Source organism: Engraulis encrasicolus, chromosome 8, assembly GCF_034702125.1.
Source record: "Engraulis encrasicolus isolate BLACKSEA-1 chromosome 8, IST_EnEncr_1.0, whole genome shotgun sequence".
NCBI classification, from domain to species: Eukaryota; Metazoa; Chordata; class Actinopteri; order Clupeiformes; family Engraulidae; genus Engraulis; species Engraulis encrasicolus.
Genome location: NC_085864.1, coordinates 9,636,296 through 9,708,384, shown reverse-complemented (window position 1 = coordinate 9,708,384; position 72,089 = coordinate 9,636,296). Strand labels below are relative to the sequence as shown.

Genomic DNA, 72,089 nt, shown 5'->3' with positions numbered 1-72,089 from the left:
AACAGACTTTAGCACTGTCTTAATGCTATTGATTATACACTGGAGAGGGCATTAATATTGTTAATAACCGAATTACCAACTTCCAACTGTAATTAGATCCTAGTTGTTTTAAAACTGGTAACTTGCTTTAGCAAGCTCACACACTAGTGGTGTTGCTAGCTAGCGAAAGCTAGCATAAACGATTGCAATGTTGTTATGACACAGATGTTTAAGTTATTAGAGATCTGTTGTCCGTTTTTCATCTCCTTACAATTGAAATACAAAATGTAGATTCATCTACAAGTAGAGTCTTGAGATCTAGTAGCAATGCAACATCAGAAATGGGCTGATTTTGTCCAGGTAATGTAGCGCGCTAGCTAGCTAGCAACGCTTATTGAGATTCGGTAGGTAGCATTGCTAGCAAGCTGTACTGTTTCAAATGGTTTATATGTCAGGTCATATATTCAACAATACCCCCCTTTCAACTTAAATTTACATTTTATGTAAGATGGGAGACTCGTGTCTGACTTGGAGGTAGTGGTTAGTTGTCCAGCTAACACGCTAACGTTCGCTGCTAGCTAGCTAGCTAACGTGTAGTTATTAGATGTTCAAATTCACCAGGTTATTTATTTGGTACGGTCGCCTTTCCGTTTAAATGCCGGTTAATCAAGTGTATGAACATATATTCTATGAACAACTATCTACCAAAAGTCGCACAAGCAGATGTTTACATTTTGTATCTCGTCAAGTCTGCACCAAGCACAAACAGCACACTGCCTGAAGTTGTAAGCACTCCTGTTATGGCACATGAATGATCGTTTTACATCCAAGCAAGATCCTTTGCCCTCTCGCTCACTCCCCCCTTTCCCTCAATGTAGAACTAGTGTACAAAAACATCGGAGAAGAAACGTTGTCACATTTGATCAAGCACGTTTTACCAACATCAGTGTCAGCCCATTGGCAGCCTTCAGATGTAATGCTATTAGCACTGTAAATATCCTGCCTTTTTATCATGAAACCTAGACCTAGGAAAGGCTCTAGGTGGCAAAATTACGATTGGGGATGGGTCGGGAGAGTGTGTACCGGCCGTTTTTTATTTAAAAAAGAGCAACTAGCAAAATAACAAAAAGTAACACACGTAGATTTTAACAGAGCTGTATACTGTTTTTCTATGGCCGTAGAAGCCTTTCTGCCCCTTGTCGCCGTGCGCAGGCGCGCTGTTAGTAAACATGAAATCTATCTATACAAAGCTCATTTTTTTATGAGGCCAAACCCATAAACATTAGCGGGATGCTAGCGAGTACAGGTCGAAATCTTCTTCCCTGCTGTAAAACTACACATCTGACAGATTTATCAATACAGCCTATTGGTAAACACCACCCATAGTGCTTAGCAGGAATGTTTTCTTGATGACATTTGTGACTGGAAATTGCAGTAGCAATGTATTTAGCATATCGGCTCACCTTTCCATTCCATGCATTTTCCCACATGAAAGACTTACCAACGCTCGCCAACTAGTGGACACTCCATAGGAACTGCAGTATGCATGCAAAGCTAACTGGCTACAATGGGAACCAATCAGACTGAATATTCTCCCTGTATTCTAAATTCTCTGGAAGAATTGAAACACAAATGGAGGGATATGCGTGGAGGGGTTAAGGCTAAGCTTGCAAGACAGAGACGGAGCATGTGCGCTACTGTGGGTGGTGAACCATCCTCGCCCGTAAACCTGACTACACTGGAGGAGGTGGCATCGATTCTCTCTGTCGTAGATATGCACAGAGAAGTCTGTGGCGTGTTGAGTATCAGTTGATGTACAAAGCAGCATAGTGAAAATACCAGAAACAATCAAAATGTGGTTTCAAATACATTTTATTTGTCATTACAGTTGAAGTCCCTTCCCGTGGAAGCACAGCAGTGAGTTAGATACAGTTGAGGACGATATTATTAGCCCCCCTTCTGAAATTAGACATTTCTCTTGATTTCTCAGTAAGAATTACCATTATTCACCGTTTCTGTTATTCTGGAAACAAATACACTGATGGAGATAATGTTCAATGAGTTGAATTTGGATTTTTCTATTGTTACGATGAGTTTAAACAAAAAAGGGCAAAAATGACAAGGACAAAATTATTAGCCCCCTGATCATTAATAGTCAATATGGCGCCATTTATGAACCAAAACTGACAACAGGCTCTGATAAGTTGCTACCTAGGTTGGCTCGTGCCCCACTAGGGATTTTGGCCCATTTCTTCACTGCAAAGTGTTCTAGCTGGTCCAAATCGCATGGATGCTGAGCATAGACATTAACCACACACTCTCAGTGGGATTGAGGACTGGACTATGAGCGGGTGATTCCAATATCATGGTTTTAGTGTCCTTGAAGAACCTCTGAACTAATCTATATGTATGCTTTGGGTTACAATGTTGTTGGAAGACCCAGCAATCCAGATTCAGACCCAGACTCCCTGTGTCTGAGGCTGAATAACAGACTAAACTTGATGCCCTTCCACTATGTGTAACTGTGGAAACTGCTTAGCCTCATTAGACCAAAGAAGCATTGGACACCTGCCTAGATGATTGTTATTGACCTGGCCTCACCTGGAGGTTTTTTCCCCCCCAAGAGAGACAGTTGTTAGGGCTTGTCATCATATTGGGCTTTGGGGCCATCATCACAGAAGAACCCCTTTACTAAAGGCAGTGCATATCAGAGTGTTATTGAGCTTTGCCTGTGAACATTTGAAAGTCAAAAATGAGTTTTGAACGTCTCTGCTTTCATCTGATGATATTCAATTGCACCTGCTTTGATGCATGAATTCTGCCTCTGTCAGGTGAAGAAGGGGATAGGCCTTGAATCGTTATAAGATGGTTTCCACAATTAAACATGGTGGTGGATGCATCATTCTGTGGCAGCCTCGGCCACAGGAAACCTTGTTTGGGTGTACGGCACTATAAAAACTGAAAATTATGATAGAATGTGGAAAGTGACCTTGCAAAAATATGCTCATAGAGGGAGTTAAGATCTTCACTGGATCTTTCAATAAGATAATAACCCAAAACTTGCATCCAAAATAGTTCAAATGTTCTTCAAGGATACTAAAACCATGGTCATGGAGTGATTCAGACCTCAATCCTTTAGATAGTATTTGAAGAGTGCTGAAAATGAATGTCCATCCTCAACATTCATGCAATTTGGACCAGCTTAACTATTTGCAATGAAAAAAAAATGGGCCAAAATCCCTGGTAGGACATGTGCCAACATAGTTAACAACTAATCAAAGTGCCTGGTGTCAATTTTTGTTCATAAATGGCACTGTATTGACTATTAATGATAAGGGGGCTAATAATTTTGTCCTTGCCATATTTACACTTTTTTGTTTAAACTCATTGTGAAAATGGAAAAGTCCAAATTTAACTTATTGGATACCATCTCCATGGTGTATTTGTTTCCAGAATAACATACATTTATTAATAATGATCATTCTCAATGATCAATGAAGAGATATGTCTAATTTCAGGAGGGGGGCTTATAATATCGTCCTCAACTGTATGCGTACATCGTTTCATCTCCCTCTGGAGAGAGAAGAAATGACAATGAATTATTTTATATTATTTTTTACAGAGCTGCCTTTAGACCTCTTGCAGGAGACTGGTGGGGTCGAGACTGTGACTACACAGACTACCGGTGCCAGTGAAGTGCACATGCAGCCAAACTCGGACGGAGAGCCCCAAGACGACCCTCACTTAGAGTACCATCGCCTATTTAAGATAGAGCATCAAAGAATGGCCGAGGAGCGCGACCAGCAATTCCGAAAGCACATGACGATAATGATGGTCAGCATAGACGTGCGCCTTAGTGACAACTGCGGTGCCCTACGAGAGCTGGTTGAGCTTATGTGTGCAGCTTAGAATGTGCAGAGGGTGCCGGGGCCATGCTAGGGTGAGGGTTACAACTTTTTTATTGTAAATGGTTGGTCTATGGTCTTTCGTTCCTGTCCGATTATACAGCCGCGGCAAAAATTGAGAGACCACCTTGAATTTTTCGTTTTTTTCTGATTTCAGTATTGCTATGTATATGTTTGAGCAAAATGATCATTTCTGTTTAATTCTATAAATTATTAAGAACATGCAATGCAAAGAAAACAAGATCATATTCATTCTAAAACAACAAAGTAATAATGTGCTAACTGACGAAGCATTAAAGAGATCAATATTTGGTGGAATAACGAATTTCACAGTAGGTGCAAGACACTGTGGCTTGTAGGCATCTCCAGATCTCTGTCTCACCATTAGATGCCCAGGTGATGGGCAAAATTGAAAATTAGACTCATCAGAGAAGATGACCAAACTCCAGTCCTCTATGGTCCAATTCTTATGATCTCTTGCAAATTTCAGCCTGGCTCTTCTTTGCCTCTCATTGATGAAGGGCTTTTATCTAGCTTTATATGACTTAAGCCCTGCCTCTAGGAGCCTGTTTCGAACCGTTCTTGCTGAGCACATCAACCCAGTTGCCATTTTCCATTGTTTTTGTAGGTCACTTGAGGTCATCCTGCGGTTTCTGAGAGACATTCGAATGATGAGTTGACGGTCATCTAGGTCAGTGGAGAGTCTTTTCCGCCCCCTGCCGGTCTTTAATTTTGTTGTCCCCAAAGTCTGCTGCTTGATCTTATACTAATGCCGTGTTTCTCAACCAGGGTGCCGGGGCACCCTGGGGTGCCGCAGGCCCCCCTCAGGGGTGCCGCGGAAACGTGACTGATAAATAAATTGTGTAAATTAATACATATTTGTCTAAATTTCAAATTTTTTGTGTAAATCAATTAATGTTTAGTCAGTGGGATCTTTCGTCTGTCATTTAGGCCTACGCACAATAAAGTGAATTTAGGTTGCACCAGTAAGCTGCAACTTCAAATGTAGGTTGTGTGACGTCTGCAAATGTGTTACTTTTCTGAGCTTGTGTGGTATCGGATGCAATGTCATGTTATGGCTTTTTAGTTTGGGGTGCCTTGAAATTTTTCATGAATTGAGAGGGTGCCTCGCCTAAAAAAAGGTTGAGAAACACTGTACTAATGAACCGCTGTCTTGGATATTTTAAGAATGGAAGCAACCCGACGCTCACTGTATTCCTCTGCTAGTAAAACCAAAATTGCACCTTTTTTCCGCCTTCAACTTCCGCGCTCAATAAAATCATTTTGTAGAATGTGAAACATGCTAAACTTCCACACACACCATCCCAAACTTACCTGAAATGCTGGTTGACAATCTGTTGCCGAAGTTGTATAGCTCTCCCCACCAGCAACTCATCAGGCACATCCATGTCGTGATCTTGTGAATCCTGCGGTGGGACTGCATTGGGAGTTGTCTTCTCACTGCCATGTTATGTAGTATGCAACACACGGTAGTCATGTGGCATGCTTTACCCAGGGTTACCAGCATGCAACCATCTGAGTCGTCTAGACATCTGAAGCGACTCTTTAGAGAGGGACTGGCATTTGGAGTCCTCTTCTCACTGCCATGTTATGTAGTAACACACGGTATTCGTAGTCATGCGGCATGCTTTACCCAGGGTTACCAGCATGCAAACACCTGAGTCATCTAGACATCTGAAGCGACTCTTAAGAACCCAGAAGGTGCGCTTGATGACGCACCTTATGGTCGTATGTGCATGGTTGTAGAGCACCTCAGAGGCTGTGGTGGGCTTGGCAGACGGGGTCATGAACCAGGACATAAGAGGATAGCTCTGGTCCCCTATAAGAAATATCTATTAGAATTGGCATGCTACACACAACACATTGCTGATAAGATCTTTTGCTTCTACTCACCAATCAGCCACAGATCATTGTTGGCCAGCATGTCCATTTTGCTGTACAACGAGGAATTGTGCAGAATGTATGCGTCGTGACCCAACCCAGGGAACATGGCACACACACTTATTATACCTGTAAGTATGGTGTGGTCGCACACAACCTGGACATTAATGCTATGTCGACGCCGCCTGCCTCGATAAACGTTCTCATGGGTGGAAGGGGCTCTGATAGAGACGTGGGTGCAGTCAATGGCCCCCAAAACGTTGGGGAACCCGGCGACCCTATAGAACTTTGATGGCACGTCGTTCTGCAGCTGTTCTGGGAAATTCTATGAAGCGGCCAGTGTGGAGCAACATGGAATCAATGATCTGGGTCAGGCACCTACACACAGACGATATGTGCACGGTGTCACCCGCCACTCTCTGGAATGACCCAGATGCCAGGACAGATAACGCAGCACAGACCTTGAGGAGGAAAGGCAGGTTTCGGGGATGGTCACTGTGGCTGGACATCTGGTCATTTTCATTCAGCAGTCGGTAAATTATTGCAGCCGGATCCAAACGAAACTTCTGAATGCATTCGGTGTCCGTGAACCGGTCTCTGCCATTGGTGCAGCAGTGTGAGCAGGTGCCATGGTGGCATTTTAGTTTCTGAGTAGAAGAGCATGTTAAGCTGGGCTTACACTGTGCGACTTTTGCCCCGATTTGGCACTCGCATGACTTTTTGAGAGTCGGGCCGATTTCTTGCTCAATCGCAGGTCAATCGTGAGTCTCGCATCGTGCAGTGTACATGGGGTAACGACAAGGGATTTTGCTCCACGATCGTGCAATCGCAGGGTCGCAAGAAAATCTAAGCGGTTTGAAATTCTGGTCGTGGCTCGTGCGTAAATCGCACAGTTAAAGCAGTGCTACGACCCGATTTGACACTTCACATGCACAAATTAATAGGGCCGTGCGATTCGCTGTTGAGCGCAACCTCATCTCCACCTCAGGTGTGCATGTTCCCTCCTCTGCAGACCAGGGAAACATGCCTGTCGCGTCATACGGTGGAAGCGTTTCGCTCGCATCCGACTGTCGGCTCGTGTAGTGTGAGGACGTGAGTCGTAAGTTGTGAACTTTTAAACAGTGAAATTCCATCGTGCAGTGTGAGCAGAAGCTTAAAACACTGAGTTCAAAAAGTATATGTATTGTTATATTAAATTATATTATGAGAATTATATTATGATCATTGAGCCCATATTGTATTTTATTATATTATATTATATTATGTTATATTATATTTAGGGGTGGGCATAGATTAATTTTTTTAATCTAGATTAATCTCACTGTAATTATGAAATTAATCTAGATTAATCTAGATTAATCTATATCAAAATCGCTCATTCAGAATAGGCATGCTAGCAAAATAATGCCGAAAAAACCTTGTGGTTTCTTAAGACAGATGTCGCATTTAGACCAGAGCTCATCTTTTTTTTCCAAAATGCATCTCATCTTCAAAAAATGGTTATGTTGATACTTGGTGATGAAAAAAATCACAACAATATGTGTAAAGTGTGTCCAATATATTAGGAAGCATTTACAGTTATAAGATGCTGAAATTTCAAAATGAACAGCGCTATACATTGTAGAGGCAAATACAGATCAAACATTTAGGCTCTTTAAACAAAATTACCTCAACAATTCAGCATTTCTAATGGAGAGAGAGAGAGAGAGAGAGAGAGAGAGAGAGAGAGAGAATCTGCCACTGACTGTTAAAAAGAGCAGCGGCTCCTTTAAGAGAGGGAGGAGCTCTCAGTAGGCACAGCAGCCCTCAGCAGAGCCAGGCTACTCTAGAACCTGCAGTACTGGCACACGGCGATTTGGCCTAAACCTGACAGTTGTTTTCAGAGTCAGAACGACAGAGGAGTTACAACTGGAAATGAATTCAGTTGGCAAAAAAAAAAAAATCAAGCGCGACAACCGCGAGGATTATTACCGTTTGACATGAGAATATCTCACTGAGTCGCAAATGTGCGCGATTGCAACACAAACATTCAGTGAGAGTAGATATTGACAGTTTCAGTTTGACAATCTTCAAAATGCATATCACACGGAATGTTTTGCAATTATGGCACATTCAAGATTTCTGGAAGTTGTTTAGGCTATGTGTTCCTGTCCATGCAATGCGTGAGGAAATGTAGGCTATGTCGGGCTGGTAGCCTACTCACACACAATAATGTCTCTCTATGTTCACCTTAAACAATAACGTCTCTTTAGTCTACCACTTATGAAAAAGCACTCAAACAACACCTACCACGGCAGAGGGATAAATGTTTTCAGCTTGCAAACACTTCATATTTAGTAGGTCTGCTGAAGCAGCAGGTGGAGAGGAGAAACGACTGGAGCGCAGTCTGAAAGCGTCTGTCAATTAAACGCTATGGTGACGTGCATACCCAAATTCCAAATCTATATTTTGAGAATAGATTAACGTGCGATATTTTCTTTATCGCGCGACAAGAGTCTCACATTATCGCAGCACGTTAACGCCGATAACGGCCCACCACTAATTATATTATATTATGCCTATATATTCCTCAAGTAATTATGCATTAGGAAAAGAAAGCCGTTTTCTATGGCATCTCCACACCACCTTTGGGGAGGCATTGCTTGGTTTCACCCAGGAGTGAACTACAAGTAGTAGCCCCACGCCCCCCTCTGTCGCCTTGCCTGTATATGACAGACAACGTTGAGTGAAACGTGATCAGACTCCGGACTTGTCTGCATATGTGTCAACCAACCACAGGCATTTTAATTTAATACGCTTCAAAATAAAGAAATGCTATATTTTGGGTAGTGTGCTGTTGTCCATATTGGATAGTAATGTCAACAAAGTTCGTTTCTGAACAAAAAAAGTTATTTCCTGTGTCTGTAAGTAGAGCTAATAAGCTAACAGGCTCCATTGAGAATGAATGGAGCTATGACAACAACACTTACAGTTAACATGGATTCACCTGAAAGGGTGTAGTGATTAAAATTACAGCTCACAATTTGAAATGACTACGTTTGTGATTTTGCTAGTTAGCACGCTAAGCTAACCTAGCAAGCTTCACCCTACAGTAAAATGATGCTTGCAGTGACATTTGCCTGTCTTGAAAGATTGTTTTTCTCATAATTCAAACAGTAACAACTTACACCATTGGGCTTGGCATAATCACAGATTCAAGTACACATCTCCAAAAGACCCACAAGAACTCTAGAAGTTGCAATGACGATTTAATAGATAAAATCTGCGCACCATGGATTTGAGTAGGACTAGAACTAGAACTACTCAACAATCTCTAGGGCCCTCTAGCGGTTAATCGCGATTAATACATTTTAATCGAGCAACCTCTTGCTCGACAATTAATCTAAAGTTGATTAATCATTTGCATCCCTACTCTATAGGTATGAGCACGATAAGAGTTACTCATTACTCACATGGAAAGTCATCTTGTGAATTGTTGGCAATTGGATATTGAGGTTGGACTGTAGATTTTAGCCGTTGTAGGCTAGCCTTCCCCCTGTCTAGCCGAAGTGCATTCGCAAACCAGGAAGCAATTAAATGAACAGAAGTCCTTTCGTCGAAAAATGTACTTTCGGGGGGATGTTTATTATCATTTCTCAGCGACACATATAGTAGTAGTACTGTCACGTAATGCCAATCAACAAAGGACTCGCTGTGAATTGCCTGAGACCTGGTTAACCGGGTTGTAGGTATATAAATGGCTCACGGGGGCTTGCAGAGCATAGTCACGGGAGGATGTGCTGTGGGCTGAGGTACTGTTTAGCAGTGATGTTGTTCCCCTGTGCTCAGACACAGCCCTGCTCATTGTATCTTGTAGGATTATTTGTCATTAATATCTGAACATGTAATGATTTTATACGAGCAGTTAATTAGTATTTGTTTGTAGTGTTGTATTTATATGGATTTGTTTTTTTAGGTTGGCTGGACCAATATGAGTTTTATATTTGTATTCATATGTTGGTTTGTTTTAGGTTGGCCATTTAAAGGATCTAACAGCCATGTCTACCAATTCATCAGGTGCCATGACGTTGTTGACTCTACCTCCATTCTCCTTACCCTCCTCAGCCAGACTCCCAGCCCTTATTTTTTCAACCCTTACATATCTGGCCATCCTTTTTTGCAATCTGATGGTTTTTGTGACTATTGCTGTTAACCATAACCTCCACAAGCCAATGTATTTGCTACTTGTTAATTTAAATGTGGTTGACATGTTGGGAGCAACTGCCTTCTTTCCTCAATTCCTTTCCACTATGCTGTATGATCCCAGAGTCATCCCATACTGGGCATGTGTGGTACAGGCTTTGCTTGTGCACACATATGGTGCTGGCTCATTAACCGTTCTGACAACCATGGCTGTCGATCGCTACCTTGCCATCTGTGCCCCACTGTCTTACAACAACATAATGACCAACAGTAACCTGGTTAAGATCATAAGTGCAGTTTGGCTTACAAGCTTCATCTTGATTTTCATCCTCATCGTGTTGGCTCTCCGTTTAAGGATTTGCAGGACCAGTGTCACTGACATTTACTGTAACAACCCCACATTTACAAAATTAGCCTGTGAATCCACTCATGTCAATAACTTCTATGGTTTGTTTACTATTGCCTTTTTCCAGGGGGTATCGTTAAGTGTAGTTGTTTTCACATACTTACAAATCCTGGTGACCTGTGTTTTCAAGAAACAGTCGGATGCCAGAAGCAAAGCAATTCAGACATGCGGGGCTCATTTATTTGTGTTTTTATTCTTGGAATTGAATGCATTTATTGCTTTAATCGCACATCGCGTTGCAAATGCCTCCATCTTCCTACGTAGGGCATTGGGGGTTTCTGTGATGATATTCCCTCCTTTGATGAATCCACTAGTGTATGGCTTTAATACTAAGGAAATCAGAAAACACATATTGTTGCTCCTGAAAAGGAAAATATCGCCCATTTAAAAGTGTTATTTGTTTATAAGAAATAGACATACTATTGAAAATGATATTATTGTGTGTTGCTCTTTCTGTGGATATGTATCTAGCAGTTCAGTGTAGCTTTATTGTTTACATTTATATACATTGTTTAATTATGACATTTCAATTGCACATACAGCCACGGAAAAAATTGAGAGACCACTTCGAAATGTTAAGTTTTTCTGATTTTGCTTTGGATAGGTATGTGTTTGAGTATAGCAAACATTGTTATTTCATTCTATAAACTACTAGCAACATTTCCTCCGAATTTTGAGAGAACATATTGTCATTTAGATCATCTATTTGCAGAAAATCTCAAAATGGTCAAAATAACGCATAAGATGCAATGTTTACAAATCTCAAAAAAGACAAAGAAAACAAGATGATATCAAGTTTAAAGCAACAAAATCGTAATGTATTAACTTAGGGAGAGTTCAGAATTCAATATTTGGTGGAACAAGCCCAATTTGTAGTCACAGCTTTCATGCGTTTTGGTATGCGTTCCATTACTCCTTCACATAGTTCTTGGATGACTATATTCCAGGCCTGGTGGAAGAATTCAAGTTTCTGAGCTTGGGTTGATGGCTTGTGACCATCCAGCTTCCTATTGATCACATTCCAGAGGTTTTCAAGGGGTTTCGGACCTGGAGTTTGGGCTGACCATGTCAGGGTATTGATCTGGTGGTCCTCCATCCACACCTTGACTGACCAAGCTGAGTGGATGGGGCATTATCCTTCTCTAAAAACAGTCCTCAGCGTTCGGGTGAGTTGTCAAAACATTAGGAAACAAGTTTTGGCCCAATCTAACTTTGTATGTGGGTTCAGAGATGCACCGTTTGCAAAGATGAATCTGACTGATTTCGGCCTTGCTGAAGTCCATTTCGAAGTGGTCTCTCATTTTTTTCCATGGCTGTATTGTACATGCAGTATAATGTATGGATATTGAGTTACATACATACTGAACATATTAGTCAATTCAGATGTTTACCATGAGGTAATATTTTGTAAATTATGGAATGTACAGAAACCTTTCATGAAGGAGGCATTCAAGATTTCTTTGATAATATAAAATGATTGAGATGTGAAAATCTTTCATGGTTGCAAACCCCACCAAGATGTGGTCTATCAAATATTATGATACACTGTGAGGAGGCACAGTATAGGGCAGCACATTAAAAATAAACAAATATAAATAATAATACATTATAATAAAAGACTTTCATCACACTGAAAGGCTTTGACGGCTCACACAAAAATACCACAATACCACTCAGCTGCTTAACAGGTGAGTCACCTTAATCATACAATATCAGCTTGAAAGAAAATAAAGAAAAAGCTGCCAGTTTGAAGAAGGCCAGGAAGGCGAAACATCACTTCACTACAAATAAAACATGGAGCAGAGTGTGCAGCATTTTCTTTATTTTCTTTGAATTTAGAGTACACAGGTGACCAGCACTTCACAAAAGAGATTATTGGTGTGCGATACCTTCTTTGTTTCTACAATATCAGGTTGAGTCATATAAACATCTGGGTGTGTACTTTAACAATAATCTGTCCGGGAATGTTCATGTAAATAATGTGTGTACCAGGACCCCGCAGCGGCTCTACTTTTTACGTGGACTCAGGCCGTGGTAATGCTTCTTTTTTAATTGTGCTGTTGTAGAGAGTGTGCTAGCGATGCAATCACTGTTTGGTTTGGGAATCTAACAATAAAAGTCTAGTCACAAATCAACAGACTGACTCGCTCTGCATTAAAAGTAGTGGGGGTTAGGGCGCATCCCACCGTACAAGTAATAGGCTATATGAGGAGTCTGTTGCTCAAACAGGCCAGGAAAATAATTGAAGACCCCACAGACACCTCTACAGATTTCTTTTACACAGGAGGAGTTCCTGGGTCTTTTTTGACCCGAATCATTTTGGGGGGCTTGTGCATCAATATTTTCTAAACTCTTTGATACAATTACTGAACAGATGTTGAGCAGATAAGGCAGAGGGTGAATTATGTGGAAAATGGAGTGAAGATATTGGTTGGCTCTCCAGTTGTCCATCAGTGTTGTAACCCTGCACGAGAAGAGCCCTAGAGGCTCAATCTGAGATTTTAGATTGAGTTTACTCACTTACTTCACCGTCTCCCGTCTCCCTCTCTATCTCTCACTCTCAAAAACATATATACACAGAAATTCACAGGATGAGGGGAACATAAGGGTGAATATGATCTATGATTTTTTTTCATTTTTTAATTATTATTTTTTTATAATATTCCGAACACCTTCTATGTCACAAAAGCACTGGGTTAAATCCTTTTGCAGTGCATTTTAACACTCATCCGTGATGGCCACAATGTTTATAGACCCCTTGGGTGTTAAAAATTAAAAACATTCACGTTATAAGTGTCACGATTGGCCACCATTTTTTCTTTGGTTGCCATTAAAATTGCCTGAACTAGCAGGCCGAATATTCTGTGGTAGTCGAAGACGTTGAAAATGTTTTTTAGGTTTGGTAATAAGGTTGATAGTCAAGTATCTGCCATGACATAAGATCCCATACATGAAACAAAAGAAAAAATCCTGCCAGAAGTCTTATGCCCGATGTTTATTATTAAAGCGTTTTGGCATGGCCTTTTTCGAGTATTAAGCCCTTCCCCCAAAAGTGACACAAATAGTTATTATTATGCTGTCCCCTTATTATGTATTGGTCTGAGCTAACCTACTATAGTCAATTAGAGTAGAGTAGAGTAGAGTAACTTTATTAGTTGCTATGACATACGTACACTCACATCACAATAAATCACATTAGATCATTAGAGGTCAAAGGTCATTGCCATGGGTGTAATGAGCTACATTAGGTCAGAGCAAATGGAGCGAAATGAATTCCTTAAATTTCTACCCCCCATGGTGTTTATACCAGCTCTTTATTTCAGATATTGCCCATCATCACCTGTGCAACCCTTTGATGAACACACGAGAGCCAATTTCACTTCAGATGAGATGACAACATGGAGTCATGGGCACTGTAAATCAGTCATTTAATTTTTTCTTTTATATACATAAATAAATCTTACAAACATGAATAACTAAGTCTGCTGAGTGACTCATGGGCCATCTCCGACGCACCTGCCAGCTGAGGTGTGCGAAAAAAAAAAGTTTTAATATACATAAATAAAAACATTCTAAAATAATAAGTTAAAACAATAACAAAAAGTATTTAAGAAAACAAACTGAAAAATTAAACTAATTGTCACCCGCTGTGTCTGGAGGATCTGAATGAAATAAAACATAATAGAAAAATATTAGAGAAAGATTTCACTTATGTGGAATATGAATATTTTGCTGTGCTCACATATATATATATATATATACACACACACATATATATATATACACAAACACATATATATATATATATATATATATATATATATATATATATATATATATATATATATATATATATATATATATATATATATATAAATTTACCAGGGGTTGGGCCTGGTGCTGGTGCTGGTGCTGGTGCTGGGCCTAATATTTGAGAGAGAGGGGTTTTGTTTATGAATGCATCATTGAAATTTTAAAAAAGTGCTTGAGTAATCACTTTTTTACATAAGTGTGAATTAACTGTACGCATTCACTATTAAGGTCTTAAAGGATACACAGAATATGAATAGCACACCCATATTGGCATTTGTAAAGTGATGTGTTGATGTGTAAAACAATGACAAGAATGATAACCTGGCATGTCGCCCAATACCTCATCCACCAATATCTGCAATTTGTTTGCATGTAGCTGCAAGTAGTGCATTTGCTGGTCTTTTGCTTGCAGTTTTCGTTTCAATGTGTTAATCTCCACTGCCATGGTGTGTAATTTCAGAGTCAAATTATTTCCAAGCTCTGTGATCTCTGGAATGAGATCTGATTTTGTCACTTGGGGGTCTTGAAGTTGATACTACAACAAAATAATATATTGTAAGTGTAAAGTTATTTATGAAAAGGCAATTTGTGCAAAACAAAAATAGAAAATGCATTGTAGGTTGTACTCACCAGAATCAATTGAATTAGTGGGGTCGTATTAGGCTCAGTCATTTCAAATTGGTGTTAAAGTTTGGTTTTCACTTCCAAGTTGAAGTTTATGGTCTATAGAACAATTTGAGTTCGAGTGTCAAACACACAGATAACAAAATGGCCTGCGGGGGGCGCTCTAAAATATATAAACTGCTATAACTTTTGATTATTTAAACCAAATTTAACATATGAGGTATGTATGGATTCAGCATGAAGAGGAGAAACCGGTGAGCTACGTATGTGGTTACCAGATTCAAGACACACTATGTAATAAACACACTTTTAACCAATGGACAGCAAAATCCGGGCTTTTTTCAGATAAAGGGTGGAAATGCCCTCAAAGTTGCAATGAAACATCATTTATTGTTACAAGCTATTGTAAATGAAGCCTGGGTTATAACTTAACTTGATTTGTTCAGAATATCCCTGAAGCTCACAGATACTTAGGATACCTACACAAATATGGCTGCATAAAGCCTATGCCATACTTAGCACCCAACTTGCAACTTTGAGTTTATGAATTTAGGATCATGAGTACCAGCTTTTTTCAATCAAGCCATCATTTTATTCACAAAAAACTTTATATCTAAGAGAAAGTAAATCAATAATAATAATAATAATAATAATAATAATAATAATAATAATAATAATAATAATAATAATAATAATAATAATAAGGATAATAAGGATAATGATCTGGCAGGTCTATTTGTACAAGTACTAGTACAGCTGCACTTCACCTCTAGTCCAAATCTGGGAACTGTCCATTTGTTACAAGATTGGCAGGCATTTCTGGCAAATGCGGATAATAAGGCAGAACATTTTTTATTCCTGTCAACTGTGCTGGTAACAAATGGACAGTTCCCAGATGACAGAGATGTCTTCATAACAGCAGATGATTGTGTCTTCCATGTATGAAATAGTCTTATAGTATTATTCAGTATGCTTGCCAAAGGCCTCTGCTTGCCCCCAGCAAGCATACTAATTGTTGTCCGACAGTTTATTATTTAGTATGCCTGCGGGAAAGCATACTAATTTGTTTATCGACAGTTTATTATTCTACATTTTCCATTTCACCTCCATTCATTAGTATGGTGGCTTTGAATCGTTTGCAGCGTTAGAGATAGAGACACGGTTTGAGTGTCAAAACGAACAGCTCGAAAAGGGCTCAAGGTGGTGTATTTTTCGCTAGCCTACCCCTTTCATTCGTTCACCAGACTCTTTTTTCCTCAGTTTTCTCTCTGTTTCCCCCCTCATTGAAATGAATGGTAGAATGGTCAAGATGATGATGTCACAAACTGTGGCAGTTACAGTGAGAGGTGACCTGTCCTGGGGGGTTTTAATAGAATAAAATAAACCGCTTCCCCTTTCGACTAGGTAAAGGCATTGTCAGAGAGGTCTTGGCTCTGAATACAAACTGTGTTAAGACCATTAGCCAACTCTTAAAAATGTTTGGGAGAGAGCAGTTTTAAAATCCCTATGATGTGACCCCATTCACCTAGAAAAAATGTGTTAACAGCTCCGCACATAGGCCTGAATATGTCCACTTTTTGACTGAACCATTTGGCCTAGAAAAGTGATCTCAGCTTTGACATGAAGAACAGGGTTATGCCATTTGACTACTTGCAAAACTTTTGGAGATAAGGCTGCACATATTACTCAGCTATTGACTGCCAAACTGTCACCTTTAGAATCTTCATTCATCAGACACACACATGCAGCCTTGTAGAACCTGGACAACCGTGGCCTAATATGCTGCTGTGGCCACTCTATACAGTAAGTGGCAGTGGCCTACTGGGTATCGGGTGTTGGTCTGTCAGAGGGTTGCAGGTTCGAATCCCACCCTTACCTCTCCCTACCCACCCATTGCTGAAAGGCACCTGAAGCATCTCCATACATGCACGCGCCAGCACGCGCCAGCACACACACACACACACACACACACACATACACACACACACACACACACACACACACACACACACACACACACACAGAGTTCTATCTCTTTCCCTCATGTTTCTGTGTGTGTATACGACAGCTCTGTATGTGTGTGTGTGTGCAGAAGCCGTAAGCAATAGCATTGTCTCTCCGGAAATGCAGTCTTAATAATAATAATAATAATAATAATAATCATAAGAATAATAATAATAATATTATTGATTTATTTTCTTCCAGATATAATTGTTTTGTAATCTGATGTGTTAATAGAATATGGCTTGATTGAAAAAAGCTGGTACTCATGATCCTAAATTCATAAACTCAAAGTTGCAAGCTGGGTCGTAAATATCACATAGGCTTTATGCAGCCATATTTGCGTATAGGTATCCTAGGTATCTTTGTGCTTCAGGGATATTCTAAACAAATCAAGTTGAATGATATCCCAGGCTTTATTTACAATAGCTTGTAACAATAAATTATGTTTCATTGCAACTTTGAGAGCATTTCCACCCTTTATTTTTAAAAAACCCAGATTTTTGCCGTCCATGGGCTAAAAGTGTGTTTATTACATAGTGTGTCTTTAATCTGGTGACCAAATACTTACCCTCTTAATGCTGAATCCATACATACCTCATATGTCAAATTTGGTTAAATTAATCAAAAGTTATAGCAGTTTATACATTTTAGAGCGCCCCCCGCAGGCCATTTTGTTATCTGTGTGTTTGACACTCGAACTCAATTTGTTCTATAGACCCTAAGCTTCAACTTGGAAGTGAAAATCAAACTTTAACACCAATTTGAAATGACTGAGAAAAATTGCACATGCCTACGACTCCACTTACCATATTGATCGATTTCTGCATTTCCAAATTTAATGTATTTCTTTGGCGATGCCATTTCTTGAAGGATTTGTGGGACAGGATGAAAGGCATTTAGTGTTTAACATTTCGAATTTCAAAAGGAAGCAGTGGTTAGTGATAATAAAATAAAACAGCTATGTATTAAACAATGTTGTTGCTGTTATAAATTGTATAAGTTTTCAAACAACTCAGTGGCATGCATTGCGAAGAAATTCAAGTCAATGCAATTGAAAAACATTCCCTTTTTCTCCATGCATTTAACCACTCTGTGTTCTAAACTGAACAGGGATTTTTGATAAAGTAATTCAAATATAAATGAGAGTTTATGAACTTACCATAGTGTTTAGATGATCTGAGTGTCATGAATCAACTACTGGCTTTTATAAAGCTGCAGCTGTTGGATCACCTGTTCTATTGATACAGGTGCTTTCAATAATTAGATCATCAAACAGAGTTTAGGAATGTGGTAATTAGGATCAGCTCATTAATTTAATCGTTTTGAGATGATTTAGGGTGTTCATGAATCACTAGCTTTTACAAAGCTGCAGCTGCTTGATCACCTGTTCTATCGATACAGGTGATTTTATTAATTAGTTAATGATTAATTTCATTAATTATTCATCATTAAACTGACTTAAGGAATGGGGCAACTAGGATCAGCTGATTCATCTAATTGGAAGGAGCAAATATGTTGCAGGGATTGTATTTTCTGCACTTGGTTTTTCCACTTGTGCATACTAGTAAATGCCTGTTGAGCTGTCTCCCACACTCACTCAGTCTCAAGCCAAGAACAATCATCATAATAAATCTTTGCTGAACACAGTGTACCCAGACCTTTTAGATGTGAACCGTACTGAGACCTTTATTGACGTGGTCTTAGTGTGGTTTGCCTTTGAGTCCTTACAAGTTGCACTTGTGACTAGGTGTAATCACTTAAGGAGAGCTATATAGGGCTGGGAGTGATATCAAACAGGACTGACACACCATAAAAGCCTAATGGGACCAGAAAGAGCAAACGGTTCTTTTCTTAATGCACTCACAATATGAACAAAAACAGAACTGAGTCCTTTTTCTGTTGTTCACTTTTTAGTCCACTTAAAGAGGACTGAGTTTGGCAAGTTTGAGTTTGGTTAAGCAAAAGACCCAATGGTACCCTTTAGTGTGAAGGTTTGTTCAGGTCCGTTTGGCACATGTCATATACATACTGTACACTCCTGTGTCTTTGTATAAAAGTGAAAGGTCACAGGTAATTTTCCAGACCAGGAAGGATGATGGGGACACCATGTTTTGATGCAATTGAAGTGGCACATCTTCATTCAAGTTGTGTATCCTAAAGAAGTAAGTTTGAAGATATTATTTAGTTAGTCTGTTGTGTGATATTTTCTTTCACTGTGTGCGATGTTCATGAGTAAAAAGTATAGATGCTACAAAAAACCTATAAAAACAAAAAAATGAGGAAATGAAAGAAATTAGAACCAACAAATCAATCAATCACAATGTAATATATCCACTTTCTAAATTTCAAGCCATCTTGAAAGTGTTGGCCTCCAAAATCTAATCAGTTCATGAACCTACCCTAGAGCATTAACACACTGAATCTGGGACAAATCCATGCATCCGTTCAAAAGTTATTGCATTAACACGAAAGACCTTACACAGCGGCGGCGCACGCAAAACCATTACATCCCCGCCGCTCCGCGTTTAGGGGATATAAATATGGGGCAAATGGTAACACTGTTTTAATGGTTCACTATTACAGTGGATCTACCACATTAGGTACAGTGTAATAACCAGTTCAACAACATTTAATGCCATGTAATACCAGTGTAACACCATGTACCAATCTTGTACTTACATCATGTATTTGTGTGTAAGTGGTATTACAGGTATTGCATATTGTTACACTGGTATTACACTGTTATTACATGGTATTAAATACATTACGCTGGTTATTACACTGTACCTAATGTGGTAGATCCACTGAAAGGGTGAACCTTTTAAATTAAGTGTTACAGGGCAAATCAATCCACCCAGTCAGAAGTTATGTGCCAAATGAAAATTCCGCCATTTTGAAATTATTGGCCTCCAAAATCTAATCAGTTCATGAATCTACCCTAGGACATTGAAACACCAAATCTGGGACAAATCCATCCAACTGGTCAGAAGTTATGGGCCAAACCAAAATTCAGCCATTTTGAATTCAGCCATCTTGAAAGTGTTGGCCTCCAAACTCGAATAAGTTCATGAACCTACCCTAGAGCGTTAACACCCCAAATCTGGGAGAAATCCAAACATCCGTTCAAAAGTTATCGCGTTAACACGAAAGACCTTACGCGGCGGCGGACGCGGCGCACGCGGCGCACGCAAAACCATTACATCCCCGACGCTCCGCATTTCGGGGATATAACTAGGTGTGAAAATACTCAGAAATAGTGCCATAGACCAGTGGGGTCCAGGGAACCCTGGAGGACCATGAGGCTGCCAGGGGGACCGCAGCAAGTGGTCAGGAAAATGATAGTAAAACAAAGTAAATAATTGAATTAAATAATAAGCTAAACAATATTCCCATTACGTAAGAACTGCACTATAATAAACTAATTGGTAACACTTTACTTCAAGCGCATTCTATAGTACAGTGGTTCTCAACTGGAACAGTCTTGGGACCCACCATTTTCCACTCTCATTCGGTCGCGACCCAATTTTTTTAGCGACACTCGAATGACTGGTTGCACGCTACTATCTCGCATAAACATTCTGATTTTATCTATGACGACAGATGACACAAGTTCAATCGCCTATCAAAATAAAAGTTGTAAATTGTTGCAGGAAAAGTTGGATGTTTTTTTTTTTTTAGCAAATCAATGAATTACGTTTTTTTTACACCACGGCTCCGCGACCCACCCATGACCCCTCCGCGACCCACTTTTGGGTCGCGACCCACCAGTTGAGAAACACTGCTATAGTACATATAGTGCATTATGAACGTATTTATAAGGAATTATAATGCGCATCATAATTAAAATGGCTACAGTCATAATGCTTCATGATGTATTATAACTGTTGATATAATACATCATGAAGAGTGTGTGTGTGCATGTGTGCTTGCGTGCGTGTGTGCGTGCGTGTACATCATCATGTATGGTGTGGCAGTATATATACAGCGTGCAGTAACTTATTGAAATCATTGTGGGGCATACAGTACACTGAGGATGATCTAATACTGTAGGTATACATGCTCTTCGCGACTGCACACTGCTGCTATAGACAGAACTGGTATCTCTGTTGTCCAGCTTATAGGTTTTTTCTACTGTTTAGGTACAATTTTTTTTTTAAGTATGGTACTATTTCTAAACCCTTATGCTCAGACTTCACAACTACCTCTCAAGTTAGCGAAAACTATAATTCTCTGCCTTGATGGTTTTTCCAAATCAATACACTCTGCTTATACACTCAAGTTTTAATATAATTTGAAATTTGTGGTGTGAGACAGCTGAAATGTGTGTTGAAAGTGTTGAAGGCTGTATTTTGGTGGAGTGAAAAACAATAATCAGACCATAATTTAATGTAAATGGAATCTAATATGTTTTATGTAATGTGTACAATACCGTAAATGTTTTATTTTTTAGGTTGAAGAGTAATGAGGATCCATCAGCCATGTCTCTGAACTCATCGGGTGTAATAACCATGTTGACTCTACCTCCATTCTCTTTCCCCTACTCTGCCAGATTCCCAGCCCTTGTTTTCTCAGCCCTGACGTATCTGACAATAATCTGTTGCAATCTGATGGTCGTTGTGACTATTGCTGTAAACCATAACCTGCACAAGCCAATGTATTTGCTACTGATTAACTTACCCATTTGTGATATGATAGGGGCTTCTGCCTTCTTTCCTCAACTAATGTCCAGCATTCTGTATCACACCAGAGTCATTCCATATTGGGGGTGTGTGCTACAGACTCTGTTTGCGCATCTGTACGGTGGTGGCTCGCTTCTCATTCTGACAGCCATGGCCCTCGATCGTTATCTTGCCATCTGTATGCCGCTGTCTTACAACACCATCATGAGCAACAGTAACCTCGTTAAGATCATAAGCACCGTTTGGCTCTTTGACATTGCTGTCATACTGGTTGTGATTGGACTTCTGCTCAGATTGACCATTTGCAGGAGCCACGTCGGTGACATGTACTGCACAAACCCCGCTGTGATGAAACTAGCCTGCGGTAGCACGCATGTGAATAACCTGTATGGCTTGTTCACCTTGGTGTTTTTCCAGGGAGTGTCCTTGAGTGTAGTCGTGTTCACCTATCTGCAGATCCTCATCACTTGTGTTTTTAAGAAGCAGTCGGATGCCAGGAGCAAAGCTATTCAGACGTGTGGCGCTCATTTGGTTGTTTTTTTGTTCCTGGAGTGCAACGCATTTTTCACTTTGATTGCGCATCGTTTTGAAAACGCGCCCATTTTCTTACGGAGGGCACTGGGAGTGTCAGTTATGATATTTCCCCCTTTACTAAATCCACTGATATATAGTTTTAACACAAAAGATATCAGAAGACACATACTGATATTCCTCAGAAGAAAAACGTTTCCATCCTAATTTAAACTATGAAAGTGTTATTGTTGATGGTAGAAATAAGAGGTCTTTAAATGAAGAATGGAACTCTCTTTTTGACTATACAAATATGTATCTGTACAGGCACTGTAACCAGCATTAATAAACCATTAAGGAATTAGGATGTCATTTACAATAATGTACAGTAATGCAATTATATGATATATTATGATAATGTATTTGCTTTGATGCCCTTAACAATGATGCAAAAATAAAATAATAACCCAGTCCAACTGGGAATCTCCAACTCCCATTGTCATTTTGACACAGTGGTGTAGGCTACAAATCCACCATGGTGGACAAATCTCTGTCTGGACAAATCTTCACGTATCAAATTTGCAAATGCTGACAACTTTCTATATGAGATCAATGCCAGGCTGTGCTAGACCCATCCTCCCAGTGAAGCAAATGTATTTGTGATCACTCAAGTTTGTGCCTGGACCCAAACCCATTTCTTACTCTCACCAGTCAGTGAAAATAAAACTGGAGAAAAAAAAGGAAAGTGGATAAATGTCTGCCTTGACAATTAGATGAGCGGAGATTTGTCCGGACACCTAAAGTTGTTCTTGGGATTAGAGCCTAAAAAATCTACTCCTGTAGACGTACAAAACACAAGACTAACTGACCCTGATGAGACACAGTCTTGTCCTATACTGCATGTCATTTGCTATGGTTTTCTGACATAATGATGCAACTTATAGTACATGTAAATGAAAGCCTGAAAATAAGAAGATATCTAAATAAGAACATAACTTACAAAGTTGAACTAAATCTTAGCCCTTCACAGATGAAAGAGATTATCAACACATATAACTAATTGTGATTTTTAGTCAAAGCTGTCATAAAATTGTCATAAAAGGCTTCCATATAGAAATGCAGCAAAGTTAATGGGATAAAAATAACGTTCATTTCTGCCTCCAGTGTTTCCACAGGCCATTAGTTTGTTAGTAAAGGTGGCTGGAGGGGCTAGCTATTCAGAAGCAGTCTTTCCCTCTTGCACATAAGCAGTGATTAGAGCCCAGACGACTGCCTGTTTCGACTCCGAGGGAGACGAGCAAGGAGTATCTGCTTCTGCTCTGTCTGACTAATGTGTCTCAACAGGGGAAAATCCATGTTGTGCAGCGCCCCCTGTTGTTTGATGTCAAGGTGGCCTTATTGAAGTAACCCTGGCCTCATATTTAGCTTAGAGGTGTGTTTCACCCCATCAGCCCATTTATATCATTTTAGAATTAGTTTCAAGTAGTTTCAAGTAGGTCAACACCCATTCTATGTATTACATAAAATCCTGACAAAACTTTGAAAATAATTCTCACTGAAGTTAGACAGTGCATGGTGCTACATGTGAAGTAGCCTACTTGATAATGTCCCCCCAGAGCCTATCGGGAGGTTCATCTTTAATTGCCACATAACATAAAAAGTGTCTTCCTTTTCCATCAAAAGGCACTGTTTTGGGGCATTCTTTATCCATGGTAAATCATCAGTAACATTTACAGCCTGTAATATCAAATATAACTGCCTATAAATGCCTTATAATAGTTGCTTTGGAAAAGAACTCATGCTGCTTTGCAATGAATGACATTATATTGGATGCATTCTCTGGGTTGTTTAATAATGCTTACAGAGTAAAAAAAAAAAAACATAACAGTAAACCAGCAAGCAGTCAAAGTTTTCACATCACAAGTGTGAGAAGAGGCAATCCAAAGAACATAAATATTCAAACTCTATAGAGCAGTGGAGCGATGCACGGTGCAGTAGTTTAGTAATGTCTGTGCATGGGAGTCATGCTAAAGCATAATTAAAAATACACATACAGTACAGGCCAAAAGTGTGGACTCATCTTCTCATTTAATTAGTTATCTTCATTTTTGTGACTATTTACAGAACATAGTACATTTTCAGGGAGGGCATCAAAACTGTGAATGAACACATGTATATTATGTGCTTGACAAAAAAATGAAAATATATAAAAAATAAGAACAATTATTTTAAAAATGTCAAGATTTGCCATACAGTGACATCAACACAGAACAAACTGATGGTGGTCTATTTTCAAGTAAAACACCCAGTCAGTCAAGTCAATCTTAATTGATACACGCAATACAAGCAAGATTTTCTTGATCTGATAATGGGTCACTTGGTCCAACATAGCTTGTTATCTAGGTGGAACAGAGGTATAAAAAGTAAAAGTGAAAAACCCTGCCACAGATTCCCTCCAACACAGGTTTGACCTCTCCAAGTAACTGACTGTGACTCAATATCAGATCAAGAACATGTCTGTAAAATGTTTGTATTGGCAAGTGCTTAAAACTAGGTTTTAGGTATTTAACGTTCAATTAAGATTGTTGTGACTGACTGGGTATTTTTACTTGAAAATAGACAAAAAAACAAGCTTATTGAAATGTGTAGCACAGTTGTGCCGTGTTGACGTTAGGTGGATAGACAGCTGACATGTTGGACAACAGCTAGAATGATATTTTTGGTAAGCACATAATTCTACATGTGTTCATGCAAAGTTTTGATGCCCTTCATGAAAATACACAATGAAAATCCACGAAAATAAAGAGAATGCATAAATGAGAAGGTGAGTCCACACTTTTGGCCTGTACTGTAGTTTTGGGTTCATAAAATAAAATAAAAAGGTTTAGAAATGTATAATGCAGCGTTGCCATCGTACGCAATTCCACCCAAAGGTTTTGGCTCCGTACATAGTCCCAACCTTTCAAGCTCGGTTCGCTCATAGTTCTGCCAATCAGCAAACAGTTGAGAGTCTGTTACTGCTTGGTTAAGGCAACACTAATCACACTTTTGTCTTGTTATGCTTTGGCAACACTGTATCATAACAGTCATGCTAATAAAGCACAATTTGAATTTGAATTTGAATTCGGAACTCCAATGAATTTAAATGGCAGAGTAAGGTCAGACCATCTCCCACCCTCCATGGAAACGGATTCCTCTTAGCTTGTTCCAGACTGTTTCACGGAGTAAACAGTCAGCTTTCGCCCAGGCTAGTGCAGCATAGCAAAAAACTAAAACCGCTCTGAAGTACAAATTCCAATAAAGATCCAAATAACACTACGTGTAGGCCTACGTAGTGTATACACTCACAATCTTGTAAGGCATTGCAGGTGATCAAAAGTGTCCAAAATTCACAAAGAATCACAGATGGCAATACTACAATGCTAAACAGGATGTTGGCAAAAAATCTGATCCACATTACAGGATGGTATGAAGGCAGCATAACATACAAGGATACACAGCCTCAAAACCAAAACTGCCCTACAAAGGCAAAGGACTATAACTACACATTTTGTCAAAATTTAGTTTAGACTGGTCTTCATCACACCTCCTTTATCTTGTGATAAAGCCCTATGGTCCAAATGTGTTCTGTTTTAAAGATATTGCTATGTCAAATTTGCTGTAACTACAATATCCAACCTAATACAGAGGCTTCAGAGGCATTTTTCTCAGTTTCAATGTTGGGGTAGTTACGGCACTTTGCTTTGGTATGGCAGAAAAAGCAGACCAAAACTACAGAATATCACAAGGAGTATACCATAAAAAGACAATGAGGACTGACAAAGGAGAACTAACTAAATTGAACCAAAAAAGGAACAATTTGCCAGATAAAAGAACGCTTTGATGTGGCTGCCTCCCACAGCATTCAACATAAGTAGCCTAGTGAACCACGAAAACATTAAATCAGCACAATTACACAAAATTACAGAACTCAAGTTTCAAAAACAAAAAAGTGTGTGTGTGTGTGTGTGTGTGTGTGTGTGTGTGTGTGTGTGTGTGTGTGTGTGTGTGTGTGTGTGTGTGTGTGTGTGTGTGTGTGTGTGTGTGTGTGACATTCATACATTATTGTACATTTACGCAATATACTTAAAATTGATTTATTGCAAATCAAAAGGAAACCTTTTTTTTCTTAAATTTATAGATGACGTTTTTCTCTCTGATGTCCTTCATCACAAAACCATATATTAAAGGATTTAGTAGAGGGGGGAAAATAAGAATTGAAACCCCTAATATCCGTCTCGCTTGTGAAGATATGTTCTTCATTCGATGCAAAATCAACGTGATAACGACCATGAACTGCAACAGCATGAAGACAATCACATGGACCACACAAGTCTGAAGAGCCTTGGCCCTTGCCTGCTTGTTAAAAGAACAAGCAATCAGTATTTTTATATATGTAAATACTACAGCAAGGAATGTAAAACCTTGGAAGTAGAAAATACCAACCCTGCCGTAGTAATCATTGATGGTGATATCTTCGCAGACAAGCTTTAAGAGAGAGGGGTTATTGCAGTAGCTGTCGACAATGTTCGTCCTGCAAATCTTGAAACGGGCAAATAAGATTAACAGTATTCCCATGAAACCCAAGTCACTCAGCCACACCGCACTTGTAAGTATGATCACTTTCGAGGTGGTCATGATGGTGTTGTAGGACAACGGGTAACATATGGCGATATACCGGTCATACGCCATGGCGGTGAGAGTGAGCAGCGAGGCACCTCCACAGCTGTGGATGAAGTAAGCCTGCAGCACACATGCCGAGTAAGATATCACTCTGGTCTGGTGGAGCATGCTGACGATGAGCTGGGGGAAAAAGGCCGTCGCACCCAACACATCGCAAACCGGTAAATTCAGCAGAAGCCAAAACATGGGTTTGTGAAGAGTCCTGTTACAAATGATGGTTAGGAAAACAGACAGGTTGCAGCAGATAGTGATACAGTATGTTAGCAGAGAAAAGATGAACGATGGCAGTGTAGATGATGGAGTAAGACCCAAAGGCTGCAGAGTTAGATATCCAGAGTTCGAGGATATGTTAGACTCCATGTTTAAACGGTGCTTTCTCCAACACACCAGACAACTGAAACACAAAACATTTGCATCGTTAGAGGCGTATTACAGTTGGTGAAACTAACCTGCATTACATTTCACAGATTTTTTTTTTTTTAACCATAAACAACTTATAGATCAAGAAGTGTATGGAGCACAGAGTTAAAAAAAAAAAAAAAAAAAAGTCATATTGGGTGCAGCAATATCATATCACGTCAACACTTATAACCACTAGTCAAACATATCAACTTCACAGATCCCTTATTAGCTCTACATAACATTCACATTCCCTTCCAACACAGGCTTTACACATACTTGGATAAAAACGAGAAGACAGGCAGAGAGAGGATAACAGCCAAAGTGAGTGACAGAGTGAGAGCTGTTGCGACCGAGCACAACCTCCACACCACTGCAGGCATGGACCAGCTGAGCTGCTTTAAAGGCTGGCCTAGTCACGGTGTGGGGCCCTCCCCGTTGTCCCCAAACGGACATGTCAACAATATCCCATTTGAGAAAGTCTTTGTTCTGTGGTATCAGGTTAATTAGGTGTTGGAGATCTTTGGCCTTCTGGGATTTCGGGCTAAACAAGTCATGCCAACCCCCGTGTCAACACACAATTTTCAGAAATACAAGTGCAACAGAGATGTTTTTCCCATTGCATTATATATAAATCCTATTGTAAAATGACTTTGTAAAACAAGATTTATGCATAGGCATTGTTGCTAAACAAGACATGTTCATCATGTATCTTCTCCAATTATTAATCAATGTTCTTCAATTAGTCATAATTCTTTTGTACCTTATACCTCCTCCATAGAGGTTTGCTCCTGTACTAAGTACCCTTTTCTAGGCATCAACCATGCCATGAGTGTGACAATGCAGACATGGTTTATGCACCATTAGATCAGATTAGATTAGTTTTCTTTGTCGAGATTTTGAATTATGTACCGGTAGTATGTCTTTGCTGGATTAAGTCGGTGTCCCATACATCCACTTGGCGATGTGTGAGGTGCTGTGGCACACTGCATAGAGCACCCGTACTACATTACATTTGGCAGACGCTTTACAAATGGCTATTTTTAATTCTGTTAAACAACTTGTAGTTGTTCCCTTACGACAGTGTTCCTTACCAAGTGGTTACCTAACAATTGCAAAGCAAAAATGAAGCATTGTTAATGATGAAAAATCTTCCTCTTCAAAAGAAACTATGAAACTAGTTTAGAAAATGTTACAGATGAAAAGGCCTTTACCACCTCTATCATACCTTCATTAATGGATTTTTAAAAGCAGGTACACAGGGAATGGGGTAGCCTACGCTGTCTCTGGGGCCAGGGCAGGTAGTTAGTGATGATTGAGCCTTGTTCAAGGTCAAACATTGAACAAGTTGTTTTTGAAGCGAAGCAGAAAAAATGACTACCGGATTTCAAAGAAAACCGTGTACATTCATGTCATTGCCAGCAGATGCTACTTTTCCAGCTTCAAATGAATTGAATCAAAGGTGTCTGACGTCATGTGGAAAAAAGCTAATTGGGCTGGAAAGGTGGGTGCTGAAGGGGGACTGCTAGCCTAGAAAATCCCATGCTGCATCATTCTGATCTGAAGGACTGCATGGCAGCCACCCTAATCGTAGACTGCAGGGGGGGAGTGGGAAGACTTTTCCCACCGGGACAATTTTCCCCTTAGCGGCCCTTTAAAAAAACAACGCGAACAACATGGTTCCCTAACCAAAAAGACAAAAACCACGAAATCTGCAGTCGTAGGCTTACTACATGTGGACATTAGTGTTGTCAAAATATCAACCTGAAGTGGAGAATTGTAGCCTACTTGAATACACAGCCATCATCACAGTCCAAAGCATTCACCATACAGTAGAACATTGCAGGTTAGACTACATCACGCTACTGTTCCATGAAAATGTGCACTCCACTGTCATTTTGACAGTTTGTAGGCCTATTGAAATATTGTTTAAGGAAGACAGGATGAGCACGGGCACAAAGTTTTGAGTTTAGAAGAGTAGGCTATAGCTTACAAAAAGTCTGTCTACATTGTGCAATAAACCCACCATGCAGCAACTAAGCCAAACCTAGGCTCCTTCAAAGCACAACCATAAGTCAACAAAATGAATAACCAAACGGTGTAGGCCTTAAAACGCTGTCTTCGTCGCAGCAAATGTCTCTTGCCATTACACTTTAATCCACAGTTTACACACCCAGCACTGCTCACATCAGAATCTTGTGTGGTAATAATTTTGTTCCATTTCTTCAGACATTACATAGGCTACATCCTAAATGTGCCACATGTAAATATATGTATGATAATAACATTATTTCGACTATAAGGAGATATACCGCTAGTTCTAACAAACCAATGGCATCAAAACATGTACAACGTCTATTCCTGCTTAGTGTGGCCAATTTACTGTTTGACACCGTCACTGAGGTATTGCCGTCTGGTAGACGGTGTATATATACCTGTGAGTCAACTCTAGTGTGGCAAGAAGTGAAACATAGTATCCGAGATTCTCTAAGTAAGTCTCTACTCTCCCTGGTAGTATGTTAGCCTTTGAAAAGACACTAATGTAAGTTTAGGGCCGGCTGAGAACATAATGCGGCCGCTGTATTACATTCCGCGGCCGCGGGCCACCGGGACAAGTCCCCAATCTCCCGATGGCCACTCCGCGCCTGGTAGACTGCACCTTTGCTATGAGAAATAGGTAACCTCTAGACTAGGCCTGTATCATTGGTGTTAACCAGGCAAGGGGGCCTCAGGAGTGGCAGATGGTTTCCCCAATGCAGCTATGGAGCCACCCGGTAGCTCATGCTGTTATCAACTAGGCCTGTAACTAGACCTGTAATCGCCTTCGACTGCTTAAGGTACATCCCCGAAACGCGACGCTTCCAGTCCCCCATCATTCCTACCACTGCCATCCACCATTTCATAAACATATATGATGAATACGAAATGTAAAAGAAATATATTTAATATCTATACATAGATCACTGACGTGCATAGGCTTAAAACCAAACGATTATTGTGAAAATGAAGCATAAAAATGGGGCAAATGGTAACACTGTCTTAATGGTTCACTATTACAGTAGATTTACCACATTGGGTACAGTGTAATGACCAGTGTAACAATACTTAATACCATGTAATACCAGTGTAATACCATGTACCAATTTTGTACTTACATCATGTATTTGTGTGTAAGTAGTATTACATTACATTAAATTACATTGCATTTGGCAGACGCTTTATAACCAAAGCGACTTTCAAAAGAGGACATAATCAAGCCAACATCGTATTGCATATTGTTACACTGGTATTACACTAGTATTACGTGGTATTAAATATTGTTGCACTGGTTATTACACTGTACCTAATATGGAATATTCACTGAAATGGTGAACCATTAATATAAGGTGTATCCACCCAGTCAGAAGTTATGGACCAAATGAAAATTCTGCCATTTTGAAAGTGTTGACCTCCAAACTCGAATCAGTTCATGAACCTACCCCAGAGCATTAACACGCCAAATCTGGGACAAATCCATCCAACTGGTCAGAAGTTATGGGCCAAACAAAAATTCGGCCATCTTGAATTCAGCCATCTTGAAAGTGTTGACCTCCAAACTCGAATCAGTTCATAGGCTTATCCTAGAGCATTCACACACCAAATCTGGGACAAATCCATCCACCCAGTAAGAAGTTATGGGTAAAACAAACATTCGGCCATCTTGAATTCCGCCATCTTGAAAGTGTTGATCTCCAAACTCTACTCAGTTCATGAACCTACCCTAGAGCATTCACACACCCAATCTGGGACAAATCCAACCATCCGTTCAAAAGTTATCGCGTTGATGATCATAATCAATCCCTGGTAATTATATCCTCGAAACGCGGCGGACGTGCACGGTGCACGCAAAACCATTACATCCCAGACACTCCGCGTTTCGGGGATATAATTACAAGGTATTGATTATGATTCCTTGGGCCAGGCAAACATAAAGATCCCCCTCAATATGTGTTGCCCGTTTAAAAAACAAATCAGGCTTTCAGGGCTTATATGACAGTTTATGTTATTGGGGGTTTGGGGGATTTCCCTGATGCAGTCTTGGAGCCATCCAGTAACCCGTGTTACTATCGAAACTGTAATTACATGCTGAGTAGCATAGCGTTGTCCAGCACAAACCTTTTAATCACTTTTTTTTCGAAATAAATAACATATTAGCCTTAAAATTGGTTATTAAATCGTCTATCATACATACAGTCATGGCCAAAAGTATTGGCATGCCTACAATTTTGTCAGATAATACTCAATTTCTTCCAGAAAATGATTGCAATCACAAATGCTTTGGTGTTAATATCTTCATTCATTTTTCTTGCAATGAAAAAACACATAAGAGAATGAAAAAAAGTCAAATGAATGATCATTTTACGCAAAACTCCAAAAATGGGCCAGACAAAAGTATTGACACCCTAACCCTAATACTTGGTAGCACAACCTTTAGACAAAATAACTGCGGACAACCGCTTCCGGTAACCATCAATGAGTTTCTTACAACGCTCTGCTGGAACTTCGTTTGGCAAACAGCTTCAGGTCCCTGAGATTTGAAGGGTGCTTTCTCCAAACTGCCATTTTGAGATCTCTCCACAGGTTTTCTATGGGATTCAGGTGTGGACTCCTACATTATGCTGCAAAATTTGTTGATAATCTTCAGACTTCATAATGCCATGAACATAGTCAAGCAGTCCTGTGCCAGAGGCAGCAAAGCAACCCCAAAACATCAGGAAACCTCTGCCATGATTATCTGTGGGGACTGTGTTCTTTTATTTGAACACAGCATTTTTTCATTACTGTGTAGATTTTGAGACAGACATGCCACGGGCACCGCGCAAACAACGTCATCCTACATTGTTCCCCTTTAAGAATAGGAACATGTCCGACAGGCAGACAACAGATGCGTCCGTCTATGCCAGTGGTTCTCGACCTTTTCTGGCCAAAGGCACCCCCCTGGTCTCATAGAAAAATATTTCAACTTGATTTAGGGGAAAATTGTAGTGGAACATATACAGCAGTGGTTGTAATTTTAAAGGACTGGATTGAGCACAAGTTTGCTTAAAAAGGTGCATCAGGCCAAGAGCAGAGGAAGCAAAAATTCCAAGCAACGTTTTTTTTTTTTTAAAGCTTGGTCGCTATTTAGCCAGAAGATGTTCAATGTTGAAAGAACAATGTAATTTTTTGTTCTGTTTGTTATTTTCAGGAAGCAAATATTTACACAAATAAATCTTAAAAGAATATGATACAGCATTAAAATGCTTTAACCATGCGAGATCAAAGGCTAGACTAGACTAAAGACATAGCACTCAGACCCACGTAGAAGGTGGTCGGCACCATTCTTAAATGTAAACATGTAGCCTAACATAGCCTACACAAGAAAAAATAAACACAACACAGACTCTCATTCATCAGTGGGACAGTATACCTTATTTCCAAAACAATTTTCCCACGTCAGATTTAAAATGAAACATTGCCGAACATCATAGTAAATATTAAACAGACCACAATAGCCTAGTCTCCATTGATCCCTTGATGTTTTGGCCCGTTGCACTGGACCATTTCCAGTCGGAACGAAAATAAACCAATCTTTGTTTCTATACGGCACTATTTGTCGGCGGTGATAAACGCAAAACAGCGGTGATGTGTATTACTGTATCTGTATGCACTTAGAAAAGCAGCAGTTCTAAACACAATAAAATCACATTTCAATAGTTAATTATCATTTCGAAGCAGTGATTTCAATGATTGGGAAAACGCCAGGCCAAAACTCAACTCAACTCTGCCGCTTTGTGGACACAAAAGAGAATCACAATTCAGATACGTGTGACGGACCAACGGACGGCGGGCAAAGCCTCTTATAGAGATGTGTGGGACGCATCTAAAAAGAGCGAAATGGGGTCCTACGAAGCTTCAGTGCTCGGGCCCTGAAAGTTGACACAGCTTCCGTGCTTGGGCCCTAAAATCTTGCGTTACGCTCTCCTCCCCCTCCCCCCTCCCCCTCTCCAGATCTGAGCTGGAGAAAAATAAAAGCTCAAGGCATGTCTGGTGAATAATACTTTTTAAAAAATGACGAGTAAAAGATAAAAGCAAGGAATAAGGAGAAAAGACAGATAAAGTCAGAGTCAGTAATCTTGATTTCTAAGAGAAGGCATCTGAGAAAAGCATAGTCATGTGTATCCCCACCCATTGGGACTCACCATAGACTGACATGGGAGCATATAAAGCTGTGGTTGGTAATGCAGGGAAGGAGTAGTCTCTCACTGCTTTAGTGCGCAACTAACTAACATGCATTAATCTACTCAGCTTTCTCTGCCTTTGTATTCTTTGTGTTTATATATACAACTTGAATGCTGTACAAGTATACAAAGAGGTTGGTATTCAGTAGTCTTAATCACGCCCCTATCTGAAGGGTGGTCGTCACTGTATTATTGTCACTGTAAATATGTCAAAGTAACTGATTTACATATGTTATGTACATGTTGGAATTTTCTTTCTGTATCTGTTCCTAACCTTGTTCTTTTCCATCAGATCTACCAGAAATCAAGAACAATATGCCATGCAATATGCTGTGTCTGTGTGCATGTGCGTGTTTACTTGTAATTCTACATTTGTGAGGACCAAATCCTGTAAATAGAATACTACCCTACAAAGCAAAAACACCGTAACTGTGCATGGTTCTGAGCTGAGTAAAATTACTTTTAAATTGCTCTCTTGTCAAACCATATCAGTGTTATTATTGACATCTGGCTGTTTTGTTACTGTATAGGCCTACTCTTACAGCCATAATGACTCACTTTCAACAGCAATGCAGTTACTGCCTGTTTGCTTTGTAGGGGAGAATAGGATATCTAATGAAAGAGCCTCAATGATAGTCCTCATAAACTGAAGGTCCTCATTGTGTGTGTGTGTGTGTGTGTGTGTGTGTGTGTGTGTGTGTGTGTGTGTGTGTGTGTGTGTGTGTGTGTGTGTGTGTGTGTGTGTGTGTGTGTGTGTGTGTGTGTGTGTGTGTGTGTGTGTGTGTGTGTGTGTGTGTGTGTGTCTGTGTGTGTGTGTGTGTACGCACATATGTGTGTGCGTGCTTTTATGTTTGAGACTGAGAGAGGCAGAAAGAGAGCAACATAGAGAGAGAGAAAGATCGGTGGATGAGATGGATATAGAAATATGAACTGGGGCCTGTAATTATGCTGATTATCACACATGACAGTATGATGATCATGTTATATGTTTTCATTTTTATGCAATGAAACTATTTTATTTCTCAGTTCAACAATGTTTCATCTCATTCATGGTCTCCTTACATTGCAGGTAGCCATGATGCTTTTCAATGCATCGGTTTATCCAGCTCTCTCCTCTGTTATATCAATTGGCGCCCTGAATCTTTCACCCCCAACAAATTATCCGGTGTTCATCTTTGGAACGCTAAGCTATATAGTCATAGTCTTTTTCAACACTGTGGTTGTCTCTGTTATCGCACGGAGTAAAGAGCTGCATAAGCCCATGTATATCCTACTGCTGAACATGCCGCTGAACGACCTGGTGGGCGCCACAGCCTTCTTCCCACAGATGGTTTTCAGTCTCGTGACCCAGAACATTTTCCTGTCTCACTTTGCGTGCGTCCTGCAGGCGTTCTTCATTCACCTGTATGGTGCCGGAGCGTTGCTCATTTTAACGGTCATGGCGTACGACAGGTACGTGGCCATTTGCAGGCCACTCAGGTACCACGCCATCTTCACCAACTCCTACCTGGTGAAAATCATTGTCATCATGTGGACTATAGATCTGACCCTTATCCTGATTCTCTTTGCGCTGCTCAGCCGACCTATAATTTGCCGCACGGAGGTGTTGGATACGTTCTGCCACAACCCTGCGTTGGTCCGGATGACTTGCGATGACACACGGGTGAATAACTTCTACGGTCTGTTCATAACAGCGTTTTTCCAGGGCCTGTCGATTTCTGTGGTGCTCTACACTTACTTCCAGATCCTGAGGGCCTGCGTGTCTGGAAACAAAGCCAAGGCCAGGAGCAAGGCGCTCCAAACCTGTGCCACGCACCTGGTGGTCTTCCTGATTTACGAGAGCACCATTCTGTTCAATGTGCTTTCGGTTCGCATGCAGGGTGTGTCGCCGTACCTGAGGAGGTTCTTTGCGGTGATGATGCTTGCCTTTCCACCTTTTGTCAACCCACTGATTTATGGACTCAAGACTAAAGAAATCAAACAGAAAATTACAATTGTCTTCTGTAAATAGATTTCATGTATCGATATTAAAGAAAACAGGTAATGAATAAACCCTGAAGAATTCATGTACAGCATGTTTCAAATATTTTTAGCAGGTCTATTTGTATTTACCATTATTTTCTTTCTATCCATAAAATTCCATTTAATATTCCAGGATAGATATCTGAATATGTTTAAATAATAAGTTTAGTTTAAATAACAAGTCTTGTTTTACAGTTCAGGTGTAACATCAGTATTGCATAGTGTTAAAATATATATAATATAAAAATATATACAGTATATAAACCATAGGTTAGGACACATAGCAGATAAATGCCTGACCATGGGTGGCTACATTGAGGGCCGCTGACAGCTTTGGCCAAGCCCGGGACTCAGTCATCTGAAAGTGCCCCCCAACCAGTACATACAACGTAATGGCATCCCAACTACGTTGCCCCATTTCTTCCTGGGCCAGCCAGGGCAACTGACCTGTTTGTTCATCAACCTTCACCACCTGTCAGCTTCCCTGGTTCCACATGCACTAGGAGAAATGAATGTTTCTTGTCCATCATTTCCAATGATAAATGTGTATGATTAACATATGAAATAAAGAAATCTGAAATTAAATTCAATTTTGTTCAATGTTACAAATTAAATTACAAATTATGTTACAATTAAATATAAAATATAAATGTTTCCTAATGTCATCTCCACAGCTGAATGAATGTATTTTATAAACTTAATAGTTTATAATAAACAACTATGAGTCATTTATTGTGTGTGTGTGTGTGTGTGTGGGGTGGGGGGGGTGGGGGGGTACAGTTCAAAATTATAGTGAATTAATTGTAATAATAAATACATAATAATGCCTTTGATATCTTGCTTTAAATGATGTTAGTGTTGTGAAACTTTGTTGTGTATTCAGAAAACTAAGACCTCATACATTATTATGGGTATGTATTGCTGCAGCTGATGCTTCAAAAAAACATATGGGAAGAATTAGGACCCGGACTTTCACTGTTTCATGGGCACTTTTTTGGCAGACCAATGGTTCACTCACAATTTCAATCAGCAGCTCTGATCAGGTGTTCTGCTTTGGGGCCTGCAGCCTAATACGCAACATGACACCCCATGTCAGTGTGTGAAACAGCCAGGACCAGGTTAATGCACAGGCTAGATATGCCTGCAGCCTAGGGGCCCCCACCTCAGAATTGTGACAAGATGCAATAGTGGAAAAAGGAATCTGTCATGTTGAGTCCAGTTGGTAGACATGCTATCCTTAATTCCTAGCTCCTAATTATGACACTGTCACTATGTAAATTTGTCAGTAAAGTTGCCTTCCGGGGGGCCCAAAGCAACCTGTAGCCTAGGGGCCCCAAGCCATCTTAATACGGCCCTGGAAACAGCCCGGTGAGCAGGGCTGGCATTGGACAAAGAGACCAGACAGGTATTTTGGGCGTAAACTGGCCCCTCACTGCAAGCTCCTTTCGCACTGTACCCTGCCTGAATCAATCCAGTGTCGGCCCACTGGGAAAATACCCTGTGTGCCAGATCACCTGTCCAGTACTACTAGCAGTCAGTACTACTAGCAGTCCTAATGTATCTTGATCTGTGCTAATTAGAAAAAGGGTAACACTTTATCTTAGTGTTACCTTTATTAGCACTAATACATACAATGTCAATGCCTGTAGTAACTTGTAAGGCATGAGCAAAATACATCATTTGCTAGGCATGTATTCGCAAATGTCTTGTTCATGCACAATTAGGGATTTATTACCAATATAATATATATTAATCTTATTAGAGACTAGTAAGCCTAGATTTCAGTCTGAACAGTGTGAAAACAGATGCGGAATAAGCAAAAATGATAGGCCAACCTCATTGCTCTAGGTCACTGGAAAGGTGCTGTGGCAAACAGCTCGTAACAACTAGATAAAAACATGATAGGCTCCCTACTCTGAAGTGGAAAAAAGAGAAAAGAAGAAGTTGTCATCGTGGTCTCTCCTGTTTTTGCTACCCACAACCACTGGCCTCCTATTTTACAGTTTACAGAGAGAAAAAAATAATAAAAATCCAGTCTTCAAATTGCTTATATCACTTCAGTGCTTCATCTACACTAACATAACAAATGTGCAGGCCCTTCTGTAGCCCCTTAATGCGCGCCGTACCTCCTGTGGCACGCTGTAATAGACATTGAAAGTTAGCTACTATAGTACTACACTACTATGACAGTTCACGGGACCTTTAGTAATACATTACGACTTGGTCATTGCCATTCTGTTAACAGCTAATTTATAAAGCCGTGTCTTAAGGGGTTAAGCAATGAGACAGAAGGTCCGTACCAATCGACACTGAAATGAAGGCTCTGAAAAATCATTTTCACCCAAAACCAACCCATTTATTTTGCAGTTGGTGCTCAGCTCAGGGTTGTGACAAGATCAAAATTAACAGCCAAGTCAAGTCAAGTCAAGTTTATTTTTACATTTCATACACAAGTAAATAAAAAAGTATTATATTTAGAGATAGTTATGCAATAGGCCTACTTCACAATAACATTTACCTACTTCGCATTAATAAATAAATTGTATAACACTAAATAATACTAAACATTTGTTGATGCCAATAATATATTACTAAATATTAACTAAAAAGACTTTCAACAACTGCCTAGTTAATGTTTTATAATTCATTTAATAATGTGTTTACGGTAGAGAAAATTAAAACATTTGGATGAAACATTAAATAAGTAGAACACATTAAAAAAACAAACCAAAAAAAAACATATAATCTGTTAGGGGAAGGCATCTGAAAACAGTTTCGTCTTGAGTTTAGGGGGGCTGAGGTGGGGCCAATGTTATTTTAGGGGGCAGGCATAATGGCAAAAATAGATCAATATTCTAATTTATATACTGTATTACATTTTATATCTAGCTTTTCACATATTTCCATTACAAAATAATATTTAAGTCATCGGCTGCTCAGCAAAGGGGCCATAAAAGGGGAGCAATTCTACAGGGGCCCTTGCCCACGCTGCCTCATAGGCCTCAGTTACAGCCTGTAATTATTAGGAGACATGAGAACCTTAGAGCCACAGAGAGGAAGTTAATTACAGTGTGCTTCCCACAGCAGCTGTTCCAACAAAAGGAAACGCATCATCATATTACCTGGCTGTGATTGTTCACTGATGCCAGAGAGGACAAATGACACCTTGCTCGCTCTCTAAGCAATTGATTTTATAGACGCCAATGTCAAGTGAAAAATTACAATAGACATACAATGCTGCCAACCATCATAGTATGGTTTTATAGACTATCATTTCAAGCGAAAAAATAAAATAAATGTGGATGTACTGTTGACAGCCATCAGAGTATGTCTTTCAAGGTTCATGAAGAAAGAATGAACATCTTGAACAGCAGAGTAGGCTACAGTGAAAATACGGTACAGGAAAACACAGTAGACCCACACCACCGATAGGACAAAGAGTGCTGAAGACAACTGTGGATGGTCAGGTAGCAAATACATACTTTCCCCTTTGGAGATTAATGAAGTCTATTCAACCCAATGTAATTAGACATCTGAATCATGACAGCCATATTTATTTATTTCATTTTCATTTTATTTATTTTAAAGCCATTCATTGTAGCTATACAGGCCATGCATTTACATGCAGTATATCTGCAACCAAACATCATCCATTCCAGCCTTAAAGATTTTAACCTGGAAGAATTTTTTTTCGGAAAAACTTAAAGATTATGTCTTTGATTTCATTGGTCTTCAGGCCGTATATTATGGGGTTTACGGTCGGGGGGAAGATCATGGTGGACACCCCGATGAACCTCCTGGTCTGGGCGGAGAGGTTGGGTATCCTATAGGATATGATGGTGAAGAGGCCCAAGCACTCCAGAAGGAGAAACACAATCAGGTGTGTGGCGCACGTCTGCAGAGCTTTGGTCTTGGTCTCTGCCTTTTTACTCCTGAAACAGGCGACCAGGATCTGGATGTAGGTGCAGAAGATGATGCCCAAGGCCACCACCTGAGTCACGGCCACCAGGGCCAGCCCGTAGATGTTGTTGATGGTGGTGTCAGCGCAAGTCAGCTGCAGGAGGGACGGATTGTCACAGTAGGCGTGTGGCATCCGTGACCCGCAGCGTGGCAAGCGCAATAGCAAGAAAAACAGCACACCGATGACAAGAAAACAACACAACCAGACCAGCATGATGATCCGCATGACGTGCGCGTGTGTCATGATGCTCTGGTACCGCAGTGGGCGGCAGATGGCCACGTATCGGTCGTACGCCATGGCAGTTAGAATGAAGATGGAGCCAGCACCGTAGATGTGGATGAAGAAGGCTTGGGTGATGCAGGCATCGTATGGTATCCGTCTTGAGTCCAACACGAGCTCGTGGATGACCTGCGGGAACAGGGCGGTGGAGCCGATGAGGTCGTTGATGGGCAGGTTGAGGAGGAGAAGGTACATGGGCTGGTGTAGGCTCTTGTTGAACAGGATGGTGAAGAGAAGCACCAGGTTGCAGAACAGAATCAGCATGTAGTTCAGACTTGCAAACAGAAACGCCGGAACAACACTTTGAGGAGGCAGATTGAAACCTTGCAGTGTTAGAACAGAGGACACGTTTGGAAAAAGACTTTCGAGTGTCAGTTCTTGTTTTGAAGAGTTCAAGGTCCCCTCCTCCATGATTGATTTTTTCCCTTGTGTATAAAACACAGAAAAGAAAATGTTTATTTTCATGATTAACATTTTTAGCAGTGACATCAAATAGTTTGGATAATGTTAAAAGAACGAACAAGAGATGTTTTCACTGAAGCATTAGAGAAGCAATGACAAAATCGACACATTTTGATTAAATCAATACTGTAAAAATAAAGCTTAATGAATGTTGGTATGTAAAATGTCCGGATAGAAATTAGAAAAGACCTTTCCCCCCTCCACAATGGCCACAGACAAAATATATGAACATATTGTTTTTCACAGTAAAACTTACCAGCAAACAGTTTCACAGAAAAGACAATGTATATTTTCATGATTAACATTTTTAGCAGTGACATAAAATACAGTTTGGATAATGTGAGAGGAACAGACAATGGATGTTTTCACTGAAGGCAAGCAGTGACAAAAACATTGACATAAACAGTGACAACAACAAATTTCAATTAAATCAATATTGTAAAAAGAAAGCTTAACTTGAATGTTTGTATGTAAAATGCCAGGGTGGAAATGGGAACAGACCTTTCCCTCCACTTCACATTGACCACAGACAAAATATATGAACATGTTTTGTAACAGTAAAACTTACCATCAAACAGTTTCCTTTAAACAACTAAATCTATTATTTATCTTTTTCAAAATTGACATTGTGCATCGTAAATGTTGTACAGTATTTTCCCTGACATATCATTTTAACATCAATGCAAGTTAGCATCAAGTACTGACCCTCACTCCATACAGGTAGGAGTGACATTTCAGGATGAACTTTTATACTTTTCTCCTCAGCCATCAGGGATGAGCTTCTCTGACACAACATTGAAGATCTTCTCTTGGGAAAATAACAACTGTATGACTTTCCCGAGTGAAAAAAAAACACATGACAATATGGCCTATACGTAGTTGATTACAATTTTATGTTTATTTTATTTCATTATAAAATGTGAATTAATCAGCAACAAAATGGAACATTTACATTCCACAGCCAAGTTCATAGTAGATATGAGGAAAAAGACTTGTCAGAAGTGGTCATCATGGTCTCTCCTGTTTCACAGTTTACTGAGAGCAAAAAGTAATGAAAATCCATCCTTCAAATTGCTTATATCTCTTCAGTGCTTCATCTGTAGACTTTAAAATAATGTGCGAGACAAATGGTCCATACCAGTCGACACTGAAATGACACCGAAATGAAGGCTCTGAAAAATCATTTTAAAGACACCTAAAACCAACCCATTGGTTCTCAGTGCACTAGACAGTATCCATACAAGGAACAGGGTTGCTGAGGTTGGGCCAATGTCATGTTAGGGGGGCAGAATAGCAAAGATCAACATTCTATTTTAGTGTATTATATTTCATATTTAGCTTTTATGTATTTACATCACGACGTAACATTAAAGTCATTGACTGTTCAGCTGTTCAACAATGCTGTATCGGTGACGGCTTCAGCACTGGCCCTCAGCACCTCCACCAGTCAAGTGCTCGCTCATGGACGGTCTTTTCCTTCCCCAGACAGGGCCATCGAGACATCAGGGAATTACTTTGAGATTGCTTAACAATAATGACTAAAGGTATGTGAATTCAACAACCTCTTAACCCCTTAAGACACGGCTTTATAAATTAGCTGTTAACAGAATGGCAATGACCAAGTCGTAATGTTTTACTAAAGGTCCCGTGCACTGTCATAGTAGTGTAGTACTATAGTAGCTAACTTTCAATGTCTATTACAGCGTGCCACAGGAGGTACGGCGCGCATTAAGGGGCTACTGGGATGTTCTCCCTAGCTGTAGGTAGGCCTACCAACTACTTGTTGGTGGACAGAACAACTTCAGTTTGATATCTGGTCTAAATGCAGTAGTTATAATGGTCATAAAATATGAATAAATGTCAGAATATATTTGAGGTTCGTTTTTACTTTAACACCAAACTTGGAATATAATTTAAATACAGAGTATTTTAAGTGCTATTAACTTCAATGGGACTTCTCTTGTGCCATTAATTTTCAATGGGAGCCCACTCATTGCACGCGCACATCCACACAGGAAAATAGACTCGTTCTCTCTTCAAGGAGCATTGCGGACATGTCCGGTCTCCCACTCACGAGCCTGGACATGCGCCGCATTTACACCGCTCTCCAGTGTGCAAGGGATGATCTGTTTTCATGTATTCTAACCGTTTCAGACTGATGCCGCATACCTCTGGACACGTCTCGTGCTTGCAGTGTGTATGGTCCCTTACGGTGCTTACACACTGCAAGCGTGAGACGTCCACTTAACGTATACGGTATCAGTCCGAAAAGTTCAAAATTATGACTTTGAGGTTGGTAATCCGCCCCCCACAGAAAATTCTTAAAGTTTTCCTTCAAGGGGCCTGCCTATGAATTCCTGGTGCTGCCATTCGGCCTAGCCCTCAGTCCACGCGTCTTCGCAAGATGCTTGGAGCCCTCCCTCCTTCCTTTGAGGTAGAGAGGAGTGAGAGTACTGGCCTATCTGGACAACCTTTTGACCTGTGCCCACTTGGAGCAGCAACCTAGGTCGCACACAAACCTGCTGACTCACCTACACAGTTTGGGGTTCACTGTCAACTGGCAGAGGAGTGCCCTCAGTTCAGCCCTGAACATTGTGTTCGTGGGGCTGTCCTTAGACTCAGTCGTCTACACAACCGTATCTCGGTCATTTCGTGAAGTTTTCACGAAAAAAAAATGGGGAAATTAACTTTAAACTTCGTGGTGCATTCACGTTATTGCCCATTTTTCGTGGTTGGGTAACGCTTCCGCTGCCTATTCATTTGAATTGCCCGACTACTGTCTAGTGACCCACTAGTTTGACGCCCTTTCGGTACCGTCACATGGTAATCCAACATTTCAAACAAGCAATTTAGGGTTAGGTTTAGGGTTTAAGGTTAGGGTTAGGTTTAGTTTTAGGTTTAAGGTTAAGGTTAGGGTTAGGTTTAGGTTTAGGGTCGTATGACATAAGGCGTAAGTACCGAAAGTGAGTCCCAACTGTATCAGCAGTGTTCTGTCAGCACCCCCTCCCCGCCCCTGCAGACGCTTGGATAACCATAGCAACAACACGAGCTGAAAATACCGACCACGAGTCGCTAGGCAGCAGTCGGGCAATTCAAATGAATAGGCAGCGGAAGCGTTGCCCAACCACGAAAAACGGGCAATAACGTGAATGCACTACGAAGTTTAAAGTTCAGTCCCTTTAAAGTCACTTTACGAAATGACCGAGATAGGGCTCGTCTACAGGGCATATCTTTCACCGCAATGAGTGGAATCGTTCCGGAGCTGCCTCGCAGGCCCTGATCAGTTTCACTCCGCCTTTGCCAACGGCTATTAGGCCTTGTGGCCTCCCCCATTCATATAGTTCCCTTGGTGTTACGTCACATGAGGGCGTTACAATTCTAGGTTAACGCCCTGCGTCTGGACCCAGTACGGCACAGGAAGCGGTTAGTAAAGGTGTCAGGTGTCGGCACTTCAACCCTGGAGATACCCACACATGCACACGCATGGCGCACAGTTTGGGCTGGTGCACCTACACAAAGTGATCTGAAGGACATGGCGCGAATCGCCCCCCTGCCCACATCAACTATCTTGAACTCTTGTGTTCCTTGCACTGAAGCATTTCTTGCCTATCTTGCAAGGACATCATGTTTTGGTTCAAATGGACAACACCACAGTGGTGTCCTACATCAACAGGTAGGGGGGCTTGCGCTCCCTACAACTCCACAACCTGGCCCGGAGGCTGTTCCAGTGGTGTGCCTCGCGCTTTGCCTCAGTGAGGGCAGCGCACGTGCCCGGGGTCCTGAACGCGTGGGCAGACTTGTTGTCTAGAGGACGGCCGAGTTCAGCCGAATGGAGAGTCCACTAGGGCTGCAACTAACAATTATTTTAATAGTCGACTAATTTATAGATCCAGTGACGATAAGTCACAAAAAAGACTTAAACCTCCAACCTCTCCCAGCACGTGCCTGTGTGTAAATAAACCTTCCTGGCCTCTAGCGCAGGGAAGTGAGAGCATTTTTACAGCTCACAATAAGCTTTACTGTAAATCATGACAGTCACTTACTTACTCTAAGATACGTTCAACGTCCAATTCATATGCGCTAGGCATTTTAGGTAAGTAATTACATTTAAGGCATGCATGAAATGAAATGAGACGACTAGTCGACAATGAAAATTCTTGTAGACAATTTTTTATAGACGATTATTATATGGTTGTGACGTCATCTGTCGAATGCTCCATTCATTTCAACGGGGCTCCCCAACGTTCGGACGTCTGTTATTTTTCGATAACGGACGGGTTGGTCTATAACAGACCGCTGTCAATGGCAACAAGACTTTTCACTGCTGAAGCGACTTTTCAACAAGACTCTAATCAGCTGCTGTGATAGACAGCACCCGTTGTCCTGGCTACCGCTGTCAATGGCAACAAGACGTTCACTGCTAAAGCCACTGTATAGCCTACAAGTCAGTGGCTAAAGCGAATGTTTCATATCACTCCGCAGGGGGTCCGGTCTTTTGTCACTCTAATCAGCTGCTGTGATAGGCAACACCTGTTGTCCTGGCTAGCCTACCTAGCTGTTGCCTAGCGTTGTTCCACAACGGCCCTGTTTTGTTTTGCGCAGCAACAATCTTAACATTAAATAGGTCTAAATAAATGTCCCCGCATGTGTGAATCATTTAAGTATATGGCCATATAATAAGCGGGTTAACTTTCGGCGAGTCGGTCGCTTTGTGGAATAGCAGCACTTCAGAGAGAACAAGACCCCTCCGCTCCGCGTCGGGGTCTAAAGATTCTCTCTGTCGTGCTGCTATTCCACGGTAGCGACCTTCTCGCCGAACGTTAACCCTTACTTAACGACTAATCGTTGCAGCCCTAGACTCCACCCCACTGTATAGCTCACACAAGAGCGACTATACCCATAGGAGATGTCTCCTTCGTCTCGCTCAGAGAACTGGGGTTACAGACCTATCGTTTTTTTCTCTCAGGAAAATAATACAGTTATTTTCCCAAGAGAAGATCTTCAATGATGTGTTAGAAAAGCTCATCCCTGATGACTGAGGAGAAAAGTATAAAAGTTCATCCTTAAATTTCACTTCTATTCAGTGAGGGTCAGTACTTGATGCTAAATTGAATTAATGTTAAAATTGTCAGGGAAAATACTGTGAAACATTAATGATGAACAATGTCAATTTTGAAAAAGATTAATAATAGATTTAGTTGTTTAAGGGAAACTGTTTGCTGGTAAGTTTTATTGTTGAAAAACATTGTGAAGTGGGGGGAAAGGTCTTTTCCCATTTCCACCCTGGCATTTTACATACAAACATTCAAGTTAAGCTTTCTTTTTACAATTTTGATTTAACTGAATGTTGTTGTCACTGTTTATGTCAATGTTTTTGTCACTGCTTCTCTTCAGTGAAAACATCCAGTGTCTGTTCCTCTCACATTATTCAAACTGTATTTTATGTCACTGCTAAAAACGTTAATCATGAAAATATACATTGTCTTTTCTGTGTTTCATACACAAGGAAAAAAATCAATCATGGAGGAGGGAACTTTGAACTCTTCAAAACAAGAACTGACACTCGAAAGTCTTTTTCCAAACGTGTCCTCTGTTCTAACACTGCAAGGTTTCAATTTGCCTCCTCAAAGTGTTGTTCCGGCGTTTCTGTTTGCAAGTCTGAACTACATGCTGATCCTGTTCTGCAACCTGGTGCTTCTCTTCACCATCCTGTTCAACAAGAGCCTCCACCAGCCCATGTACCTTCTCCTCCTCAACCTGCCCATCAACGACCTCATCGGCACCACCGCCCTGTTCCCGCAGGTCATCCACGAGCTTGTGTTGGACTCAAGGCGGATACCGTACAATGCCTGCATCACCCAAGCCTTCTTCATCCACATCTACAGCGCCAACTGCATCTTCATTCTAACTGCCATGGCGTATGACCGATACGTGGCCATCTGCCGCCCACTGCGGTACCAGAGCATCATGACACACGCGCACGTCATGCGGATCATCATGCTGGTCTGGTTGTGTTGTTTTCTTGTCATCGGTGTGCTGTTTTTCTTGCTCTTGCGCTTGCCACGCTGTGGGTCGCGGATGCCACACGCCTACTGTGACAATCCGTCCCTCCTGAAGCTGAGTTGTGTTGACACCACCATCAACAACATCTACGGGCTGGCCCTGGTGGCCGTGACTCAGGTGGTGGCCTTGGGCATCATCTTCTGCACCTACATCCAGATCCTGGTCGCCTGTTTCAGGAGTAAAAAGGCAGAGACCAAGAGCAAAGCTCTGCAGACGTGCGCCACACACCTGATTGTGTTTCTCCTTCTGGAGTGCTTGGGCCTCTTCACCATCATATCCTATAGGATACCCAACCTCTCCGCCCAGACCAGGAGGTTCATCGGGGTGTCCACCATGATCTTCCCCCCAACCGTAAACCCCATAATATACGGCCTGAAGACCAATGAAATCAAAGACAAAATCTTTAAGTTGTTCCGCAAAAAAATTCTGCCAAGTTAGACTCTTTAAGCCTGGAATTGATGATATTGGGTTGCAGATATACATGTAAATGTATGACCTGTATAGCTACAATGAATGGCTTTAAAATGTGAAATAAATATGGCCGTCATGAGTCAAATGTCTGAGTACATAAACAGCATTGAGTTGAATAGACTTCATTGATCTCAAAAGGGGAAAATATTTATGACCATCCACATTTGTCTTCAGCACATACGTCCTGGGTGGTGTGGTATAGGCCTACTGTGTTTTCCTGCACCATATTTTCGCTGTACTCCGCTGGTCATTCTTTCTGAATGAACCTTGAAAAACATTCTCTGATGGCTGTCAACAGTATATTTTTTCCCCTTGAAAATTTGAAATGACTGTCTAAAATTATTGTGATGACTGGCAGCATTGTATGTCTATTGTAATTTCTCTCTTGACATTGGCGTCTATAAAACCAATTGTTTAGAGAGCGAGCAAGGTGTGTTTGTCCTCTCTGGCATCAGTGAACAATCACAGCCAGGTAATATGATGATGCATTTCCTTTTGTTGGAACAGCTGCTGTGGGAAGGAAGCACACTGTAATTAACTTACTTTCTGTGGCTCTGAGGTTCTCAGGTCTCATCATAATTACAGGCTGCAACTGAGGCCTATGTAATTAAACTTCCCAAGACTGCCTGGGCACTCCAACTCTATTGTAGTGTTGGGATAGGTCACGTCTCCCTGCCATGTTATTGTGTCTCTCCAATCACTAATTGTTCACTAATTTTGAATAAAGAAAATTCAAATTTTGTTAAGATTTCACCACTCAAATTAATGGATTGTCAAACACAAGGTCAAATGACACCAGTTGACAGCATGTTTGAATAATGCAGATATCTCTCTCTCTCTCTCTCTCTCTCTCTCTCTCTCTCTCTCTCTCTCTCTCTCTCTCTCTCTCTCTCTCTCTCTCTGTGTTTGATGACTACAATGCATTCAGATGTAACCTTGTATAAACAAAGATTGTGTTACTGTTGCTGAACATAAATGATCACATGTTTGGTGTAATTTTAATCTCCAGTTATAGAAATCCAGGCTTATCATTCACGACACAAGCTTTATTTCACAACCGAACAGTACTTAACTTGTAATACGTAGGTTTAAACTATTTAGCTTTATCTGAAAGTTTCCATTTGAAGTCTCACCAATCATCAATCTTTGTCTCTAACTGGTTTTAATCTTAATGAATTCCAGCTAATTTCAACATGCAGTTGGTCTCACTACCCTTGACTTGTTAGGGAACCCTTGACTTGTCACCTGACAACATGGCATTTTTTTGTTCGACCCTTTCCAAGATCCTGGCCATAATGTGGGTATGGTGCATTTACATTTTGTTTACATGCCTTGACAAACTTATGTTCCATGAGTATCTCAAAGTAAGTGCTATCCCAAGCTGTTTATATAGGCTATGACGTTTGTTTTGCCGACCGGAATAGATCTGATCCAATTAGTCTGATCAGAATGAAGTGTATAGGCCTACATTAAAATGATGAACGTTCAAATACCTGCCATGCGCAGTTACCAGGGACCGTGGTTAGTAACAGGCCTAGTCATATGGTAGAGACTGAGATAGACATGGAAGTGTCCGTTTCTTTATATTTTATTTGTAGATGCTTGACAATATTTTTAGTATTTCGAAAGTGCAGCAGGAAGCGACACTGCTGTACTTAATCTTGTGTTTATAGTGTTTATATATTGTTTAAAGATGGCCTCTCAACGTCATTTAATTAATATTGCCGTGTTCCCAATTGTTATTGAATGTGTTACGCGTTGGTCCTGTTTTAAAAAACGTTCTGGTTGCTTTGTTTCAAGACGTTTTTGCAAGCTGGCAAGGTGGCTTGTGGAGAAACGAGAGAGTGTTCCGTGTTTCTCGTGGAAATGCGTCTCTGATTGGCTCACTCCTCCTGCTCTCGAAGAAACGCGTCTCTGATTGGCTCAGTCCTCCAGTTCTTGGAGAGAATGTAATGGGAAACAGAGTCGCCACTTCCCCGGGTGGTACTGCACTATAGGGGCGCCAACGGAGGCGTGCAGGCTCTATTCAGGGCTGTGCTCTTTCGACAGCGACCCCTAGGCGAGCTGCAGGCACGGAGCAACCAGAGTGAGCTGGATTTATGTATGAGGCTTTGTGCTGTGTGTGTACCTGAGAGTAGCAACCAGCTGATAGCTAAGCTAAGCTATGTTTCGGGCCACCAGACGTTGCTTGTTTTGAAAACAAGCAGAAAAAAAATTACTCGACATGTTTTTAGATAAATGGGTCGATATAAACCTTTGTGGGCAACGCCTTCTTTCGACGTGTCGAAACACAGAAAGGCTTTCGTGATTCGCTCGTTTCTCTGTATTATTTATGTAAATTGGGAAACACCGGGAAACACAGCCAGGAGAGTTGACGCACCGCTAGGAGAGCCTTGCAAGTGAGTTTAACTTGGGGTGACCGTCCGATCTTCGAAAGGAGTGAGTAAAACTGAGTTTTATCGGAAGTTGGCCTTTAAGGCTCAGTCATTTCAAATTGGTGTTTAAGTCTAGTTTACACTTCCACGTTGAGGTTTAGGATTTTTTGAGTTTTTTGAGTCAGAGTATCAAACACACAGATAAGAATGGCCTATGGGGTGCACCGTAAAAAATATATAAACTGCTACAACTTTTCATTAGATTATCCAATTTTAACATACAAGGTATGTATGGATTCAGATTAAAAAGGAGAAACTGGTGGTCTACACACTTGGTTACCAGGTTAAAACCCCATTTTAAAATAAACACACTTTAAGCCCATGGACAGCAAAATTGTGCTTTTTTTAGATAGGCTTTGGGGGGTGTCTGCGGGAGTCTACTTACTTCCCTCGCTGACGGGGAGGCCTACGTCGGCCCGCTTGGTCAGACGGTTTGCATGGGTCCCATCTCTGAACAACATTGCTATGACATTGCCAGGAGCCTTAAGTAACACATTAAGATTTGGACATTCCAAGTTTGGTGACAGTAAGATTATGACATGGGCTTTGTGCAAAAGGGGCTAAATAAACTTCTCATTTGGAGTGTGCAGGCTTCTTTCCTAAATGGCTTGGAGAGGGCTATAGTATTCATGCAGTGAGGAAATGAGTCCAAAAACACGTCATGACAAATGCTTTCAATTTGGCTAGACCATTTATTCATCATGCATTCATACATACAGCATTTTCCATGAGGTAAGGGCTAGGCTACATGCTCACTTCAGTTCACACTCACTTCAGTTTCATGCACACACACACACACACACACACAAACACACACACACACAAACACACACACACACTAACACACACACACACACACGCACAAACACACGCACGCACACACACTCACTTACACAATGGACAGCACTCTTAACTAGATAAAAATAAGGTTACACAGCACCCCGTTCTTACAAAAAAGGAGCATGCATGATTTATCACTGAAAGGACATACAGCACACATCGGTAGCATTTTCCATTTGAGAATGAAGGTCACAATGAAATCAATGAGTACAGGATATACAATGCTTAGCCTATAGTACTTTGCATGGAAGTTCCAAGTAACATCTAGAGGTACAACACGGCTCAACTTTCATAACAGGATCTTAATAATAATAATAATAATAACTTGATTTTATAGCGCCTTTCAAGGAACCCAAGGTTGATCTTACACATAGGCGATGCAATGGCAAGTTAAATGTAGATGCTTCACAACAAGTTACCTGTATCAATTTTGGCATGTGACATAAAATACAAAAACCCACACTAAAAAAACATTTGCAGACTGAGTGAATAGACTATGTCAACATGTTGTGAGCAGGTCCATTTAAACAAATATGAATTGTGGGTGAAGAGTACAGTGTATGTCTCAAAAACAACAAGATAGACACTTGCACTCGACAGTCACTTTGGCAAAACATGTTTCTTAAAACTCTTGATGAATCTGTTTCTGATTTCTTTTGAGTTGATTCCATAAATAATAGGGTTCAGGGTGGGAGGGAATATTAACGCAGAAGCACAGATAAAGTTTGTCAGAAGAGTAGAAAGATGTTTCAACCTGTACGAGATGATAGTGAACAGCCCAAGACACTCAAACAGCAGGAAAACAACTAGGTGAGTAGCACACGTTTGCATGGCTTTGGCCCTGGTGTCTGTGCTCTTGCTGCGAAAGCAAGTGATCAGGATTTGCAGGTAAGTGTACAGAATGACGGCCACAATGAGCGGCTGCGTAAAAGTTGCAATCAGACCGTAGATGTTATTAATCGTTGTGTCTCCACACATCAGCTTCAGAAGTGACGGGTTGTCACAGTATGTGTGAGTGACATTGTTCCTACAACGAGGTAACCTCAGGAGTAGGATGAAAAGAACACCAATGATTAGCACGCTAAAGCCCCACACGAGGGCAATCAGACTCATCAGATGAGCATTTGTCATGATGGAGGCGTACTGTAGGGGTTTGCATATGGCGATGTATCGATCGTAAGCCATCATGGCCAGCGTAAACCCCGCGCCAGTGGCGTAGATGTGGATGAAAAAGGCTTGGGTGACGCAGGCGGGGAACTCGATGACCTTGGAGCGGGTGAAACACACCCTGAAGAGCTGACAGAATAAGGCAGAGGAGCCGATGAGGTCGTTGATGGGCAGGTTTATCAGGAGAATGTACATGGGCTGGTGCAGAGCCCTGTTGAGAAAGACAGAGAGGAGCAGGAGCAGGTTGCAGAAAGCTATTATCATGTAGCCCAAAATGGCCAACAGAAAAGCCGTAAAAGCTCTCTCTTGTGGCACGTTGAACCCTTGTAGTGTCACTATGTAGGAGACATTTGTGACATTGTCCATTTTTAAATGTCTGGGCTTTTGATTCAGATCTGTTTTACAAGTTAAAGAAAGAAAAGAAACGTGTTAATTACAAATACATTTCAATTTTCTACTTATGATCAGTCACCTGATTGTACACAGTTGGCCTAATTATTCCAACTGGGGTCCAAATTATGTCCTAAAGATATTACGGCCCATACAAACATATTTCACATTGTCCAGGTTTCAAGACAGAATTCCTTTCTTCAATGACAGCATTGATATGACAGCATGGTAATAATACTAGAATATTCTAGAGAGGTCGAATTTGTTTTGTAAATTCACAGACACAGAAATATTAAATAATACCCTACTAATGGTAAATGCACACTTTTTTATATTATCAAAGTTCAAAAGTCCAAATTTAAGTACTTTTCACTCCTTTCGCGTAACAAAGTGGCCTAACTGTAAAAGGACACAAATATGAAAATCAAGTGATCATATTGCATTACAGAAAAAATAGCCAAGTACAATATAGGCATATGGGAGCCTCTTTAGCCACTAGTGTCCTGATTGTGTGCAATGTGTTCTGTTTTATAGCATTCTTGTTATGATCCGTATTGCCTCAAGGGCTGAAATCATTTGAGGAAATAATGGCCTCGGTCGTGATGAGCAGCGCTGCTAGGTAGCAAGTTTGCTAGGCAGCGAGCATGCCCACTGTCCCGCGTGAAGCATCCTGTTTAGAATTTATGTCCACGCGCTGCATATGGGAGTGACCTCTGCGCCGCAGTCATGTCATGTCACCTTTGTAAACATTTATGTAAGCAAATAGGACAGAATAGTGCTGAAAATAGTTAATCGTTCATGAATATTACCTTAAAGTAGAGTGAATAATGCATGAAAAACAGTCACTTTGGAAAACGACGGCCATATTGAATTAAGGGCAAAAATTGAGGTGGCCCCATGTTTTAATCTCTTCCAATAGGCCTACAGGTCAGTAATCCACAGAGAAAACTTCGGTAGGATGAAAGGCCTGATTTTTCCACCTGGTAACCTGCCTAACTCTGAAAGATTACGTTCCTCTTCATCTTCAACTTTCTAACAGGGGGCGAAGGTTTTCTGGCAACACTGACTGGAATCTGGAGCTGTTGATAATTCCCTCCTCCCTGACTAAGGCAGCGGAAAACAGTGCAAAAGCATGATGCTGCCACCAGCATTCACTGTGTTATTCCAAGAATGACAGCGATGTTGGTGATTACTTTCTAATTGGAAAATATAATTAACTTTCTGTAAACTTTGAATTTAAGACAAACTTTAAATGATTCATGCGATATGATTTTACACCATTAAAATAACCTCAGCCCTAGTCATGTATGGTGGGCTAGGTGTAGTTTGCATTCTCTTCAAAAAAATCTTCCTGTAGTGGAACATGCATGTGTTTTGTATTTCACAAAATGTTCATGTGTCGCCTCTGGTATAACCTAATTTCATTTTTTCATATTGTTACTATATGCTTCGACTACAATTTTGATTATATTTAAAAAAAAAATAAAATACAGCTAACATAATGACAATAACAGTCTTAGGTCTTGAGTCTTGAATTTAAAAGCTCCACTGTACATCCTCAAGGGAGTTCAATCCTTGAGGTAATACAGATCATAAGAAGAATGATATAAAAAGAGAACACACAGCATGACAACGGGACACTAGTGCCTGAACACTATACTCTACAGTCACATTCTACAATGTTAATGCAACTGTACTTATTCAATATGATAACTTAGTTTGATATTTATGCTGCTTTGATTTCAACAGCTTGTTTAAAGAAGTGACTGAAAGGTGAGAACATTGTAAGTACTTTAGATTTGATGAACTGAGCTGATACAAAAGCTGTATAAAATGCAACATTGCAGCTTCATGTCAGCCCTATTTATTTTAACATGCTGTTATTTAATTATCATATTCTTTGAAACTTGGAATTGCATGGTTTTTTGCATTTTTTTTTCTGTGATGTGAAATTTGCCTTAATGTCAGTGTGAAAGAGTTTAAACACAATAGGCATATATGAGCATGCATTACGTATGAGATTATGATAGGCTATGTAATTATGCCAAATTAATTTAAACTTTCTTCAAAAGTGTTTAATTGTTTAATAATTGCAGGTCTGACACAGAGGCAATCCTGGACACGAATATGGATAATGTGACAAATAATGTCTCCTACATAGTGATGCTACAAGGCTTCAACGTGCCACAAGAGAGAGCCTTCCTGGCGTTTCTGTTGGCCGTGTTGGGCTACATGGTGATAGTCTTCTGCAACCTGCTCCTGTTCCTCACCGTCATCCTCAACAGGGCTCTGCACCAGCCAATGTACATTCTCCTGATAAACATGCCCATCAATGACCTCATCGGCTCCTCGGCACTGTTTTCCCATCTGTTCAGAGAGTTTTTGACCAACTCCAAGGCCATAGAGTTCCCTGCCTGTGTCATTCAAGCCTTTTTCATCCACATCTACGCCACGGGAGTAGTGTTCACCTTAGCTGCAATGGCCTATGATCGATACATCGCCATATGCAAACCCCTGCAGTACGCCTCCATCATGACAAATGCTCATCTGATGAGGCTCATTGCACTAGTTTGGGGTACAAATCTGTTTATTATTGCCGTGCTTTTCATTCTCCTCCTGAGGTTACCTCGTTGTAGGAATAATGTCACCCACACATACTGTGACAACCCGTCACTGCTGAGGACGATGTGTGGTGACACCACGATTAATAACATCTACGGTATTCTGACAGTGACTTGCACACAGCCAATTACGGTGGGCATCATTCTGTACACTTACCTGCAAATCCTGATCACTTGCTTTCGCAGCAAGAGCACGGACACCAGAGCCAAAGCCATGCAAACGTGTGCTACTCACTTAGTTGTTTTCTTGCTGTTTGAGTGCCTTGGTCTATTCACTATTGTCTCGTACAGGATACCGAAACTTTCTCCTCTTCTGACAAACTTTATCGGTGTTTCCGCCTTAATATTCCCTCCCACCCTGAATCCCATTATTTATGGAGTCAACACAAAAGAAATTAGAAGAAGGGCCATCATGCTTTTTAAGAAACATATTTTTCCAATGTGAATGCGTACAAAAGATATGTTTGCTCCCGATAACGTACTGTAATGATTTATCTTGACATAGCACTTTCCAATACACATTTGCGTTTTGATCACTTTGTCTGCATGGCAGGAAGTGTGTTAAATGACTTCACATAGTCTGCTGCAAAACATCATGTGAATAAGTATGATCTCATTGTCATAAAACAGTGTATATTTTTCATGATTTTATTATATTATAGCTTTTTTGATATATTGGGAAGCTCTGGCTTAATGGTTAGGGAGGTCCCAGGTTCAAACCCCACCCTTACCACTCCCTACACCTGGTCGAAGTGCTCTTGAGCAAGGCACCTGGCCCCACATTGCTCCAAGGACTGTAACCAATACCCTGTAAATAAAAGTAATTCACATTGGATAAAAACATCAGCAAAGTGCAATGTAATGTAGGCCTAATATTATTAATGAGGACCCTGATGGATCAAAACGTGGTGTGTCTGAAACAAACCTTTCAGTCGGAGAGCTGGTATCACAACATGTTGACAAGTACATTAAATCAACAAAGACTAAGATAAACTTTGAGAAAACTGAGTTAAAGTAATCTATGTTTCCTAATCACATGTAATTTAATTACTGTGATCATTAACACAGTATCACAGTAACACATGTATTATCTTTATTATTGTGTTCATCTTGATCCCAAAACAGAAAATCATAGGTGCATAACTTATTCATGACTAAAATGTTAATTACTATTATTTTATAACAAAACAAACATTTAAAAACTAAACGTTGATTCGAATTATGATAATGAAAATGTGTATAAATGATAAATAAAGGCCATATGTGTTTGCATACACACAGGCAATACTCCTGTGTTTCTGATACAGTTAGTAGAGAAACCTTACAGAAATCAGAGGGATGAGACACAGAAAAGCGAACTAATCATTCAAATGACCATTACCATCCACTATTTTGGTGATGGAGAATGGACAGTACAGTATCTGCTATATTAGACATCTGTCCTTTGTCACACTGAGAGTTGAGAGAGGACAGTTGTATGAATACAGTTTTTAAGGTTTTCCCCCTGTTTTTATATACATATTTATAAAAAACATATTTATTGTTCATTTTCCTTCTTCATATCCTGGGGTGGATTTCTCGAATCCGACCAAAATTAGCCTTCGGACCAAGTAAGTCCGAACGAAGTCCGACACAACAACTAACCAACAACTATGATTTCTCGAAACCCTCAGACCAACGTGGTCCGATGTAGGTACGAAGTAAGTGAGATGAAATTCCAACCAAGTAAGTTCAGACGCACGATGAAGTTTTCGGAAATGATCGGAGTGTCTCGCCTCAGCTCGGGTGCATTTGTCGCAAAGCAGTGACGCTGTACCACACAGTACCTGTCAAATTCAGGCTATACATCTATCAAAGTCCACAAATCTTTGTCAACACAATCATGTCCCCGACTTCACCCCTCTTCAACTGCAGTTACCAAATGCGACATTACAATCCACCATGTATTATTTTTATTTAGGTTTTGCATATAGGCTAATGTTTAATATTCTAGGCTATAGCCTACCACTAATATGGAAGCACGGTTGGTGGGTGAGTGGTTAGAATGTCGGAATTCCATACATGTTTGCCGTTTCCTTATCGGAGGCGTGAGTTCAATCCCCGGTGAATATAATAACCACCCATCACATCTTTTTTCCAGAACGGCAAGCGAAGTCATTCTCACGCTCATGGGCAACGCAACACTTTCAACAGGTCATGGCCAGGCAGATTGCAGTTAAATGCTGCTTGAAATGATAACTGAAATTACGCTTGAGAATTAATAAAACATATCAGAATGTTTATTTAATTTTCCAGTCTGCACGCGTCTTTACGCGCAACGTAAGCGGGTGGAACTGTCATTATTGCCGTTGTACATAAAGACGCGCAGGAAGGGACCTATGGAAGGGGCCGTTAATGTCTGTAAACATGGCACATTCAAAGTCCTTCAACGTCGGAAAATACCTGTTAACACAATCATATCCCCAAAATCCACCCCATTAAATGCAGTAACCAAATGTCGGTCTACACATCACCATCAATGAAGAGCAATGGGCGGTGAATGGTAAGCGCGAAGGCATTTTCAGTGTGACAAGATTTCGATTCCCTCAGTAAGATAGGCCTACATTAAGCGCAGGTGCCTATTCCTCTGCGCAACTGTTTATCCAACCTCTGTGTGTGTGCGTAAAGTGGCCGATCCACGCGTGCTGTTGGGCGCGCTTGTGGAGCTCTGGCATCCGAGAGTCTTTGCCTCGCAGCCACGCACGCAGTCACATTAAGGCCAAGTCAAATTGCTTTTCACCGGTATTTTACAAAAACACAAAACGATGGCCCAATTCACACAGATAGAGAAAGAATGACACGATGCGCTGTGTTGTTTTCTGACCCCCCTGACTGCACTGCACTTCGTGCGCCATGGGCCATGGCGCTATTTGGAGTGTGCTCACTGCTGAAACAACATTTGCTTAAACAGTAGCCTATTGGCTGGCTGCTTGTGACAGACTTGTATTACAATAGTAGAATTGAAATGAAAAGAAGAATATGAATACTATGACATAAGACCTAGTAACGCGAAGAAGTGTCCTATTTTTTTCATCACGCTCGCCTTTCCGAGTGCCTTTCCATTACGCACTATTTCAACATACTAGGGAAGTTGCATAATGTCCATTTTTGAACTTGTTGTAGCCTACGATGTAGTTTGGAGTTCTTGTGGACTAAGGCATAGCCTACAATGCAAGGAATAGGTAGCCTGATAAACCAGCCTAAATGTATTGGATGTCTTAATTTAGTCTGGCTCCGATGAATGGATAAAACGGAACATTGTTGATGAGCACAACCCGTTGTCTTTCAAACCATGTCTGTGCTAATAGGCCAACGCTCTGACCAATCAGCGCAACTGATTGTGACGTAGTAAGCGCGACAGAATCTGTGGTGGAGGGAGGGGACTGTAAACAAGGGAAGTGGTGAAGCTGTGAGCAGGACAGTGGATAACTTTAACGTTTTGAGATGGAGTCGGACTTTATGTCGCTTTTGCCAAAAAGACATGCGAGTTGCCGGTGTACTACAACACTATACAAAACTGTTCCAAAGTTCAACTTCAGCTTTGTCGGTTTCAGCGAACGTCTCGCATGCATCGAGGAAGCCCACGGTGTTAAACATACTTGAAAGAGATCTTCCTGTATTTATAGGCCGTCAGGTCACCTCAATTTTCGTTCATTCTCGCTCCACAGCATCCGAACACGATACCCATAAGATGATGAACTGACCAAAGCTATTGTAGCGCGAGTCTGGGGGGTTACTTCAGTTGTGTACGCATGTTCTATGATTCTGTTCTATGGTTTGGTGGGTGCGAGGCACTGTTGGGGTTCGAATAAGGGGACCGGGGAGTTCTCTCTGTTTACTGTGAGAGATCTACGTAGCAGCTGTGCTACAGTTGGGTTACTGGTAAGCAGTGTACTTGTTCATTATTTTTATGTGGCGTGGCTGTGGCCAACTGTCTCCATTAAACGGACACTTCTGTCTACATCCTTTGTGTTCCCTGGCTACCAAACGCTACACTATGTTTCACTTCAGAGAGGTTCGGATCGTGAAAACATCCAAGGGTATTAGACGTTTACAGAAGAATATTTTCCTTAGCTGAATGAGGAGACACGATACACCACGTGACCGCGCTAAACCAATCACGTTGCCGATTTGGACAGCTATCAATCCTCTTGCGTTCCACAAATTGTACTAAAATAAGGTTTTTAAAATATTTCTCTCTAAGGAAGACAGATTGATTCTTAACAGTTAAGAATGACCGTGATTAATTTCTATCTTGAAGAACAATAATGCATGAGGGTGCCAAAGGCAAAGACATTAGCCCAAATAGAAATAGGCCTACAATATCAATAATATCCAAGATCATCAATAATGATCGTTCATATAGGCTATACAAAGTGGTCCAACTGTTAAACTGTGCTTCAAAAGGCAATGCAAGTTACCTTTCATGATATATACATTTAAAAAAAAAAAAATGGAAACAATTCATATTTTCATTGATATTCATTCATGCATTTAAAGTGGGATAAATGGATCCTAACATTATCAAACACAAGCAGGTAATTGGAGTGCTTCTGGGTCTTCACCTTTTTTCCTTGGTGCTCATCAGTGTAGGGGCTGTCAAACTTGGTCCAGGAAGACAGATGCTGAGGCATTGTAGCCAAATAAAAAAAGAAAAAAAAAAAATGCAACCTTGAGTGCCTCGGCATCCGTCTTCCTGGATTCCTAACAGTGCTTCATTTATAACAAAACAATAATGCAAGTGGTGGTAGATCCCTTTTTAATCAATAATGGAAGCCATTATAATTATCAATATAATGAATATGCAGTTATTCATGTGGTAATTTATCCATTACTAGATACACAACACATACAAACAGTCATAAGTATATGCTTCAATAGACTGCCTAACTGCATGGTTGTACCTAAACAGGAGGACTAGGGCATCGGTCTACAACCCCTTGGTGGCAAGGAAGATGGAGGCAAGGCAAACAATTACAGGCTGCCCTTTTAATGTATCAGGGTTCATACACTTTTTCACCAATTTTTTTCCATGACTTTTCCATGACTTTTCCAAAACCTTTTTCTGAATTTCCAGGACCGAAAAACCAATGACCAATCGCGCGCGGGGGGTGGGGGCGTATTATATTACAGGCTATATTACGTAGCCTATATTATAAATATGTAATTATTGTATACTATAGACTATGGCATATTATATTATAGGCTATATTACATAGCCTATATTACAAATATGTGAACAATAAACATATTCATACTATAGGTTATGTTTTACTACAAGCTATAAGCAACCATTATACTTCATGTTGTATTACATTAATTCTGCTTCACCATTGTTATATTATTCGCTTGTCTAATGTATAGTCAGAAATGAAAATGAATAGGCCTAGGCCAGCCTATAGCAAATTAGGTCGTGAAATCATCATGAAGACAAATTTGTATCAACATGCTCTCTATGGAGATGGATAAATGCTCATCCTGCCCAAGTAAGAAATCATAGGCCTACTACACCTGCCTAAGCACAACAGTCCAAAGCTCCTGTAAGAATGATAATGTTTTGTCATTTGTTGTGGTCGTTGCTGGAGCAAAAAAAAAAAAAGAGAGAGAGAGACTGCACTGCTCGTGGCATAGTTCTAGTTCTAGTCTGACGCCCACTCAAGGAGATGCTAGGGTGAGTTTCATTTTGTGTTGCAACGATCTGACCGATTTGAAAACAAAGCCACAGATGACTTTTTCAAACTCTAGTCACGCTGCCGTTTATAACGTATTTCAAAACAGGCGCGTCATGCCGACATTGGTAATCGTTTGGGTCGCGGTCAGCTGCACATAAACTACTGTACGGATTTAATTGAATCTTTCAGCACACTGGACAAGTTCACTCGCAGGCAGCAGGTGCATTGCTTATCAATATCATAATCTCGGGGCTTACCGAAAGCATAAAGGTTCGCTTGGTGCCCTATCTGGCAAATTAAACCAAGACCAACCAGGTTTTAGGATTGTATTCCTTTTTACAACGCGTATAACTGCTAACCTGTTAGTAGCTGAGGAGGTAACCGCCTGCTGTATCTTGCCCTTCAGATGGCTTTAAGTGCCGCTGCTTCGCCCATATCGGACGGACACATCAAAACTTTCGTCCTCTCCAGCCATTGTTGATCATCTTTTCAGAAAGTTAAGCCGCGCATAGTTGAAGTAACACTTCGCGACATGCTGTAATATCGTACAGAACCACATTTCTTTTCTAGGATTAGAACTATGACCACCTCTCACCACCACGCACACACATCTAGCTCGTGCGTTCGAGGCGGGTTGCCAGGCGTGACTGATTTCTAGCGCCAAAAACGCTTGAAACCCGCCTGGAGCCATTACAACATGCGTTATTTGAAACCCACTCAATTTGGCAACACATGGTTAGGCAGACGCAGCCTGCACTAGACAACATTTCCACGAGAACTCGGACATTTACATTTTATTACGCCGCGGCATCAACTTCAAAAAGATAATTGATGAAACACTGGATGGATTTCCATGACTTTTCCAAAACTTTTGACCAAAAATAAGTTTTCCATAACTTTTCCAGGCCTGGAAATTTGAATTTTCAAATTCCATAACTTTTCCAGGTTTTTCATGACCGTACGAACCCTGATGTATGCCATTGAAATGTTGACAAAATTATCCACTGTTGGCTCCTTAGTGGCACCTAGAATCCAGCTGACTAAATTATTAAGTACAAGAGGAACAGCTGTTTGTGCTTTACTGAGCGTCTGTAGTCTTCTGCAGTGGGAGGCCATGGGAACAACGTTGTCCTTTTTCAGTGTTACTATCTGTCTGGCTCATTTTGCTGGACTGTCACAATCTGTTTCCACACCTAAGGGTAACATGTCGAAGACCATATCTGTTGACAAAGTCCGAGCAGCAAACAACAATTCAGGCATTCAGTATTACAAGTGGTGGGGGTGAATAACACAAGATGCCGGCGGTCATGTCGGAGTCTCCTCTTCAATGTATCCTGTCAATAACAAACAGATCAAACAGAAAAATTCATGAGTCATGAATACCGCAAAGGGGGGGCTTGATATTGTAGTTTGTTAACATGGTGGGCAGTGTGGCATAATGATTAGTGAGGTGGTCTTAAGATCAGACTAGGGTTGCTGACTCAAATCTCTGACCACTGCATACACCTCCATCCATGCCTAAAGTGCCCTTGAGCAAGGCATATATCCCAACATTGCTTTAAGGAAGGTAAACTATACTCTTTAAATTACTGTAAGCATTACTGTAGCATCACACTGCCATAAGACTTCTGCCTCCCTACTACAAAATAATACAGGTGGCAAGATGAATGGTCACACATGTATGAAATTTGCCTTTATTTCGACAAATAATAAATTGCCTTGCAAACACCTGTAGCTTGAAACAGACAACAATTCCACTTGACTGAACCAGGCCAATATGTATTCCTCAATTTGTCTCATTACTTAGAAAATAATATATTATAAAGTACATGTGTGTTGGGCACACCCTTGTATGTGTATTTGTGTGAAGTTAAGATATGACTTACTGTTGATTCTCTGCTCTGGCAGGATCCCTCAAAACCTGGTATTACGTGGGTAGCAACTTTTGGGTAACTGCACCTCGAGATCCACACAGTCAATGTCCTTGATATGAAGGTCCTGTGTAGGTCCTTTACTTCAGGAGCTTGCACAAAGAAAAAAAAAAGAATGTAGCTGGCAGACAAACAGTAGCCTATATTTTCCGCTGGTGAACTGGTACAGTTGCATATTGTTAAGATCAAGCACACAGACATGATCCTCATTAACATTCACACTACCTATTACAATCAGTGTGTTAACTTGTGACAACAGATTGTAGGCCTAATAGACTGCTGGATATTGTTAACACAGACCCCCTCAATAACTCAGATGGGGTGGGGAACAGTCCTTAACTCAAACACAACATTTGGCTATGATAAAGTACAACCAAGACATCTTTCCACAGATGATAGAACTAGGTTACCCGTCTGTGTGTCTTTGATGAAACCTTTTTGTCTGTCAGATGTGTTCTCCTAGCTTGCCAAAAAAATACCTGAAGGCCTTCCCTTTGTCACGTTTCCCCCTGTGGAAAATCAGTACGTTATTCTTCAATCACAAAGCAATTAAGTCCATATAAACTAGCTTCTTAGTGTTATTTCCACATCAACGAACAATTAATTCAACATAATTGAGCAAGTGCGTTGTGAGAGATCATCGATTGACTGGGGATGGTTTCTCGGAATGCTCACCGCACTGAAGTGTTTGAGAATACAATCACGCACAAGAATGAGTCTCAGAAGTGTTTTCGTTGGTTTACTCGGTGTATTAACTGTCTGAATACACGGTATCAGTGTGATTCTAGTGTAGATCACTCCACCGGTATGGCACTATTAGCTCCATAACATCGATGTTATTTTAGTGCGACGCGATGCTGGTCTCGTCGAAGTGCAGTGTACTAATTTCCAAAGTGTAAAATTTAACCTCTAGCCGCCGTACACAGCCGTTTATCTGTCATCCCCAGTCAATCAGCCCCACGTTCATCTCACACAACGTCCATGTAAACTTCAATCTTGCGACCACAGACTTTGTTTAGATAGTCAACATTAAAGACTGTAAACTGAGATTAAAAAGGGAGACGTCCGGGGCGACAGTCCATCTGTTACAATGGCAACAGGGTGAAGCGTTTACCAAATCATTACCGTCATCTTTTAGGAATATACTTTACACACACCCTGACGTTGTTAAGAGCATGCCACTTACCATTATATGAGGTGAACCTCGTCCACTCCGAGGACCTTGTCTTGGAAGACAACACGTCGCGTTCAGCAAAAGCCATGCCTCCTGACTGCTCCGAAGACCAACTGGCACTGACGACACATTTTTATGTTTGCTGGGTTATCGACGCCCAGTTGCATGGCAGTGAGTCCAAAATTGCTCGCCTCCTTCGCCTGGTCTACCATTAGGGCTGACAAGGGCGAGACGACTACCGGTACTACCATCGGGTTTTCAAAGAGCCCCATCACTTTTGCCATAGCCTGTCGGTAACACGGCGAAAACGTCCTTCTTAAAAAAACATTTTTAGTTGCCATCTTGCCAGATTCAGGGCAAGATTCAAAATGAATAGTTGTTCGATACCAGACCCACCCGCAGCTGAAAAATGTTCAGCGTCCAGCAGGTGGCGCTGGTTTACCAGGCTAAGGAATAGGCCTACAAGAAGGATCACCGCACACTGGTGCCTTTTAAAAATAACAGTGAACAGCGCATTTCGCAATGGCAACTTATAGGCTACATGTAGGCCTATTTCCATGTAGCCTATGCTTGTTGGGAGTTTAATCAAAATGTGCTATTGGCTTTGTTATGTGTGGAGATATGTGAGCAATTAAATAATCTGCATTCATGCGAGATGCTGCTTTTGGTGTGGGTTCAAATCCCGATGTTAATCAAACGGTTATTTTTTTGGCGCAGCTTTGATTGATCGGAGCTCGTGAAGCACGATAGTGGAACATATAATTTCCTACTATATTTGGGCAATATTTTTGTCCCCTATGTGGGGTTGGTGGGTTTTTTTTCCAGCCCTGTTCGTAACATGACTAGACATTTGGTGTAGCATCGGGTCGGAGGCTTGTGCACTTGGTGGCAGTAATCGATCGATGTTGCTTGAACTCTGCCTGAACCCGCCCCAAACCACGAGCAAGAGTGACGTGCTTCCCAAAACAAAGGTGAACTAGCTAACCATGCTATTCGTTCCAATTCCGACAGTAGTACTAACGAACAGCCCCTACTTCGTTTTGCAGGAACACCTAAGTCGTTCGCACCAACATTGGACAAACGACTAACTACATTACTTGTAAACATTGGTACTTTGTAAGTCTGAACGAAGTGTTCCAGAAACAATTTTGTCGCACCTGGGTCGTTAGTTGCTACCTTAGTTAGCAACGAAGGTTTCGAGAATGTTAGCCCTGGGGTGGATTTCTCGAATCTGACCAAAATTAGCCTTCGGACCAAGTAAGTCCGAACGAAGTCCGACACAACAACTAACCAACAACTATGATTTCTCGAAACCCTCAGACCAACGTGGTCCGATGTAGGTACGAAGTAAGTGCGATGAAATTCCAACCAAGTAAGTTCAGACGCACGATGAAGTTTTCGGAAATGCTCGGAGTGTCTCGCCTCAGCTCGGGTGCATTTGTCGCAAAGCAGTGACGCTGTACCACACAGTGCCTGTCAAATTTAGGCTATACATCTATCAAAGTCCACAAATCTTTGTCAACACAATCATGTCCCCGACTTCACCCCTCTTCAACTGCAGTTACCAAATGCGACATTACAATCCACCATGTATTATTTTTACTTAGGCCTAGGTTTTGCACATAATGTTTAATATTGTAGGCTATAGCCTACCACTAATATGGAAGCACGGTTGGTGGGTGAGTGGTTAGAATGTCGGAATTCCATACATGTTTCAGAAGCGGACATTCAACTGAAACTGCGTTACTCTCAGTGACTGAAGCTCTAAGGACTGCAAGAACGGAAGGACTATCCTCGGTCCTCATCCTACTAGACCTGTCTGCAGCCTTTGACACAGTCAACCACAAGATCCTCCTGAGGATACTCACAGCCATGGGAATCACAGGCGTTGTCCACTCATGGTTCAACTCCTACCTCTCTGGACGCACCTTCAGTGTGTCATGGCAAGGGAAACTGTCTACGACTCACACCCTCTCCACAGGCGTACCCCAAGGATCAGTGCTGGGACCCCTTCTGTTTGCAATATACACCTCCTCCCTGGGACGTGTCATTCAAACACATGGGTTCTCCTACCACTGCTATGCTGATGACACCCAGATGTACCTGTCGTTCCGTCCAGATGACACCACGGTTTCGGAACGCATCGCTGCCTGCCTCACCGATTTGTCAACATGGATGAAGGACCACCACCTACAGCTGAACCTGGCCAAGACAGAGCTCCTGGTGATCCCAGCTAAAGAGTCGCTCAGTCACAACATCAACCTCAAGATAGGCTCCACCATCGTGACCCCAAACAAAGTCGCCAAAAACCTTGGCATCATGATTGATGATGAGCTGTCATGCTCCAACTACATCAACTCAGTCACCCGGACCTGTCGATTCCAGATGTCCAACGTACGGAATATCAGACCTGTGCTGACACAATATTCTACACAACGACTGGTGCAGGCCACTGTCCTGTCCCGCGTTGACTACTGCAACTCACTCATGACAGGCCTACCTGCTTGTGCGCTAAAACCTCTGCAGATGAACCGGAATGCTTCGGTACGGTTGATATTCAATCAACCCAAAAGGACCCATGTTACTCCTATTTATTGAGTTGCACTGGTTACCGATCGCCGCCCGGATCAAGCACAAGGCATTGACCCTTGCCTTCAAAACCATCACAGGAACGGCCCCAGCTTATCTGAAGGACCTACTAACGCCCTATGTTACTGGAAGAGATCTGCGCTCATCCAGCACAAGCCGTCTGGCTCTGCCATCCAGTCGCTCTAGGTACTCCCAGTCAAGATTGTTCTCCGTTGTGGTACCCAAGTGGTGGAACGGTCTCCCAGAGACAGCAAGACTAAGCACATCTCTTGCAGCCTTCAAGAAACAACTGAAGACCTTCCTCTTTCGAGAGAATCTACTAGACTAATGCTTGAACTGGCCTTGCCCCAGGGCAGACCCCTGACATGATGTTTAGTGTAGTTTAGTTTGTGTGTGTGTACTCGTTATTTACTCTTAATTAAAAAAAAAAAAAAACTAACTAACCCCTCTGCAACTGCACTTGTTGTTCTGTATATCTCCTGTGCACTTTTTATTTGCCTGTGATGTTGGCTTGAATATGTCCTCTTTTGAAAGTCGCTTTGGTTATAAAGCGTCTGCCAAATGCAATGTAATGTAATGTAATGTAATGTTTGCCGTTTCCTTATCGGAGGCGTGAGTTCAATAACCACCCATCACATCTTTTTTCCAGAACGGCAAGCGAAGTCATTCTCACGCTCATGGGTAACGCAACACTTTCAACAGGTCATGGCCAGGCAGATTGCAGTTAAATGCTGCTTGAAATGATAACTGAAATTACGCTTGAGAATTAATAAAACATATCAGAATGTTTATTTAATTTTCCAGTCTGCACGCGTCTTTACGCGCAACGTAAGCGGGTGGAACTGCCATTATTGCCGTTGTACATAAAGACGCGCAGGAAGGGACCTATGGAAGGGGTCGTTAATGTCAACATGGCACATTCAAAGTCCTTCAACGTCGGAAAAGATTTGTTAACACAATCATATCCCCAAAATCCACCCCATTAAATGCAGTAACCAAATGTCGGTCTACACATCACCATCAATGAAGAGCAATGGGCGGTGAATGGTAAGCGCGAAGGCATTTTCAGTGTGACAAGATTTCGATTCCCTCAGTAAGATAGGCCTACATTAAGCGCAGGTGCCTATTCCTCTGCGCAACTGTTTATCCAACCTCTGTGTGTGTGCGTAAAGTGGCCGATCCACGCGTGCTGTTGGGCGCGCTTGTGGAGCTCTGGCATCCGAGAGTCTTTGCCTCGCAGCCACGCACGCAGTCACATTAAGGCCAAGTCAAATTGCTTTTCACCTGTATTTTACAAAAACACAAAACGATGGCCCAATTCACACAGATAGAGAAAGAATGACACGATGCGCTGTGTTGTTTTCTGATCCCCCTGACTGCACTGCACTGGGCCATGGCGCTATTTGGAGTGTACTCACTGCTGAAACAACATTTGCTTTAACAGTAGCCTATTGGCCGGCTGCTTGTGACAGACTTGTATTACAATAGTAGAATTGAAATGAAAAGAAGAATATGAATACTATGACATAAGACCTAGTAACGCGAAGAAGTGTCATATTCTTGTCATCACGCTCGCCTTTCCGAGTGCCTTTCCATTACGCACTATTTCAACATACTAGGGCAGTTGCATAATGTCCATTTTTGAACTTGTTGTAGCCTACGATGTAGTTTGGAGTTCTTGTGGACTAAGGCATAGCCTACAATGCAAGGTTTAACTAAATAATCTGCATTCATGCGAGATGCTGCTTTTGGTGTGGGTTCAAATCCCGATGGTAATCAAACGGTTCTTTTTTTGGCGCAGCTTGATCGGAGCTCGTGAAGCACGATAGTGGAACATATAATTTCCTACTATATTTGGACAATATTTTTGTCCCCTATTTGAATATTGTGTTGGTGGGGTTTTTTTCAGCCCTGTTCGTAACATGACTAGACATTTGGTGTAGTATGGGTCGGAGGCTTGTGCACTTGGTGGCAGTAATCGATCGATGTTGCTTGAACTCTGCCTGAACCCGCCCCAAACCACGAGCAAGAGTGACGTGCTTCCCAAAACAAAGGTGAACTAGCTAACCATGCTATTCGTTCCAATTCCGACAGTAGTACTAACAAACAGCCCCTACTTCGTTTTGCAGGAACACCTGAGTCGTTCGCACCAACATGAGACGATCGACTAACTACATTACTTGTAAGCATTGGTACTTTGTAAGTCCGAACGAAGTGTTCCAGAAACAGTTTTGTCGCACCTGGGTCGTTAGTTTCTACCTTAGTTAGCAACGAAGGTTTCGAGAATGTTAGCCCTGGTTTGGAGCACTTGTCTGCTTGTCATGTTTTTGTTTTTGTTGTCCTTGTTTTGTTTTGTTATTGTCCTTTGTCACTGTCATTAGTATTGGGCTGTTGGTGTTTTTTGTGTGTCAGTACTTTGTCGTCTGTGTAAGCTTTTGCTACTTTTGCCTGCAACCAAATCTACCTTCGGGTACAAATAAAGTTACCTTACCTTACCGTATACCTTTGCCTATAAGGTACATCCCATATCAAACTTTTGAATAAGAGTTTACAAGAATACATATTTAATACACTTGTGTAAATATCCTCCTATTGACTTATACCCGTATATGAAAAAGTATGCATATTTAGAAACAAATCACGTGTTTAACGCACAGTTGGTCCTATGCATGTGTGTGACTTGTAGTCTATGATCCCAACAGAAATTGCAAACAAGAAATGTAGCTACAAATCTGACCAAAACATCATTTTAGACATTTTTTAAGACCCTTATGACCCTTAAACTGCCAATAAAATAAAAATCCAGCCACGCTCACCTACAACAGCTAAATGCCCTCTAAATCCCAAACCTGTACTGCCCTCTGGTGGCTACAGCGATACTTGCAGCTGAGGTGCAGACATGATTTTCTTGTGACTTTGAATATACAGTAGTTAATGGAGAGGAATGGAGGAGAAGACTGACTGGAGCATAATTTCTCAAAACTTCTCATTTAATAAAAAGTAATTTGAATATAATCATCCAAATAATCCAAAACTTAAAGAAAGTCAATGCAGAGTGAAGTGCTTTTGCTGGGCCTGGACGAGATGCCATTGTACTTTTGGGTAGTGTGAAAACTTGAGTTAAACACAACATTAAGATTTTTTCTCAACTATCCAGGCTCTGGGCCTGTGATGACATGACTGCCATCCGGCCTGGTGCATCCAGAGACCAGACATTACATTACATCACACTTAACCCTGAGCGACTTACATTTTATGACAGGTTATTGGTCACAGTCCCTGGAGCAATGTGGAGTTAGGTGCCTTGCTCAAGGGCACTTCAGCCTTGGATGGAGGTGTAGGTAAGGGCAGGATTCGAACCTGTAACCCTCAGATTTTAAGACCACCTCCCTAACCACTAATCCTATTACACTGTTTACAAGTTGATAAACCACTGAAATGATTTTGGGCACATTATTTGCCGTAGTTTAATTAGGGTAGTTGAAATAAGGGTGATTCTTTTCACGAAGTCACTTGTGTTTCATGACAAGGCCCCACTGGCTGCCCATTGAGCATGACATTGTGACAACACTAGGGGAAGCTGTGATGATTGATCAATTATAGGTCCTGTGAAATGTATTCTTTGTTCTTTTGATCTGCCCAATATTAATGAGGTTGAAATGGGCTATACCAGGAATGTCAAACATGTGGCCCTGGGGAGCATACGGCCCGCCAGATGGTTCAATCCACCCCAGACTTTAAGAGAAAAAAACACTAAGAATGTCAAAAAAAGAAGAAAGTCTCCTGCCCATTACAAAGTTGCTGCCACCTACTGGTTTACTTGAGAGCAAATCGCTCATCCACCTCCAGATGATTGACTGCAATGTGATTCCGATATGAAACAGAAATTTGCAATTGCACATATTTTGCAATTAGGTTACTAATCCGGCCCAAGTAATATCAAAGTGACTGTATGTGGCCCCTGGACAGAAACAAGTTTGATACCCCTGGGCTCAGGGAAGCTGACAAGGGGAGAAAAAGGGGTCAGTTGTTCCCGGGCCCAGGGAGATGGGAGGCCCAGAACTGAGTCCTTATTACATTGGGTGAGGGGGCCCTTTCAGATGGCTTTTTCCCGGGCCCAGCCAAAGCTGTCAGCGCCTCTGCCTGGGCTATACAGTAACACTTACACATCAGTTGCAATATAACTCAGAAAAAGAAAGAAAGAAGCTGAAATAGTATTACTCAGTTCCTCAGTTGTCGACTGTAGTTTGTAATAGGTCAAGGATTTGATTGACAGTAGGCCTATTGCAAAACATTGAATTGGATGATGATGTCTTCAGTTTGGTGCCACCCCAACGTTGTCTTTGGAGAACAGAGTAAGACTATAAATGATGTAGACAATCTCATGCCCTCAGGCATTGCTAGCCAATGCAGACTGAATACAGCTTTACAGTGGAGGATTGTATAGACTATTGCATATGCTTTGCACTGAATGAATGTATTAACTAAATTAAGCAAGTCTGCTGAAATTTGAACTGTGTATATAGCCTGCAAGAAAACCAGTTAACTGCAGTTCTTGTTTATTCCATTTTTGAGATTGTTGGGGGCGATACAAAGAAACATAATATAATGGGTGATCATAATGCAACTGTGAATGTTTTTGAGTCGCTTTTTACCATGGGCAGCATTGACATGAACCAGGAGGCAGCCTATGTGACCATAGTCGTCGGAAGTCTAATCTACCTTTTCGCCCTGTGCTCCAACCTGCTCTTGCTGGCCGTGATCGCAGCCCACGCGCACCTGCACCAGCCCATGTACATCCTGCTCTTCAGCTTGTCCTTCAACGACATCGTGGGTGCGACAGCCATGATCCCTCCGGTGCTCGCTAACATCCTATCAGAGACCAGACAAGGGACGTTCCTGCAGTGCCTGATTCAGGCCTTGGCTTTGCACTGGTATGCGGGCCTGGCTTATCTCATCCTGTCCGCCATGGCTTTCGACAGATACATTGCCATATGCCACCCTCTTCGATACCATGCCATTATGACCAATAGTACTGTTCTGCACACCTTAGTGTGGTGCTGCATCACTAACGTCCTTCTGGTGGGCTCTGTGTTTGGGCTCACTCTTCGCTTCCCAGTCTGTTCCACAGCTGTGCCCAATTTCTACTGTGATAACATGTCCATCCTCAGAATCACCTGTGCCAAGGACACCAGTCTGAATAACATTTACGGGTTGTTTATCACAGGGTTCTACCATGGACTGGGGGTGACGTCGATTGTGTTTTCCTATACGTGTATTCTCATTGCTTGTTTTAGGAGTACGGAGTCGGATGCTAGGGCAAAGGCGCTGTCAACGTGTGCTACACATTTCCTGGTCTTTATCATATACGAGTGCTCAGCTGCCGTGATTGTTCTCGTCTACCGGATTCCTCAGAGCCCCCCCAACCTGAAAAAGTTCATGGCCATGTCGTTTGTGGTGTTTCCCTCCTGTCTAAATCCCATCATATACGGGGCGAAAACTAAAGAGATAAAACAGAGGTTGACGTTCTCCGTTAACAAGATATTTCACAGAGATGACAATCCCAAGCACAGCACAATACAGACTGTAGCTAAATGAGAGGGACAACACATTCATAGTTGGTAAGATGCAAAATGTCTGTATAACTTGGAATGCATGATTCATATTTAGTGTCTTTTCAATACAGATTTTGTTATTATGCCATGTGTTTGTTAACCTGCTACTGTTTCAAGGACTGTACAGAGGATCATGATTCTATACCATTAGTTAATTTCCAAATTCTGCTCAAATCTTTTTCACATGTTATATTTAAATGTCTGTAAATACTGTACTGTAGGTTTCAGGGAACATACTGTAGTGTAAGCTATGTGCTCATGGTTTGTTGTTTGCTGTATACTGTATATTTGCTGGGTGTTTGGTGTTTCAGTGAGCTGGTGCTTCGTTAACTGAACAAAAAAAGAGTTTTTGTTCAAATCAGTCTTATGAGTGCAACAGCCAAACATAACATAGTAAACTGCAAGACTGAAAACAACATTTCTTAAAACATGTATTGTACATTATGACACACATATGCAATGCCAAATTTTACAGATAAATGATCAACAATTAATGTGCTGGTAAAGCTACAGACATAGGAGTTCAGCCCAGCCCAGGAACGGTCTCCCAGAGGCAGCAATACTAAGCACATCTCTTGCAGCCTTCAAGAAGCAATTAAAGACCTTCCTCTTTCGAGAGTATCTACTAGACTAATGCTTGAGCTGGCCTAGCCCCAGGGCAGACTCTTGACATGATGTTTAGTTTAGGTTGTGTGTGTGTAGTGTGTGCACTCTTTATTAAAAAAAAAAAAACCTCACCCCTCTTTGCAACTGCACTTGTTGTTCTGTATATTTACTGAGCACTTTGTATGTGCTTGTGATGTTGGCTTGATTATGTCCTCTTTTGAAAGTCGCTTTGGTTATAAAGCGTCTGCCAAATGTAATGTAATGTAATGTAATAAGATGCTATAATGTTCCATGTGAGATCATGAGTCGTCAATGTGTGCTCTAAGTAAAGTGAAGTTGATATGGATGCATCTATAATGCACTGTAT

General features: G+C 41.1%; 9 protein-coding genes across 9 annotated transcripts in view; 6 read left to right on the top strand and 3 right to left on the bottom strand.

The window, feature by feature from the left end:
- The first annotated feature begins 9,847 nt into the window (after positions 1–9,847).
- LOC134454785 (olfactory receptor 52J3-like) lies at positions 9,848–10,762 on the top strand. The gene has a single exon (XM_063205944.1). The coding sequence runs from the start codon at positions 9,848–9,850 to the stop codon at positions 10,760–10,762; it is 915 nt and encodes a 304-aa protein (XP_063062014.1).
- A 10,561-nt stretch (positions 10,763–21,323) lies between these two features.
- On the top strand, positions 21,324–22,232 carry LOC134454784 (olfactory receptor 4K3-like). The gene has a single exon (XM_063205943.1). It carries the CDS (start codon positions 21,324–21,326, stop codon positions 22,230–22,232), a length of 909 nt encoding a protein of 302 aa, XP_063062013.1.
- A 3,918-nt stretch (positions 22,233–26,150) lies between these two features.
- Positions 26,151–27,086, bottom strand: LOC134454782 (olfactory receptor 4D1-like). Its single transcript, XM_063205942.1, has one exon. The coding sequence runs from the start codon at positions 27,084–27,086 to the stop codon at positions 26,151–26,153; it is 936 nt and encodes a 311-aa protein (XP_063062012.1).
- Positions 27,087–34,460: 7,374 nt separating this feature from the next.
- LOC134454781 (olfactory receptor 52K1-like) lies at positions 34,461–39,072 on the top strand. The gene is made up of 3 exons (XM_063205941.1): positions 34,461–35,376; positions 38,900–38,928; positions 39,067–39,072. Exons 1-3 carry the CDS (start codon positions 34,461–34,463, stop codon positions 39,070–39,072), a joined length of 951 nt encoding a protein of 316 aa, XP_063062011.1.
- Positions 39,073–39,077: 5 nt separating this feature from the next.
- Positions 39,078–40,058, bottom strand: LOC134454780 (putative gustatory receptor clone PTE03). Its single transcript, XM_063205940.1, has one exon. The coding sequence runs from the start codon at positions 40,056–40,058 to the stop codon at positions 39,078–39,080; it is 981 nt and encodes a 326-aa protein (XP_063062010.1).
- Positions 40,059–45,605: 5,547 nt separating this feature from the next.
- On the top strand, positions 45,606–49,716 carry LOC134454779 (olfactory receptor 4E1-like). The gene is made up of 2 exons (XM_063205939.1): positions 45,606–46,561; positions 49,617–49,716. The coding sequence occupies exons 1-2, from the start codon at positions 45,630–45,632 to the stop codon at positions 49,714–49,716; spliced, it is 1,032 nt and encodes a 343-aa protein (XP_063062009.1). The 5' UTR covers positions 45,606–45,629.
- An 802-nt stretch (positions 49,717–50,518) lies between these two features.
- On the bottom strand, positions 50,519–51,451 carry LOC134454778 (olfactory receptor 52E4-like). The gene has a single exon (XM_063205938.1). The coding sequence runs from the start codon at positions 51,449–51,451 to the stop codon at positions 50,519–50,521; it is 933 nt and encodes a 310-aa protein (XP_063062008.1).
- A 2,151-nt stretch (positions 51,452–53,602) lies between these two features.
- On the top strand, positions 53,603–54,541 carry LOC134454777 (olfactory receptor 52E4-like). Its single transcript, XM_063205937.1, has one exon. The coding sequence runs from the start codon at positions 53,603–53,605 to the stop codon at positions 54,539–54,541; it is 939 nt and encodes a 312-aa protein (XP_063062007.1).
- A 15,616-nt stretch (positions 54,542–70,157) lies between these two features.
- Positions 70,158–72,089, top strand: part of LOC134454776 (olfactory receptor 7G2-like) — a gene marked incomplete at its 3' end in the record, with an annotated part of 2,641 nt that continues 709 nt past the window's right edge. Inside the window, exon 1 of the mRNA XM_063205936.1 lies at positions 70,158–71,020. Within this exon, the coding sequence (XP_063062006.1) occupies positions 70,158–71,020 (863 nt within the window). The remainder of the gene's footprint in view (positions 71,021–72,089) is intronic.

Bases quoted from the DNA above. Each gene is read 5' to 3' on its own strand.
- LOC134454785 (XM_063205944.1), top strand. From the start codon at position 9,848: ATGACGTTGTTGACTCTACCTCCATTCTCCTTACCCTCCTCAGCCAGA.
- LOC134454784 (XM_063205943.1), top strand. From the start codon at position 21,324: ATGTTGACTCTACCTCCATTCTCTTTCCCCTACTCTGCCAGATTCCCA.
- LOC134454782 (XM_063205942.1), bottom strand. From the start codon at position 27,086: ATGGAGTCTAACATATCCTCGAACTCTGGATATCTAACTCTGCAGCCT.
- LOC134454781 (XM_063205941.1), top strand. From the start codon at position 34,461: ATGATGCTTTTCAATGCATCGGTTTATCCAGCTCTCTCCTCTGTTATA. The intron at 35,377-38,899 runs CAATTGTCTTCT...ACTTTCCCCTTT, and splicing joins AGAAATCAAACAGAAAATTA to GGAGATTAATGAAGTCTATT.
- LOC134454780 (XM_063205940.1), bottom strand. From the start codon at position 40,058: ATGGAGGAGGGGACCTTGAACTCTTCAAAACAAGAACTGACACTCGAA.
- LOC134454779 (XM_063205939.1), top strand. From the start codon at position 45,630: ATGGAGGAGGGAACTTTGAACTCTTCAAAACAAGAACTGACACTCGAA. The intron at 46,562-49,616 runs CAAAGACAAAAT...GTAAGATTATGA, and splicing joins GGCCTGAAGACCAATGAAAT to CATGGGCTTTGTGCAAAAGG.
- LOC134454778 (XM_063205938.1), bottom strand. From the start codon at position 51,451: ATGGACAATGTCACAAATGTCTCCTACATAGTGACACTACAAGGGTTC.
- LOC134454777 (XM_063205937.1), top strand. From the start codon at position 53,603: ATGGATAATGTGACAAATAATGTCTCCTACATAGTGATGCTACAAGGC.